General features: G+C 33.9%; 2 protein-coding genes across 3 annotated transcripts in view; one reads left to right on the top strand and one right to left on the bottom strand.

Annotated features, from left to right (window-relative positions):
* Positions 1–677: 677 nt before the first annotated feature.
* On the bottom strand, positions 678–7,574 carry crybb2 (crystallin, beta B2). Its single transcript, XM_056463298.1, has 5 exons — positions 7,512–7,574; positions 7,315–7,433; positions 3,721–3,853; positions 2,374–2,516; positions 678–986 (listed from the first exon to the last, which is right to left on the bottom strand). The coding sequence occupies exons 1-5, from the start codon at positions 7,572–7,574 to the stop codon at positions 818–820; spliced, it is 627 nt and encodes a 208-aa protein (XP_056319273.1). The 3' UTR covers positions 678–817.
* A 28,495-nt stretch (positions 7,575–36,069) lies between these two features.
* Positions 36,070–60,948, top strand: part of msi1b (musashi RNA binding protein 1b) — a 35,410-nt gene continuing 10,531 nt past the window's right edge. Inside the window, exons 1-9 of one of the 2 annotated variants that reach the window (XM_056463292.1) lie at positions 36,070–36,225; positions 36,470–36,510; positions 37,447–37,528; positions 37,655–37,739; positions 47,952–47,993; positions 48,125–48,217; positions 56,359–56,407; positions 58,795–58,877; positions 58,958–59,075. In XM_056463292.1, the coding sequence (XP_056319267.1) occupies positions 36,167–36,225; positions 36,470–36,510; positions 37,447–37,528; positions 37,655–37,739; positions 47,952–47,993; positions 48,125–48,217; positions 56,359–56,407; positions 58,795–58,877; positions 58,958–59,075 (652 nt within the window). In that variant the 5' untranslated portion in view covers positions 36,070–36,166. The remainder of the gene's footprint in view (positions 36,226–36,469; positions 36,511–37,446; positions 37,529–37,654; positions 37,740–47,951; positions 47,994–48,124; positions 48,218–56,358; positions 56,408–58,794; positions 58,878–58,957; positions 59,076–60,948) is intronic. The other variant, XM_056463291.1, reaches the window with a different exon arrangement.

Here is a 60,948-nt window from a genome sequence, read left to right as displayed (position 1 = left end):
ATGGCGTGTATATTTGCGCTGTTTATTCTCACGCAGCATGAAAAGGCCCCTGATCATTTTTGCAAAGGTTTAAAGACATGTTTAGAGAACAAACAACACACAAATACATTTCTTTAAAAATGTATCATACACATAGACATCGCATTTTTGGAAATGCCACTAGTGCTTATATACTGCCCACCCCATACATAACAGCTTACATTTTCTGACTGTAATGTAATAACTGGCACCTTTTATAAAGCAGCTTTAGAACAATAATGTGAAAATTGGTATACAATTCAACTTAAGTGGAACTGAATTGAATAAACACTGTGAAAAGCATTGTTGTTAATTTGTCATTTAACCTCTTAAACCGCAATCACTTTCACCTAGAGTGTACCATGTTTTACTTTGTTCTTATACTACTTTGAGTTATTTTAACCCTTAAGTAACAGACTAATGCCTAGTTTCAAACAAGACCAGACTTGTGAACATAGGCCACAAGGTTTAAGAGCTACAGATATTTTATTTTGGGGGAGTCATTTTCCGGAAGATGCTCAATAATGGGGCACAGATTGAGGTATGCACTTTTCCAACAGACAAAATGTATCAGTTTATGATCAATAAATAAATTCAATCCTCAGTGTATTTCAGGAACTCAACAGTGAAAACTCCAATTAAAAACTCAGAAACGTTCCTAACGCAAAATCAAGTATTTATTTCTCAGCAGTAGCAAATGGAATCACTGACACAACTTGAAAGAGGCAAAGAGAAGCATTCAAAGGGTGAAGAGTGGGGATTCTGAAGCTCTGGGGGTTTGAGCGGGACTGATGGGCATTTAGCTGGTGGCCTGGAAGGCTCCTCGGGGGTGATACTGCATGTCCCGGATGCGTCTCACCGATTGGATCTGAGGCAGAGCAGCCCCGAACTCAGAACACTCCTTAAACTCTCCTTTCTCAAACAAATACTGGAAGCCTCTGTATCCTGGGTACTGATAGCCCACCCAGCTGTGACGCAAAAATATGGGAGAATTAATATTACACGCATCAGGAATGGTTCTATATCTACAGTAAGTTTATTGTACTCATGTCAGGGCTTTCTGGGGGTTATTCTAGAAAACACACTCTAAATAAACGTAAAATAACAGCCGTTAAATTAAAGAAATTTACTGTAAAATAGCGGACATTAAATTACAGAAATTTACTTACATTTACATTTCTGTCATTTAACCTCTGTTATTTTACAGTAAATTTATGTAATTTAACGGACGTTTTTTTCGGCACCCCAGCTGCCATAAATAAACCGTAGAGTTACGGATTTTTTTTACAGTGTAATCAAACACAGCTGATCCAACTAATTAAGGTGTTCAAGACTACTTGAGACTATTAAGCAGGTGTTAGCTGGAGGTGGCTGGAGTTAAACTATGCAGAGCTGCGGCCCTCCAGGAATTCAGTTTGACACCCTTGCTCTAGAGAGTTTCATTCATTCTGGAATATGGTTGCCAGATTTGTATAACAAAAGCAGTCTATTGGCAAAATTGAAATAAATTTTAATTTAACGACCGTTATTTCACAATAGATTTCTGTAATTTAACGGCTGTTATTTTATGTAAAATTTTTGTAATTTTACGATCATTATTATACAGTAAATTTCTGTAATTTAACGGCTGTTATTTTATGGAAATTTTTTGTAATTTTACGATCATTATTATACAGTAAATTTCTGTAATTTAACGGCCGTTATTTTATGGAAAATAATTGTAATTTTACGATCGTTATTATACAGTAAATTTCTGTAATTTAACGGTTGATATTTTGCAGTAAATTTTTTTCATTTAACGGTTGCAATTTTATGGTAAATTACTATAGTGTAACGGGCGTTATTTTACAGCAAATTTCTGTAATTTAATGGGCGTTATTTTATGTTAATTTTTGTAATTTTATGATCATTATTTTACCGTAAATTTCTGTAATTTAACGGTTATTATTTTACGTTTCTTTCTGGCATCCCAGCTGCCAGAAAAAAAAAAAGTTAAATGAGGGATTTTGTTTACAGTGTACATAAGTAATTTGCAGTATCATTTTGTGCTGACTAATTGTGCAACTGCTTATTTTACAGTCATTGTTTCATACTTTACAGTTTTCATACATAAATTGACCTTACGCTGTAAAAACGATCCCTAAATGAATAGTTTTTATTTTGCGATCAACAAGTTGTTTTCAAATCATTTTGTGCTTTTGAGCTGCATTATGGGACCTCAATCTCCATCAAACTTTGATGTTGTCAATTTACCTTTGCAATTTTGGGCATTTTTAGAAGATTGAACCAAAGACTTGTATTAGAAATAGTATATGAATTGTACACGTGTCATTGCTTTTTGGGGGTTTCACTCACGTGCCGCTCTGCACACGAACTGAAGAGACTTTCTCATGGTACCCATGAGCATGGAAGCTGGGAACATCATCGTCTATGATCTCAATCTTCTTCCCAGTGAAGCTTGGGTTCTCGTAGAGGACGATCTTGTGTTCCTGGCTGTCCTGTAGGGACGTATGATGTAATGCATATAGTGATGTTTAGTCTTATGTCTTATGGACCCTTTTCACAAGCCTGTTACAATGCATTTAACAATCATCAGCATCTTAAATCCTTGAAAGTTTTTAATATTTAGATTTTTTTTAAATGTATGAACATTTATTTATGTTTATGTATGGATTATATCATTTTTGCTTCAAATTACCAAAACAAACTACCGCTTGTACGATGGGTTTCTAATGTAGCGTCTATTGGACAGAACAGTAAATTTGACATTATTCTCTCTTCTGTATCGCACAGTTTTTTTACCTTTTTCTGAAAATGTCTTTGTGGAGTTTTTCTTTTATTATTTGAGCAAATAAGATTGTAAAAAAATTATTTGCTGTATTCTTCCATTCACTGCGCTCTTAAATCTTCCCAACTATGATGACTTCCGCTGTTAAAACCTAATGTATATATATTTTTAATGTACACATTCACAAAGACAGATGCTTAACACATTGTTGCAGAGTGTCTGCTATTTTCTCTTCACAAGTTATGACTTATTGTCTGTAAATCAGACCAGGTATAGTGTTGCTACTTTGTGGACAAGCAAATAAGTTAAAAAAGTACATGTTTTTGTACAGTATGTGTATACAATTCTGCTAAATATATCAGTATCACATTGGGCTGTATGTGAATTCTTGCATACAAAATAAATAATAAAAATAGATCCTTTATTGATTCATATAACATATTGCTAATTTTATTGAATCTATTTATTTTATATGGCTTTATTGTTTAAAGTTATAACTATTTTAGAATTAATATTTTTAATTAGCAAGTACATTTATTAAATGCTTTTTAAAATCATGCAATGATTGCCCCATAAAGTTAGTTTAGATATTTTCTAATTTTCATTTGTTTTAAATGTCTTTTTTTCCAGCTATTTCATTTTTGGATTAGTATATTTAATTGTTTCATATATATATAAATATATATAATAGAAATTATATAGAATTTTCTTTATTTGAGGAAAAAACGTATCCCATAAAATTGCTGAAGAGAATGTATAAAGCTAAAATACAAAACACACAAGTTTTGATTTGTAGAAAATGTTTATTTAAAAAAATAATAATTTAATTTAATTTAATTTAATTTAATTTAATTTAATTTAATTTAATTTAATTTAATTAGATTTCATAATCCTGCTGTACTGTATTTAGTTACCACTTTGATGGGGCGGAAGGCGACGATGCAGTCACTGCGTCTGCTGTTGGTCCAGGCGTCCCAGCGAGGATACTCACCCTTCTCAAACACATACTGTTCCCCCTTACAGCCGGGCTGCTCAAATCCCACCCACCTACAACAACAAGTGCACATCTATGACATGTCCTCTTTAATACAGCAGTAATGAGTGGTCAAGCAGAGTGTTGATATAACAGTCCAAAAGCTCTGGGACAGAAAAGTGTGAGAAGAGTTTCATTCAGTCTGGAATATGGTTGCCAGATCTGTATAACTAAAAGGAGCCTATAGGAAATCTTAATCACCCCAATGACCAGTTAAACGTGCCCAAACCCCAAAATACATGAAGTTATATACACTGTAAAAAATGCAGGCTTGCACACAATTCATTCACGCTGTCCTGACACAAATACATGTAACTAATTTAAGTAGCTTGAATATAAAACAATTAAGTTACCTCCCCAAAAATCTTCAGAATTGTTTAATTTCAGATTATTTGAAATAAGTAGTTTGAACAAACAGCAAAAATTAACTACTTTTTTGAGTGTATACATAAGTATACATAGATTTTTAGTTTGTGTTAACTAACGTATTTCTCCTTATTGTTTAAATACTCATTAATTTACATTCAGTCTTTCATGCATTACTGTTTTTTTATAAATAAATTGTCCGGAAACTTAAAAATATACATCAATTTAAAGTTATTATATTGTAATACAAAGATTGTTTTCAATTTATTTATTATATGTAACTGCACTTTTCAATTTTGGGGATTTTTAGAAGTTGGAAACAGAAATAATACGTAAATAAATAGTCTGTACATTAACTAAAAAGCACTAGCAGCTTGGGATATTGTATTTTAATTAACATTACCAGCCCACACAATGTATAATTTAGAACTGCTAAAAATTACTATAAAATATCAAGTTATTAAACATTTCAACACCAAAATTGTCAGCAGAGAAGAAGGTTCCATATAATTCAAGAGCATAAATAAATGGAAACAGCCACGGATCACAAAAAAAAAACAAAAAACAATACATTACAGTGTTTCTTAAAAGAATAGTTCACTCAAAAATACAAATTCTGCCATCATTTACTCACATTTGGCTCAAGTTTGAGTATTTTTTGTGTTATATTAAAAATATATATATTTTAAAGAATGTTGGAAACCAGTAACGATCGAAATATCTCCTTTTTTGTTCAACAGAACAGTTCAACAAGTAAACGGTGAGTAAATGATGACAGAATTGTACTTTTTTTTACCACTTCCTCATAGAAATCCCCTGACTAAATAAGTATCTGTTTCTTTGTTTTCGTCATCTCTATTTGGTCAGATTTCATTTATACATGATCTTAAACGTTTTTAAAATTAGCTCAATTCCACAGTAAAATATTGATGTTTTCTCTCACTCCAGAATCACCTGGAGTGGAATATTTGAGCTGGGGCATTGATCTACTCACAAATTCTGTTCCAGCCCATGTGTTGCTTCCAAACAAATAAAGCTTGAAACACGTAAACTGAAAGACAGTTCACATGTAACTGACTTCTTTCTTCAACAGTACATCAAAGATGGTTTTTAGCTGAAAGTCATAAAATACAAGTCTGTGGCATTTTGAGGGTCAAAAAAGTTAGTTTTTAAAAGTTTTTAAGTTAAATAATGTTTAATTGATTGTTTCACTTTGTAAGACCAAAACATATACAGTTGAAGTCAGAATTATTTGCCCCCCCCCCCCCCCCCCCACCCCCCCCTGAATTATTAGCCCCCCTATTTTTTTCCCCAATTTCTGTGAAATGGAGAGATTTTTTTCAACACATTTCTAAACATAATTGTTTTAATAACTCATCTCTAATAACATGTCATGACAGTAAATAATATTTGACTAGATATTTTTCAAGACACTTCTATACAGCTTAAAGTGACATTTAAAGGCTTAACTATGTTAATTAGGTTAACTAGGCAGGTTAGAGTAATTAGGCAAGTTATTGTATAATGATGGTTTGTTCTGCAGACTATCGAAAAATAATATAGCTTAAGTGTGCTAATAATTTTGACCTTAAATGGTTCATAAAAAATTAAAAACTGCTTTTATTCTAGCCGAAATAAAGCAAATAAGACTTTCTCTAGATAAGAAAATATTATCAGACATACTGTGAACATTTCCTTGCTCTTGGCGGTTCATTCCGCTGTGGCGACTTTCAATTAAGGGTTAGGGACTAAGCCGAAAAAAACCCCGAATAAAATGAATGAATGTTGAACATCATTTGGAAAATATTTTAAAAATCAAATCAAAGGGGGCTAATAATTCTGACTTCTACTGTATATATAAAGAGTTCAGATGCAAAAACCTTTAAGTGCCGTCTCAAATTTCCATCAAAAATGAACATTTTTCTCAGCCTCCTTTGTTTATGTTGAGATATTTTACTGTAAAGACCAGGAAAAGGACTTATTCTTTGCCATAAAAGTGATATTACTGAACCTACACACAGGAGCTTGATAAAAATACTCATTTTAGAGGAAAATTTCAGACGGCATTTAGAGGTTTTTTACAGTTTTTCTAGAAGGGATACAGCTGTGGCTGGAATATTTTTATTTTTAATTTATGTACATATTTATTTAATTAACCAAATAAGTAGTGTTTTATTTATGCCTGCACCAACCCAACCCTAAACCTAGCCCTCATTGTAATGTAAAAATAGTCATTTTTGTTGTAGTGTAACAAAATGAGGGAACACTTTATTTTGATGGTCCGTTTGAGTATTAGTAGACTGTCTGCTTAATATCTGCTGATACTGCTCCTTCAACAGACATTTGACTGACTATAAGAAACTTTGCAAGTACATGTCAATTTACACAAACCCTAACCCCAAGCTAACAGCTTATAATCTAATGAGAATTAGTTGGCATGTAGATGCAATGTAACTTAAATTCAACTAACGGACCATCAAATAAAGTGTGACCCAAAAGGATGTTATATTTATAAGTGCATGCGTAGTAGCCGAAGATGTATCCCTTTTAGATTTCACCGCATTTTATAAATCAGACCACAGTTCCATCTAAAAATGTTGGTCACACTTTCCAATAAGGTTTCATTAGTTCATTTTAGTTAATGTATTTACTAGCATGATCCAGAACAATACTTGTACAGCATTTATTAATCATATCCAACATTAACTAATTCATAATTAAAGCTCAAATTCATGCTTGTCAGCAATAGTTAACACAATGTAAACACAATGAACAACTGTATATCCACATAGCGTTAGCAAAGATGAATTGAAAATGGTTATAAATTTATTGTTTATTGTTAAAAAATACATGATCTAACATGAACTAACGTTAACTTAATGTAGTTACCAAAATTTATATTAATCTTCTACTGATGAAAAAAGAAATAGATAGCATTGGTGAGTAAACTTAAAAGCAAATGAAAATTTTTGAGTGAACTACCCCTTCAACTTTCTTTGTTCGTAAATGAAGAAAATATCCCTATGAACTAACCTCATCGGAAGCACAGGTTATGTCACATTAATGCTTAATAATGCCACATTACACTTGCAGTCACACACAAACTCACGGTCCACACTGCACCAGTACTGAGCCCACTTTCTCCACGCCCGCCTCCTGGAGGTTGTTACAGGGCCCAGTCAGCTCATGACAGCGGCCTTGAAAGTTTTCCTGTTCGTAGATCACCAACTATGGCACAGAATGCAAGAGAGAATGTATTAAAAGAACACAAGCAAGAGTAACAGATGCACCACAGATATTTTGTACCTTGAAGGCACTGGCAACTGGTTGTTTTTGCTTGGTTGCAGGATTCTGGTGATCAGTTGCCATAGTGAACCAGGATGGGTGTGATGAGCTTCATTCCGAGATAGCATTAGTATTAGGAAGCAAGCGATAAGTATTAGCATCAGTTGTGTGTATAATTGAATATCACTAATGCACTCCGTTGTATTTGATACTTCAATATATCAAATAATGATACAAATAGCACACTGATCAAATAATAAGGCATAAATAGTGTGTATGTCTTACCAGCTCCGGGTTGTGCCAGTCGCTGTGTGGTGGCCTCTGCGGCTCAATTTATATGGCAAGCTCAGGGGTGGAAACACTGCCAAAACATGTCTTTGTCCAGAACAAACTCATCGTCAGGTCCTAATAGGCTGACCGGCTGGCACTGGGAGGGCTGAAGTACCAGCCAAACATCCTCATCCTCGCCATCCTACCCTCCCTTTTCTTTTGATACCCCACAAAGTTATTTCATTAGTTGTCAGTTTTCACCCAGCCATGCTTTGTTTCCATATCCCATGATTCAGCACAGCCTGTGCCAAGAGTCCAGGACCTACAACAAGAGTGACTGACTCTGGGTGCTGAGCTGAAAGGGACAGGCTGATGCTTCTCTGCTTTTTTACAATTACTGTCAATCCTTTCAGGAACATCTTAGTTTGATTAAATCAAATGTAAAAATAAACAATTGAGGTCAGAATTATGAGCCCCTGTTTATTCTGTTTAACGGAGAGATTTTTTTAAACTAATTTCTAAATATAATAGTTTTAATAACTCATTTCTAATAACTGTTTTATTTTATCTTTGCTATGACAACAGTAAACAATATTTGACTAGATATTTTTCAAGACACTTCTATACAGCTTAAAGTGACATTTAAAGACTTAACTAGGTTAATTAGGTTAACTAGGCAGGTTAGTGTAATTAGTAAAGTTATTGTATAATGATGGTTTGTTCTGTAGACTATCAAATAAAAATATAACTTATAGGGGCTAATAATTTTGACCTTAAAATGGTGTTTAAAAAATTAAAAACTGCTTTTATTCTAGCTGAAAAAAAACAAATACGACTTTCTGCAGAAGAAAATATATTATCAGACATACTGTGAAAATTTTCTTGCTCTGTTAATCATCATTTAGAAAATATTTAAAAAAGAAAAAAATTATAATGACTAGAATGACATAACGTATTCCTACACAGATTCCAGATATCTCTCCAAATTGCTCACGTTCCATATAAACCTAAAAAAAGATGTATTTAAGTCTTAAATAATCTAACGTAATAGGGGAAAATGTTCGCTTATTTTCTCTGTTTGCTTTGTTAAATCAGTTTGAATTCCATTCAAATGGCACCCCGCAAGTGAATGCCCCTTTCGTCTGCACATGTGTAGATCCTACTCCACCTGCTGACCAAAGTGCAGTACTGCATGGCTGCAACCTTTAGTCAAACTTTGTTGATTAGTTTACTAAAGTTCTTTAGTTTATCTACTGGATCCACGTTAAAGTTCACCTAACACAGTCAAATTAAGTGAAGTCTACGAATTTGCCAAAATGTGTAAAGTTTACAAGCATGTTTTCAAGTAGATTGAGTGATTACTTTTTACAGTGTAAGTAAAACAAAGTCCACACTAAGGGTTGATATCTATTTTAAAAAATCTTTTCAAGAACAAAAACAAACAGCTCATTTGGATTACAAGTTTTGTTTTCCAGGATTAATGATGTCAAAATTGGCCCAAATCCTGCCAATGGATTAATTATTATATAATGTACAATCTGGCCATTTTGGTATCTGAGGGCAATGTAGCTGTTTTTGTAGCCTGTGGCTTTAAATCCAAATGAGCTGTCTGTCCCCGCCCACCGCTGCATCTCATGCGTTACATCAGATAAACAGCCGTCAGTGATAGAGATAGACACAGATGAAGCTGAAATAAGGTCACTGGTCAAAAATGGCAAGTAAGTTTATTCGATGTATTTGTGGTGGAATGAAATGAAATGAGTCTGAAATGATGAGTCACACAAAAATGCCGATTGCATTACAAACACACATATGCACGTTTACTGACACCATGCGGCCTTGGTGATTATAGTGGTTAGAATTACATAGCGATTTTACTCTCTTTATTACAAACATGGACTGTTTAAAAGCGTTTTAAATTTGTAAAATTAACTATTGAGGTGCAGCAGATCACAGAGACTTGTAACAAACTGTATGTTTTAATCCCAGTTTCTTGTTCTGTCGACATGTGTATACATGTTATTTTGGAGACATGGCACCTGTCAATCTATTCGGTGGGCAGAGACAACCGCACTCCTACATCACGTTGTGGTGGGCCTCAAAATCACTGGGATTTTGAGCTTATTTAAATGTCAGTAAATTTAAAAATGAGACTTGTGTTTTTATCACTTCACTATACCTACACACAGGTCTGTCCAAACAGCTTACAAAAGTAGATTTTCATCATAGGTGCAACTTTGATATGTCTTGCCATGTTTGTGTGCAAAAGTTTCGCGAAATCCTCTTGACCCAATATTCTTGTATCGAATTGATTAAATTATAAAATATTTTAATATTTTGATTCTCAAATATGTGTATGAGCATGTATATCATTGTTTAAAAAATTTAAAGATCATATTGGCTAATCTATGATGGCTGATGAGTTCAGCACTGCAGTGGAGAGATTAGAGCTGCTGGTTTTACAACATGTGAACTTATCAACTTCCACTAAATACATTCAATTCATCTTTATTTCTATAGTACTTTTACAATATAGATTGAGTCAATACAGCTTAACATAGAGGTTCTAGTAAATTGAAAATGTGTCAGTTCAGTTTTTAAAGTTGAAGTTCAGTTCAGTTCAGTTCAGTGTGGTTTAAATTTCACTGCTGAAAGTCCAAACAATGAAGAGCAAATCCATCTATGCGCAGCTCCTCAAGTCCTAACCAAGCAAGCCAGTGGCGATATGAAAGTAAGTGGCTGTTGGAGAAAAAAATACAGTAAACCTAGTAACCTAAGCTTTGCATATCGTTTTTGAATAACACTCATCGTCAGATTATAATTGCCATCTTTAGAGTCATTAATGTGTATTTCACAAACTATAAATGTTATATAAATGTTTGTTTTGCTAGCACCTGTATGTATTCAAATGTTACTGCTAAGTTTTGATCTCTGACAAGTAACATGCTCATCTCTCTCTGGCTCAGTGCCAGCCTCCAGTGAACAGATGGAACTTGCTGCCTGGGCAAGGGGGTGTGGCAGTACTGAAACAAATTCTAAGCAGTTCACCAATCACAATGCACTGGGGTAGTTAACCAATCACAACACATTTCGTTTTTCGGAACAAGGGTCTTAATCAAACCCAGAACTAACTTGTTGTTGTTTGTGCCAGGATGGAGAAAATGCACTGTAATCATTTAAATTCTGTGAAAATAAGCATGAGGATGTTCTGGTAGACCAACCAAACAGAAGTAAAACTTTGTAAAAGAGCATAATAGGACCCCTTTAATGCTAATATCCAATCCCAGCATCAAAGATCCTGATAGAACTGTATTCTGGCCTTTGAGATCCAGAGTTTAGCTTCAGCTTGCATGATCGAACACACCTGCATCTAATTTTCAATTAATGAAGCCTTTAGTTAGACTTTCAAGTGTGTTTGATTAGGGTTGATTTTAAACTCTGCAGGACAGCGAACCTTGAGGGCCAGAGTTGCCCACCACAAAGAAACAATAAGCTCATCTCTGTTTTACAGGCTACTAGGGATCTTCTGGTGAGAACAAATCAAAAGTATCAAGATATTTATGTTTTTTGTTCTTAAGGCCTTTCTAGGGCAGGGGTTCCCAAACTTTTCAGCCCGCGACCCCCGAAATAACAATGTCAGTGATTCACAACCCCCATTTTTCTCAAAGGTGGTTATAAATATACAAACATTGGACACACCATAGGCCTATATAAACACAAGCATTTTGACAACACAAAAATGCACCATTCTAATAACCATTTCATTTTTATAGCCATTTATTAATTTTATTTATTATCAACCTTAAATATCATATTTTAATGAATTAGAGTGTGGTTACTCTAAACACCCTAGGTGTTGCAATCCAATGGAAAAAAAATTTAAAGTATTTTATTTGTATGTTGTTGTTTCTTTAATCTAACTATTAACTATCTTCTGTGGGTTATGACTAAAATATGGTAATTCTAAGAGTTTAATAAAATTTATTTGAGTTTTGTAAATCACCAAGCGACCCCCCAGGAGGTCCAGACCCCCACTTTAGGAACCACTGTTCTAGGGGGATGTTGGTTACAACCTTGAACCTATTCTTTGAACTTGGCCTTGAATATTTACAAATTTTTAGATATTAGTCGTCGTTATGTTATGTTGATGGAGACACACACACACACACACACACACACACACACACACACACACACACACACACACACACACACACACACACACACACACACACACACACACACACACACACACACACACACACTAATATTTAATTGAAGATTAAAAAAACTTTTAATAAAGATGTGTGAGCTGTTTTCCTCATGGGGACAACATAAATAAATAAATAAACAAATAAATAAATAAATAAATAAATAAATAGGCTACTTTTTAGCTGGTCAGGCTGGTTTTAGCTTGTCAGGCTGGCTGGTCAGGCTGGCTGGTCTTAGTTGGTTTTAGCTGGTCAGGCTGGTCTTAGGTGGTCAGGCTGGGTGGTCCTAGCTGGTTTTAGCTGGTCAGGCTGGTTTTAGCTGGTTAGGCTGGCTGGTCTTAGCTGGTTTTAGCTGGTCAGGCTGGTTTTAGCTGGTTAGGCTGGCTGGTCTTAGCTGGTTTTAGCTGGTCGGGCTGGTCTCAGCTGGTTTGAGCTGTGCTTAGCTGGTTACATTTCTTTTCAGTGGGTGAAAAACATGTAAATAAATCTTCAGGACCACAAGCAACAATTCAAACTATTTTTTATTTGATCTCACAGCCTGAAATATTTACAAAATTACTGTACTAATGTAATTACTGTACTGTACAGCATGTACTGTAATTAACATGCTAAAATAACAACTAGTAACAATTTCAATGTGAACAATATGTAATGATATCCTGTATTTTTTGGGATATATAATACCCCACCTGGTTTTCCCTCTTTTCTCTCTCTCTTCTTTCGGGTTACTTTTGTTTCAGCCAGTCACTGAAACAGACTTTAAAAAGAAGTAAATTAGACTATTTGTGAATTTACAACTGTAGGCATTTAATTGTTCAATCAACATTATTAGCAAATTAGTATTTTCACCATGCTAACATGGTTTTAAGTCAGTTATCTTTTGCAAGTGTTTAGGTAGGTAATAACAGTTTTTATTTACAAACATTGATTTTGCAATTTAATTTGCTATTAATTGTAATAATGCAGTATGATTTTTGTCAACAAATTTCTTAAGCTGTCAGTGCTCCATACAGAGATCTCAACATTATCATGAAAAAGCAGAACAAACTGAGGCAGGCTTAATCCAGAAGAACTGTGTCAATGTCTCACTGTAAAAAAGATGTGTTGACTCGACTTAGTCAAGTCATCTCATGCATTGTCTCAGTAAAGTTATATTGACTTAAGTAATAGTTTTCTCAACTTAAAATGTTTAGTTTAGTTATTTCGAGTAAATTGGACTAGCAAAGTGTTGTTTTAATAGGTTAACTTACATTATCAAGTTAGCAGAACTTGCCAAGTTTACTTGAAATATATCTATATAGAGATATATAAACTTACAATTTCAAGTTCAGTGAACTTAATCTAGTAGATTTTCTCAATTAGAAACAGAACAGACTACAATATACATTACACAGTTTTAAAAGGATTTTACTCTCAATTTAACAATTCCACACAATGTACTTAATTTAATTGTCTTTACAAAGTAATTTTCTAATGAAGTAATTTTTGACAAAGTATTTGCAAAGTAAAAGTAATCTAAAACAATAATTAATTAATTGTAAAACTCTAAAATACACAACTAACACAGGCTCTTGGAAAAAAAATGACACCAGAACTTGTAGAATAATAAAATCTGATCTCTTGCACTACAAATATCTGCTAAAATGTTCATCAACAATTTCTGCCTTGTAATGCCCTTCTTCAAAACAAGGACCGCATCACTAGAGTCACATGGAAAGAGGTCTGTCACATATTCCACCACTGTGATGATTCCAGGAGTCATCCCTTTTCTCAGCTCTTCTTCACAAACTGTGCATTGTATAAAAAATGGTAAACATCTCAATCTTTTACACACAAAACACTGAAAAGCTGAAAGTCATAACAACACTAAACAACACCAAAAGTACACTAAATCTTATTTATATAAAAATCATTACTTGCATGATGTTTGTGCTTCAGCTTTTAGTTTCATATAACAATTCGGTTGTAGTGAAATGTAGTGAAACTTGCAGCTTCACTTACCTTATCTAAGGCCCCACACTGCTTGAAATAATTATATGAAGAAAAAATAAATAAAGTAAACCAAAACCTGTTTAATAAATAGTGTACATAATCAAGATCAAAGTAATCACCAAATCTTTGAAATATAAATTTACTTATTTTTCCTACCAAATTTTTTTGTCTACTGTTTGCATAGGACAGGAGATATTTGGTAAAATCTCACCTGTTGAAAGTCAGTCTTTCTCTGGAAATGTGCTGCAACATTTAAAATGATAATATTGCATGTAGGTGAATTATTGTAAATCATTTTCTTAGATATTTGCTTACTGCTTGCATATGATGAGATTTATTTGGTAAAATCTCACCTGTTGTAATTCAGCCTTTCTCTGGAAATGTGCTGCAACATTTGGAATGACAAAACTGCATTTAGGTGAATTATTATAAATATTTGGTCTTAAATATTTTTCTGCTGTACATTTACGAATGGAAATACTGGTAAAACCTCACCTTTAGTATGTCAGTCTGCCCGCTGGGAATATATTACAATTTATAGAATGAAAAAAGTACATTTTAATCAATTACTGTATATAAACGGGAAATTGTAAAATCTATAAAACTTAAGTGAGTCAGGGAACTAGAAAAGTACTTTTTGATATAAACATATTGACATATTGAGATATTGCAAATTCAAACCTAAAACTATCTTCACTAATTGTTATAAACATGGCCAAACCCCTCATGTATAAGACAAAGTCAAGTCTGCTCTAGAAACATTGTACTGTCATCAATACATGGACAATAATGTAATATGTGTCATTTTATAATGACAATTATGTCATTATGTCAAGTTATAACACAAATTTAAAGGAGCATTACTTACCAAATGTGATAATTGAAAAACCTGGTGAAAAATATCCAATGTGTCTGACGTTTGGTGTTTAATTGGCAGCTGACAAACCGACTTAATTGTGCATATTCTGTTACCTGCTGGACTGGAAGTATAGGGCGCAATTTAAAGGACGCTGTTTCAGCATTTGTTTTTAAGTTCAGGTGACAAATACTATGTACAGAGTAGCTAAGACAATAAAAACTTATCAGGTTAACCTGAATAAACAATTTTGTTTTTAACTTATAAAATTGTGTTGAAAAAAGTAAAAGGCAGAATCAGTTTTTACAGCGTAAAGCAATTGTGTATAAATGCTGTAGATGTAGATACAAAATAATGTATATTATAATATATATATATATATATATATATATATATATATATATATATATATATATATATATATATATATATATATATATATATATATATATATATACAGTATATATGCACGACATTATTTTGCATATATATTGCAAAACATAAAAACATGACTTAAAAACATCAACTGACTTAAAACCATTCTTAGTTGGTGAAAATGTGTTCTAATTGTGGCCACCACAGTACTTTATAAATATTTTATTGAATGTTATTACACGGCCCTCTGGAAAACTTAATTCTGATAGGTTAATAATAGGATTTCAAGGTATGTTATTCCCAAATAACAGCTGCTGAACTAATAACAGGCTCATCTGGATAGGAATCATCTTGACCATTATGCTTATCTGTCAATCTGCTGTTCTTGACTGTTTGATGAAGAGGCTACAGCTGTTTTTTTTCCCTAAAAGGTATATTATTACCTTAATGGTTTAATTCTGTGACAATTAGCCATGTAATAATCAGAAAAATGTACATACAGCTAGTTGTTTTTGCAGAATAAAGCTCTTCAGTCTTATACAACAGCTGCTGATAAACTTATCAGGCTTTATACTGCAAGAACAGCCAGCTGAATCTACACACATCTCTTACATAAATTAGTATAAATGGATGAATACGAATAGCTTAGCATGAACAATTTTTCTACTGTTAACAAATTCGAATATGGTTACAGTGCATCCATGAATGATTACAAAAATTTTGATTTACCTCTCAAAACTTGGATGGTGTCAGGGGGGCTTTGCTAAATTATTCTTGGTGGGACACTCCTTTCTTGACACACTTCTTGTTTTTAAAGTGGCAGTCCCCCACAATGCTACAGCCATCTCTTTAACAAAAAGAGAATCTTTTGTAGCTGATTTGAATTTTTTTCCACACCTCTTCTCGGATCCAAATGTTGTCTCCTAGGTGGATCTTCAAAACAGAAAATAAATGAACATTTGTTTTATCTGCAAAACCTGCAATTATTGACTTTTTATTATTTGTGTGTATGTGTTCAAGTGAAGAAAGAAACATAAATGTTTTAACCACTGAGGGTGAGTAAATTGTGTAAATTATTTTTATCTTTGAGTGAACTATCCTTGTAAAGGGCACCTAAAACACATTTTATATGGACAAACAAACTGTTAAAATATTAAACATCATATATATCCACCTTATTTTTCCAATAACAGCAGGCATGGTCATTTGTAAACTATCTTTTTTAGGCTTTCAGTCTCACTCACTTCCATCTGTTTTAGCAGTAGAAAGCCGCTTGTTTTGTTAAGAGCAATTTTTTTTTTTAAAAAGAGCTTGCAATTTTTAGGCATTCATAAATGGGCAAACTAATTAATCCCACATAATCAGGCAGCTGTTAAAGTGGGGTGTTTAACAGCTAAAATGGGGTGTTTTTTTCTTGACTCTGGACATTTGGCTATCACATAAAGATTTGTTTTGCATTTGTTTTTTTATGATTTCAAATTAAAAACAAGAAGCTGTAAAGATCTCCAGTCATTTTAGTGGTTCAGGTGGAAACTTTCAGCAACTCTTTTCAGGGCAGATATTATTCACAAATGCGATCAAAAATGAATCTATGCAATAGTGTCCGGCTGTATATACTTGCACATTTAAAGTGAGATGCGTAATCTCTGAAATGCAGTCTCAGACCCTTGCACTCAATAGAGCTATTGATACCACTGTGAGGGGTTAGGGGTGGGGTTAGGTATACACATTAAAAAGCATGCATGCAACTGAGTAAAAAAGGTTGTACCAGTGTTAAAGCCAGTGTTAGCAGTAACATTATTTAAAACAAACTATGCTTTTTAATTTGCTTTTACAGTAAAACGTCAAAACATTAAAACACTTTAGATACTTTTTGGAGTAAATGAAGCTGTCCCATGTAGTAGACCAAAAGGCAGAAAAAAAAATTATTCTGGGAATCAAAAAGATTGGAAAACTGTTGGGAAGAAATTTTAAGGAAAAGTTCATTTTTGATGTGTGAAACCAATAGTGTAAAAAGGCTTGATAATTATAGTAATGTACCTTGTCATCATTTACGTCATAGAGTCTTATTGGTTCATAGTTGTTGTCTCCTCAGAACCATTGGGCAGCTCATCTGATCTCTCCGGTGTGTTCTCAAAAGAGTCAGAATGTCTATTAAGAAGACATTATTTTTATATATAATTGGTAGAGATAAATAATGTATGTTTTAAAATGAATAAAGTTTTATTTCAATTCAATAACCATTTATTTTTAAATATACTATAATGAAAAAAAGACATCTTTAAGAGACAGAAAGCAAAATAGCCAAAACAACACAAATCTGAACCCAATAACCCAACTGAGAGGAATTTTAGCATAAATTATAAGATAAACATACAAATTTAAAAAAGTGAATTAATTCCAGAGAATTGGTCTGAAAATTCTGATTGTGGTGTAAATGATTTGGAATAATACCTTTTTTGGAGAAGGCTCTTTGTAGCACTTCATTTATATTGTGCTGCAGTGTTATGTTGAGGCTTTTGTAGGTGGCCAGCTCTTCAACAAGATCCTGTTTCTCTTTTTCTAATTTAGCACGCCTTAAATTTGGTAGAGAACAAAAATAAGAGAGAAAAACCTTTTTTCTTGATCAGATTTTCATAATACTCTGAAATATCATCCCATTTTTAAAAGAATGTAAACAAATGGAAATTGTTCATTATTAAACTCTTACTTCTTTGTGAATTTTTCTAGCTCTTCTTGAAGCTCTTGTTTTTGTTTCTTCATTGATCTATATTTTCTTTGAAAATCTTCGTGTATTTTCTGAGTTACTACTTCATCTTCGCTGTCAGAAAATCTGTGATCTCTGTCATCTGTGTGTTTGGGAGGACCCATTTCAAAAAGTGGGGCTTCTCTCTTCCTCTCCTTTCTGTCTTCTAGAATTTTTAGAAAGATTTTTCTTTTTTCTGAGGCTTCAGCAGTCCTCAGTGTTTTCTACAAATCATTGATACAAATGTAATTAATGAACTGTACAGAAAATTGCCAGCTTTCATTTTTTAAATAAATGTTTTATTGTCAAATATTTAAAGGTAGAGGGAAACCTCATGGGAAAAAGTCATACACGTTTGGAACATAGACCTATGCTAAGCAAGATTAGACATTCATGCTAACATTAGACATTCACGACATTTCTTGATAACTTAAAAAAAACTGTTATGTCTATTAGAAGAAATTTTAATACTTGATGATTGTATAATATATTCTAATAAATACTTTTAACAAGAGTTTGAATTCATTAAACTGCTATGCAATTTATGATAATAGATGAATGCCTTATATCGTCAAACACATGAGCGATCATAGATGAAGATGGATGGTTATGCTTTAATATTTATATATCCTATATTTGAATATATTTAAAGTTATAACAAATAAATAAACCTGAATTCAAAATGTATGAGTGTTAATACTTTAAACGTAATTAATGTTGTAAAACTATTTAAAATATTACAAATAAATTATTCGTAGAATTAGCATTAAAACTCTGTATGCTAACTTTGACGCGCATGCACGCGACGTGTTCGAATGAACCAATTTGCGACATGACTACCTAAAATGACTCCATAATCTGATTCGTCTGATTCATTGTCAGATAACAAACTGGAGTGATTCATATGAACTGCCAGTGATTTGGATTCAAATGTATTCATTTTAAAGTGATTTATTTGACAAGCGGAAGTTACAGTGAGATTCAGGTAAAATTCAGAGGTTTAGAATAAGATTTTTCTAAATACGTTACGTTTTTCTTTTTCAGAGCTCCTTTTTCTTTTTCAGTTCCATTCTCTTCCTTTTCGTCATCCTGGTTGAGGACTTTTGCTGTCCTTATCCGGTTGGAGGGGTTAGCTAATTCCTCCTCCATCTCTTCACGGGTCTCTGGAAGGTACGTTAAGTAAGTTAACAATATAACGTAAACGGGTAGTCAGTCTTACTTCATCAAAACGTTAACCTTACCTTTTATCAGAAGTACCTTGGCTTGATAAAACGTGTTTTCCCGGCGAACAAGGTACAAATAATTCTGTTTACAGAACATCTTTGAGGAACCGTTAAATGCCGTTAATTTCAAAATCCACGAAATCCCTTTTATGTTCTCTGGCTGGTAGTGGCACACACACGTCATATCTCAAACGCAATATGTTTAAATAAGTGAACAAACAAATAAATAAAAACTTTAACACACACACACACACACACGCACACACACACACACACATACACACACACACACATATATATATATATATATATATATATATATATATATATATATATATATATATATATATATATATATATATATATATATATATATATATACTGGTGTCATTTAAACTAGTACCGCCACTGCCCTACTCGATCGTCGTTGACAGCAGGCACACATCTTCAATTGACAGCAATGGCAATTTAATTTACCTGAAGATCCATCAATAGAAGAAGCTGCATTAATAATTTTGTTGGTCAAAAAGGGAAACCGGAGCACCCGGAGGAAACCCACGCAAACGTGGGGAGAACATGCAAACTCCACACAGAAATGCCAACTGACCCAGCCGAGGCTCGAACCAGCGACCTTCTTGCTGTGAGGCGACAGCACTACCTACTGTGCCACCGCGTTGCCCTGCAATATTTCAAGAGTAATTAAATAAATAAATTAAAACCATATTATTTCATTTACCAGATACAAAATTATAACATTACACTGAATTCATTTATCTCTTCTGGCCACCCCTAAGAACATTTTCTGGGGGCGCCACTGGACCCCATCTCATCACTATGAGGCTAAATGGCTGATTTTCAGGGAGTAATGATTCAAGTGTACAATACAAATATAACTGAAACATTGTGTAAAAAAAGCAACATTTGCTTTACACAATGTTTGTTTTTCAACTATATTTGTATTGTACACTTGAATCATTACTGGGCACTATATTTGTTACTTGCTGAAGGACAAAGGATACTTTTTCTGCCTTATATGAAGACACCCTACCTGCAGCCTGACCCAGAGGAAACCTCAGTGACCCAAGCAAACCAAAGAGATGGAAGAGTGATAAGAAATATAATTTGTCAAAAAAAGAGGTTTAATTAAATAGTTTAGTCTGAAGCACAGTTCATTTCTTTATTTCCTGAAATAAAATAAATAACATTTTACACTGGTTTATACACACTTTTCAACGTGTAACATGTTTTTCCTCTACATTTCTCACCTTAAGGTGACGCTCATGTGACTTTTTTGTCTTTGAAGATGGACCTTATACAGCTACTTTAAAATTTAAATAAATAAATAAAAGATTGTTCTGTGATACAATAGTGAAATTCAAATATGGAAAAGTGCAGACAAATTCTTACACTGTTTGTTAGTTGAGACAGAAAGAACTTCATCTGCATGGAAAACAAAAAGCATAAAAAGAACCTAAAGCTACCTGACAACAATCACTTACAACAGTGACAGATTGTGTGGTTTAACGTCAAATAATTCAACCACTGATTAGCCTTTATTAAGGGACAGAGCAGCTCCTCTAACTGGTGTTAAATCCTCAGCGTGAATCAGAAAAATACACACACACACACCCAGCTTTCTCAGTCTTCACTTCTCTCTCTTTATTCTACCTCCCTTTTCACTTTTACTACAACAGCTCCCCCTTGAGGAACTTCTTTGTAACTGAACACAACATCCCCCCCTTAATTATGAATAACACCTGTACGTTCATAGACTTATCCAGCAAATAGACTAGGAAACCAAAAATTTTATTAGTCCTGAGATATTAATGCTTTATCCTCTTACCAAACAATGTCTTGTTAATCCAATAAATACCATAAAGATAGGTATTAGAACAGTTTAACTTAACCTTACACCTATCTTGTTTCAATCCTGCTATTTTAGTCAAATTTACATCACATAGTCCTCCAGCCACATCGCCTTTCTTCTGAAACGCTACTTTATTGGACTAACAACATTTTCTGTTGTTGTGGCAGAACTTTGTAGTTCCGCCGACCTGAGTCCTGTATGTAATGGTGCCAGGTGAGACACGTCCCAGGTCCGTCCATCATTCAGTTCATAGCTGTGCTTCCCTTGTCTTCTGATGATCTGCATAGGACCTTTCTTAACACGAACCGGCTTTCTCACACATACACAGTCCCCTTCTCTTAGCTTTGGAATTTCTGCTTTCCGTTTTGTATCCACGTACGCTTTAATTTTCAGTTGTTTCTTCTTTATTATGGTTCTCAATTTCCTTGTAGCGGGGGTTTTGTTGCATGGTGTGAGAATTGACAACATTGTTCTCATCTTTCTTCCGAACAGGAGCTCAAAAGGAGACGTTCCTGTAGTGGCATGAGGTGTAGCTCTGTATGTTTGCAAGAATTCCACTACAAAGGAAGTCCATGACACTCCTTCTCTTTGTGCAGTCAGAACAGCATCTTTCAGCACTTTATTCCAACATTCCACTGCTCCATTTCCTTCAGAATGATATATGGAGGTGCGACTATGTTTGATATCTCTCACTTGCAGAAAATTGAGGGCAGTTGTCTGTAACAATCTCCAGTGGATTCCCTTTTTGGCTGAAGACAGCTGTGAGAGCTCATAACTGTACCCACGGTCACGTTCGATGTGAATGCTACTTCTGGCCATTTCAAGTAATAGTCGATTAGTGTAATAGCATATCGGCAGTTTGCAGGACCTATTTCGAAAGGACCCACCACATCCATGCCAAGCTTTTGCCAAGGGCCTGCCGGATACTGAACTAGAGTCAGAGGTGCATGTGTGGTTCCAGCAGTTTTATCATGAAGCTGGCAGATGACACAGGTTGATATGGTGGACTGCTCTTGTAAATCCATTTTAGGCCACCAATATAGCTCCCTCAGCCTTTTCTTGGTCCTTACAATTCTTTGATGGCACTCATGAGCAAGAGTAACCAATCTTGAACGCACACTGAGTGGTGCAATTAACCTTTGTGTTCCTCTCAACACATATGCATCATGAATCGACAGTTCGTTTCTTAGTGGAAAGTAAGGAATCATGTCATCAGGCAGAGTTTTAGCTGTTGTTGGCCAATCATTCTCCACATACCTCTGAAGTTTGGTGAGCTCAGGGCAGGACAAGCACTCAGTAGCAAATTCGGTCAGCGGCACAGCTGATAGCAAAGTGCTCACAACAGCTACAGTTTCTGGTTCAGTGTCCAAGTCTGGGTTAGTATCATTTAGCAGGGGTAATCGGGACAAGCAGTCCGCGACCTGGTTGTCAGCACCACGTTTGTACTCCATATCATAATTAAAGCAAAGCAATCTGGCAGACCATCGGGCTACTCTCAATCCAGCCCTTCCCATACCCTTAGTAGTCAAGAGGGTTGTCAGTGCTTGATGGTCCGACCTCAACTTGAATTTTATGCCCCACAGATACGTTCTCCAACGCTTCGTGGTCCAGACGCAAGCAAAGGCTTCTTTTTCAACTACTGAATATTTCCTCTCTGTAGCAGTCAGGGCTCTGGAAGCAAAAGCCACTGTCCTCTCCACTTTATCTGGGTGAAGCTGGGTCAGAACACCCCCAATACTGTAATCCGATGCGTTTGTTGTAACGATTGTGGGCAATGCCCGGTCAAATTTAGCCAGAGCAGGGTTATCAACAATCAGTTCTTTGACTTTCTGAAAACTCTTCTGAGCGTCCTGAGGTGGTTGAGCATTACATATTGCCTCCCGGTGACTGTTGTCTGTCATAAATCCTTCTTTAGAAATTGTATGACCCAGAAATGTTAGCTTTTCCAGGTGGAATTTACATTTCTCCTCATTTAGGCCCAACCGCGCTTCTTGAAGTTTATGCAGTACTGTTTTAAGGTGAGCATCATGACTTGCGATAGAGTCACCAAACACAATCACATCGTCCAGGTAGCATTGAATGCTTGGAACATCTTTAAGGATTGTGGACATAAATTTTTGAAATGCTGCTGGGGCTGAAGCTAATCCATAGCAGACTCTTTTGTAACGAAACAGGCCCTTGTGTGTAATGAAGGCTGTAAGGTCTCTGCTATCTTCATGTAAGGGCACCTGATGGTATGCATTTGTGAAATCAATTGTCGAAAACATCACAGCGCCTCTTAGCTGCGAAAACAGTTCTTCCATGTGTGGAATGGGGTAACTGTCCACAACAATTGCTTTGTTCGGTTCCCTAAGATCCACACACATTCTGATATCTCCAGATTTCTTCTGGGTCACTACAATAGGTGATACCCAGGGTGAAGCATCTACTCTTTCGATGACATTTGCTGCTAGCAAACGGTAAAGTTCCTTTGACACAGCATCTCTCACAGAAAACGGTAATCGATGCAGTTTTTGTTGCACAGGTGTCACATTGTCACGCAATTTCACTTTATGCACAAAGTCCTTTGCACATCCGAACCCTGCTGCTGTGAAGTTTGACACCTGAAACACAGATTTATTAGCTGAAAGTACTGTGTTTCCCTTTATACACAGATGCAAGGAAGATATTAAGTCCATACCCATCAGTGGATTTCCACTTTTCACTATATAGAATGTAACAAGTACTGAGCGATGTCCGTGTGTTGCCTGAGTGTTAATGCGTCCCAGCACAGGGAGATTATCCTTGGAATATGTGACCAGACGCACATCAGCATGTTCCAGAGGCAAGTCAGAAAAGTATTGCTTGTATATACCCTCTGGCAACAAAGACACAGAGGATCCTGTATCCACAATCAGTTCCTGCATAGTTGTGCCGGACAGTGTGCTCACTTGAACATTGCATAAAATTTAGTTTGGTGCTGGAGATGTGCTAGTCATATACAGAACAGTCAGCTCAGGGACTTCAATTTGTCTGATTTCTTGTTTCCGTGTTGAGCGGCATACTTTTGCAAAATGTGCAATTTACCACATGCTTTGCATGTTTTACTTATAGCTGGGCACTGTTTGGAATTTGCTAAATGACTGCTTGAATTGCAGCTGTAGCATCTGCGTTCATGCTGTGCTCTCATCCGACTCTGTTGCTATAATTGTGTGTTCTCATGCGCATTCGCTTCTCTTTTTTTTACATACAGTCTCTGTACAGGTATTTCAGCATGTTTTGTAAACTCGCTTGCATTGGCCATCGCATTTTCCAGCTGATTTGCGATTTGTATAGCTTTATCCAAAGTTAAATCCGCTTCAAGCAATAAACGTTCCCAAATTCGGCTGTTATGCACTTTCTCAACAATTTGATCCCGCAACATTTCCTCTTCTTTATCAGCAAATGCGCATAAAGACACCATATCACGGAGCGCAGCCACATATTGCATAATATTTTCGTCATGTCTTTGCTCTCTCTGTCAAAACTTGTGATGTTCTGCAGTAATATTAACTTTCGGGACGAAATGTGCAGTGAGTGTAGCTAGTGCAGATGAATATGTCGTACCCGCATTTGGAAGAGTGTAGAAGATTCGCTGAGCTTCTGTTCCAAGGCAATGAAGCAGCGTAGCATGCTTTCTAGTATCAGGCCAGTCATCCCCCTCAGCATGAATCGCCAGCAGATAATTCTCAAACATTAGTACCCATGTACTGAATGGAATTGCAGGTTCCCCGGGGCATTGCAAATATGTAGGAGGAAGATGAACTGCCATCCTCGTCGCCATTTTGTTAAATCCTCAGCGTGAATCAGAAAAATACACACACACACACACACACACACACACACACACGCACGCACGCACACACACACACACACACACACACACACACCCAGCTTTCTGTCTTCACTTCTCTCTCTTTATTCTACCTCCCTTTTCACTTTTACTACAACAGCTCCCCCTTGAGGAACTTCTTTGTAACTGAACACAACAACTGGTGGCCCACAGCAGTTAGACAGGCCTCATCCTCCTTTCTATTAGCTATATGACAGAAAGAATATTCTAAAGTGTTTAAGACATAGCTCTAGTAACCAAATCTTACCCTTTAAGAGAATGTTTTTTTGTGTTTAATTATGACTTTGGACAGAGTTCTTCTAGCTCTAGAAGGATTCATTTCTGTAAGCCCTATACCAGTCAATACACATTAGTATTGTGGGCTTAAGAAATTAATTGCAGGAAAATTAAATGCATGAATGGTTACAAAACATACTCTAAAAGCATGTTAAAGAGAAGTTTAATTTTTCATTACAATAAAAGGGAGGGTGGCATGTGTAATTGAATGAACTAACACATTTTCTTTTTATTTATTTTTTCATTTCTTATCTATTTCTTATCTTTTGTTTCTTTCTTTTCTTGATGCAGATGTGTAATCTGACTAAAACCTCCAACTCTGCCTCTGTAAAGTGCATTGCCCTTTTTTTCTAATCGTGACTTTCTATGGGGACTTGTGAATTCGCCGATCTACTGAAAATACGTTCAGGTATAGGCCGAGCGCATGCATTAACCCGCGATTATCTTCAGGAGGTTGATTTAACTAACTCTTTTCAGCTGTTTTGGAACCAACATACTCTCGGTAAGCAGGTTTTGGGTAAATCAACCGAGAGTTCAGGGTTTAGCAGATGGTAAATTAACCCAGCTTTCCCCCAGGTGACTTTTCGGATAAATTAACAGATAATCTAAACTTTGGCTTCTAAAAACATATAGCAGCCTATTACTCAGCTGGGCTGCACAATAAATAGAAAAATTATCGTTATTTGGATATGCATTGTATCACAGAAGAAGTGAGATAACTTTGATTTTATGTGAAAAGCATTTGTGTAATGCAAATTTAAGTTGATTATCTAAATATGACCAATCAGATAGCTGCGTTACTATTTTATACCCGCCTCCACAGTAGGTGCTATTCTGCTATTGGCTAGTGGGCAAGGTTATTGTAGTTAACGAAAACGAACGAGAAAACTAAAATGTAAAATAATTGTCGTTAACTGAAATAAAAATAAAAACGTGAATTTTTCAAAAAACTAGAGCTAACTTAAACTGTTTTGTGTACATACAAAACTAACTGAAACTAACGAAAATTATAGCAAAAACCTCCTTCGTTTTCGTATTTGTAAATGTATTTAATACATAATCTTACTGTAAGTCTTTTAGAAGTAAATCTACTCCGCGCTGCGGGTGTTTGACCCGTACGGCACCTCAGAATCTGTAGTCCTGCTGGCCATTGCCAGAACGAGCCGGTTCTCCTCCAGTCATCCTCGCTGTTGCTCTCGTGACAAAAACAACGAGTGGACATCACAGCAGCACGGTGACAACATTAAATACAGAGACTTAAAACTATTACTTTAACACGTTTGTGCCCAATAATGGGTTTTATCTCTGTATCGCGATCGCGAATTAATCTTTTTAACAGGATCTTTTAAGTGAACCAGTTGAACTAGTTCACCTAGTTGAACTGAAACATTTGAAAGGATTCGCGTCTCCAGTAAGCACTCATCGAAAAACTACTTACTTTTTAACAAGCCTAATACCCCCTCTAACTCTAAATAATCCAGTTATTCAGTTATTAGAACAGTGACATTATACTAAGATCAAATTTGAGAAGCGAAAATCGTAATGGAGTTTAAATAGATAAATCATGCTTCAGTTGGGTTGCAAAACTTTACTGTAAGACATTTTTCAGATAATGGTGATGTTTTGATTGACTGAAATTACTATTGCTGACTACATAATGTTGAGTCCTAACATCCGCGATAAATATCTGAACTTCCCATCACTACTGTGTATCTAACATCAGAATCAGCCTTGCACACATATTGTACTTAATGCTGCTGTCTTGTGGGCTGTTGTATTTGAATTTGAGGATGGGTAGATGATAGTGGTAGATGATAGTGTTCATGTGTCCTCTGAATACAGGTATCAAAAAAAGTTTTTATTATACAATATTTATTCTGTTGATTTTGAATCTTGCACCTAACAAATATCCTCATCCTCAAAAAAAAAAAAAAAACTAAAACTAATACTGTCATTTCAAAATATAGAAACTAATAAAAACTAGTAAATCTCCTAACTAATTTTGAAAACAAAAAGTCAAAACGAAATAGAAACTAAAACTAATGAAAAGTCCAAAACTATTATAACCTTGCTAGTGGGGCCCAAAGGTAAACCTAGGTCTGAAAATAAATACTAATGGCGGCAGTGGAGAAGAGAGAGGAAAATGTCAACAATGAGGTTTTCACTCATGCATAGTATTTTAATGTCTAAACATTGTTAGTTTTAATATTGTTCTTTGTTTGTATGTTGTTATTTAGCTTGAATTTGATTTAGTTGAATAATAAAAATTTAAATTGTCTTAATAGCTAATAAAAAGAGAATTACTAGGAAAATTTTAAAACACAAGACATTTTTATCACAATACTCAACAATAATATTCCATATCACATATTTTCTCAGTATTCAAGGGTATATGATGTTTCATGGTTAGTTTAGTCCAGGTATCAGCATAAGTTTGTTCTACTGTATGTGTCAAAATCACACATTGTAATTGTATTAGCCTACTGAAATACAGCTTATTATAACAAATGTAGAAAAACTCATTTAAAAGATTTTGAAAAACATCACATTTAATCAGCTGCTCATGCTTGTTTTCCTTCTTTTAAATGAGTTAATAATTATTACTTTAATATTTCCTTGAGTTCAGCAGTTTTTGATATTTTATAAGCATTTTTGTATATTTTGAAATATTAACATGACATAGTAAAATGCAAAAATGGAAAACTTTACTTTCATACCTACTTTATGTAATCTTTGTTTTTCAAAATATTTGATTATGGTTATACTATGCTAGTAGAGCAGTTTTAGAAAATAACCAAGGCACATTTTGTGGAAAACAGTGATCAAAGTTAGACAACAGCAATATTAGTTGCAAAAAAAGCAACATTACAAGTAAACTTCTGAAAGTTGCAACAGTCAAAATAAGTGGTAATTAAATCCTAATTTGTTTAAATCTTCATCTGTTTTATGACACAGCTTATAATTCAACCAGGAGTCTTTTTTTAGGATTCTTTAGCTTTGCGGAGTCTCAAATCAAACAAGCTTGTTCTGGAAAATAAATGTGACATTTTTTACAATATTGTGTTATTGTATTTAATCCTTTTTTGCATTTTAGTATATTTGATTTTTATAACATTGCACTTCAGTAGTTAGTAGTTAGTTAGTTAGTTACAGTTGAGTTACAGTTACAAAATTATTAAAGCCCCGTTTTTTTCCCCCAATTTCTGTTTAACGAAGAGAAGATATTTTCAACATATTTCTAAACATAATAGTTTTAATCACTCATGGAATAACTGATTTCTTTTATCTTTGCCATGATGACAGTAAATAATATTTGACTAGATATTTTTCAAGACACTTCCATACAGCTTAAAGTGACATTTTAATGCTTAGGTTAACTAGGCAGGTTAGGGTAATTAGGCAAGTTATTGTATTGTTTGTTCTGTAGACTATCGAAAAAAATATAGCTTAAAGGGGCTAATAATTTAGATCTTTAAATGGTTCATAAAAAATGAAAAACTGCTTTTATTCTTGCCGAAATAAAGTAAATAAGACTTTCTCCAGAAGAAAAAATATTATCAGACATACTGTGAAAATTGTTCTGTTAAACATAATTTGGGAAATATTTGAAAAAAGAAAAAAAAAATCAAAGGGGTTTAATAATTCTGATTTCAACTGTGGATTCATGTTTTCATTTAAGTGTTTCTTCCTCTAGAGGGAACACTTTAATAATCCATATACATTCATCCATGATAATCAATAATCTCTTTCTCACTGCATTTTGTACCAAGAACAAGCTTTAAAAATAAGATAAAAAAGTATAAGCGTGTTTCTTTTTTTATGAATATAATATAGACTTAATCTATAATTGCATAAATGCGTTTATGAATTTCAGCCTTTGGTATTTAGGCGCACATTGATTTAAGGCTTGACTGCCCTCTAGTAGAAGAGAGAATAGTGATGGACCACGATTACAAATTAATACATTTATTTAAAATGATAAAATTGTCATCTAGGTGCTTATTATATTATTATGCTATGCTTTAAACTGCGAAATATCATTATTGGTGTACAAAGTCATATACTTTATTTTATCTGCTTTATTTATATGCACATATTTTATTTTATCTGGGATGGACTCTTTGTTTAAACATTTTTCATTTTGTATTTAAATTTTTTGTTTTAAAACTAACTGCTTATCTTATTCATATTTCAAAACTGTAGCAGTCAGGGATAAATACTGTATAGGGATAGATCACTGCTATAGATACTTAGTGTTGAAGACCACTGATTAAATGACACACAGGTCTAAACATTCGGTTTAAAATGTCCATTCATGAACATATACAACATTAAGATCTTAGCAATGGTCATATTTTACTTCTGTATTATGCACAGCAGGATTATAAATGAGTAGTGCAGTAACATGTCTTTACATCTTTTACACAGTTTGTACAAATCCTCTTGTGTCCACTAGGCTAGCATGATGTTAAGCACGCTAGAGAGGTTGGTAATCCTGTAGTGATCGGTGACGGGGTCACATGTTGAGGTAGGTGTGTGTGTGTGTTTATGTGTGTGTGCTGCAGAGAGAGATTAGCCATGGCTGGCACTAATTAAATACTTAAGACTCAGCCATAAGCAGTGAACATGCTGACTAAAACCTCGGCAGCACTTGGAGACTCCATGAAGCAAAACAGCAACTCAGTAGCTCATATGGATATTGTATTATTTTAAATTATTGACAATATTTTTTGTTGTTAAATACAACATCATATATATATATATATATATATATATATATATATATATATATATATATATATATATATATATATATATATAAAATTTGTGTGTGGCCAAATGTAATACATTATATCAATTTATGCTAGAGTTTGACATAATATATAATTTATATCGCTGTTAAACAACATCATTTCTATTTGTGAATAAATAAATATATTGAATAAATAAATAATGTTCTTTATTTATACATTAACCTGACTACAGAGATTACTAGAGATTGTCAGCTTTGAATATAATAAAATAACATTGTTTTAACCACCTAGTTTTGCATCATTACACTGGTAACTAACCCTTTACGTTCATCAAATATAACTGTATAATTATGTTAGAGTAAAAAATAAATAATCCACCATATGGATGAACATTTAACATTTATAGCATAATATCCAATCTGCTCTTTCCATGCATTGATACTGGTTGCTTTAAACCGACTTAAACATAAGAATGAAATTTTTATAACTTACAAATGAATATGAAACCTTATAAACTTTTTGTTATTATCACAAGTGTTGTTTAACCAGAAAGTAGGATCCAGAAAATTGGGCTAAAGTCAATAACATTGTGACATTTTTGCTCCTTTAGTTGTTTGATCACCTGTGGACCCCATCCACTTCCATTGTATATTAGAGAGCAGCATAAACGCTCTTCTAAACGCCCCCTTCTCTGTTTCAAAGTGGAAAGAAAATGTAATGAGATAAAATAACAAGCTAATGATGAAGGAATACTTCCTTTGGTGTCTTCTTTTGAGGTAAAACACAAACAAAGACAACATCAGCCAATGTAACCAGCCAGGATTAATGTCTTAAATTCACCATCTTGTACCATATGTTTACGTTCCGCTCTAATTACATTTGTCCGTCGCAGGCCTTTAAGTGTGTGAATTAGATAGAATGAGTGGACAGACAAATCAGCCACATAAATTCACACAGCCAAGCACCGCTTACCCACAATCCTATTATGACATATAAATCTCCAGAAGATCTGGCCAGTTGTCGAGAGCCACTTTTCAATGTGCACTGGCCTTTTACCACCTCTCATACATGTCAAATTAGACCATACGGCCAGATAAATCTGTATTGATCTTCAGACGGCCTCCAGTACCACCTGCTCACACTGAACGCCATCAGCTCGTATGGCTTTTTTTCACAAAGCAACACATGGAAAAGGGATAGTTTGAAAAGATTTTGCTACAATATTGTGTCTTGTATGGAGAACTGAAATCTGAGGGAACCGATCTGATGTATTTTTAAACTGTCCAGGTTTCAAATAACAGGAAGTAGACATGAAGTGAATCGAGTCAGTGAGATGTTCTGAAATGTTTTTTTCTTTTACAGTGTATATATGTGTGTGTGTGTGTGTGTGTGTGTGTGTGCGTGTGTGTGTGTGTGTGTGTGTGTGTGTGTGTGTGTGTGTGTGTGTGTGTGTGTGTGTGTGTGTATGTATATGCTCTGTTCACTGACTATTTCATCAAAGTGATTTTTATTGACATTTCTATTAGTTTAAAACTACACTCACCGGCTACTTTATTAGGTACACCTGTCAAACTGCTCGTTAACGCAATTTCTAATCAGCCAATCACATGGAAGCAACTCAATGCACACTGTAAAAAATGGCCATGATTTCAACAATAAACTAAAAAATGCTACAGTAAAATATCTGTAACCGAATAACCGTAAATTGACTTTCCCAGAATTCACTGCATGGCAAATCACTTTTTTTTTGCTTTTTGTTGACATTTTTATGGATCTTTTTAGTTGTTTCCCTATCAGTTATGTACATTAGAGATTTAGGTTACATCTAATATTGATAAAACAATGTTTATTTTATGACTTTATTTTTATGCGTGTTACCATACTGGTGTTTAGTGACACTGAGCACCTTCTATACACTGATAAACATTTCTGATTGTGGGAAAAGTTGTTTGTGATGAGCATTGGTTCGTTATGTAATTTTCTCATCACCACCTACATATGGCTGTGTTAACACGTCCATCCAACGCAATCTAACGGCAGTTCGTAACTTTTTGATTTAGTGGCTAATTCGTATGAATTTGTACGATCTAATTTGTACAATTTAGTACGATTTGCTCATCACCCAATGACTTGGGGTCAGGGGTGGGGTTAGGTGCCATGCCTCCTTTTTAAAATCGAACGATTAAACTCGTACGAATTTGTACAAATTAGCCACTAAACTGACAAAACGTAAAATACTTATGTTTCCTTGTGAGATCAGGCTGGTCCATCTATGCATCAAAAGATGTGTAGATGTTGGTAATTCAAAATACAGACATAATGCATCTATAAATTAATGAAATACAGTAGTTTACTGTAAAAATTAGAAATGACTTTTACGGTTTGTAGTGTATTTTTAACGGTGAAATACTGACAACCACAGCTGGCAGTTTTTTACAGTTTTTTTTACAGTAAATTTTACGGATTTATTTTTTACAGTGCATTTAGTCATGTAGACATGGTCAAGATAATTTGCTGCAGTTCAAACTGAGCATCAGAATGGTGAAGAAAGGTGATTTAAGTGACTTTGAATGTGGCATGGTTGTTGGTGCCAGATGGGCTGGTCTGAGTATGTCAGAAACTGCTGATCTACTGGGATTTTCACGCACAACCATCTCTAGGGTTTACAGAGAATGGTGTGAAAAAGAGAAAATATCCCGTGAGCGGCAGTTCTGTGGGCGCAAATGCCTTGTTGATGTCAGAGGTCAGTTGGAGAATGGCCAGACTGGTTCCAGCTGATAGAAAGGCAACAGTAACCCAAATAAATTGTTACAACCGAGGTATGCAGAAGAGCATCTCTGAACACACAACAGGTCCAACCCTGAGGTGGATGGGCTACAGCAGCAGAAGACCACACTGGGTGCCACTCTTGTCAGCTAAGAACAGGACACTGAGGATACAGATCTCACAGTCTCATCAAAATTGGACAATAGAAGATTGGAAAAATGTTGCCTGGTCTGATGAGTCTCGATTTCTGCTGTGACATTAGGATGGCAGGGTCAGAATTTGGTACCAACAACATGAAAATATGGATCTATCCTGTCTTGTATCAACAGGTTGGTGGTGGTGTAAAAGTGTGGGGGATATTTTCTTGGCACACTTTGGGCCCAGTTGAGCCAATTAGTAATTGAGCATCGTGTCAATGCCACAGCCAACCCGAGTACTGTTGCTGGCCATGTCCATCCCTTTATGACCACAGCCATCTTCTGATGGCTACTTCCAGCAGGATTACACGCCATGTCATAAAGTGCAAACATCTCAGACCGCTTTCTTAAACATGACAATGAGTTCACTGTACTCAAATGCCCTTCACAGTCAGCAGATCTCAAAGCAGAGATGCGTCATGGATGTGCAGCTGACAAATCTGCAGCAACTGCATGATGCCATCATGTCAATATGGACCAAAATCTCTGAGGAGTTTTTCCAGTACCTTTTTGAATCTATGCCATGAAGTATTAAGGCGGTTCTGAAGGCAAAAGCGGGTCCAACCCGGTACTAGTAAGGTGTATCTAATAAAATGGCCAGTGAGTGTTTGAAAACCAGAAAAAAAAACTTTTCACAGTTCCTAGAACTATTGGCAGGTGTATCTGCTTTTATGCAATGCAAGAACATGGGGACACCATTTAGAGGGAACTACATCCATCATAGAATTAGTTCTTGGCGAACCAAGCCTGGTCTATGAATAAATTCCTGTATCTATCTAATGCGAAATCCTTCATCTAAGCTAATAAATAAGCTTATATTTAAAAGTTTAAAAGTATAGGGAACAGTTTCTGAAACAGACAATTAAGGTTGCCAAAACATTGTGAAACCTCTGGTTGTAAAAACCCTCTAGAATTTAATTTCTAAGAAATTGTGATAACCACATTTGAGAATATATTTGTATGTGTTTTTGTATTGTTACTAAATAGGTTTGTAAACCATCATTTGCTAAACGTCTTTTGTAGATATAGATATTCATACATATGTTTGGAGATACATAGCCAACTTGACTGAACCAATATGGCAGACAACTTAAAAGGATAGTTGAAAATGATGTAATTTACTCATTCTTCACTTGTCACAAACTTTGTTTGAGTTTTTTTTCTGTAAACACACAAAAGAGTATGTTTGAAAAATGTTGTAAACTTTTAGCAATTGACTTCCATACTTGTTTTTCCTACTATGGAAGTAAATAGTAAATAGTTAGTAATTTTTTTTTTTATTCTATCTTTTGGGTGAACTATTACTATAACAAAATTTTTAAGTTCTTCATGAAATTTTTTTAATAAACGCAACCTGATGATCTGTCTTTTTATACTGGGCGTCCATGAGTTAGTAAGGCTTTGATTTGGTGTCACCGGAACTGTAAAGGTTGAAAACCCCTGCTTAGATGCATGTCTATTTCTGAAATTGTTGTTAGTGATGTTGATATGTTGTCCTGATATGGGCTTCCCCTAGAGAGCAGGTCAGACTGAGCTGGAGCAGTTTCATCAACAGGTGTCAGAAAAAATCTGAAAATGACATAGAGAGAATGACAGGGAGCAGTTTCAGAGTGGAACAACAAAACCTAATCACAACAAAATCGAGAAAATGAAAGTGAAAATCAAGGGAACCTAGAATGTTATCAGGCCCTAAGCAGAAAGGTTGATCTGTCAGAATAAAGGTCAATAACAGATCCTCATAGGAAAAGCCAAACACAGACAAGCATGGCTTCTAAAAGAAGAGGCTGCTAATCTGATGAAGTTGAAAAAGAGGGACATCGCTATAATGTTGGAGATATGAGAAAGCAATACTTTAAAATCTCTGACATTTGACTCTGAACAATTTTCTTTGATATTTACATAAAATTTTCCAATAGGTTTTGTATTGACACTTTGATAATCATATATGTAAAAAAAAATTTAAAAAATAAATAAATAAAATGTCATGTCCCTTGAGTACTTTGAATACGTCTTTGAATATTACTACTGTTATTACTATTTTTATTATTTAGTGCTGGGAAAAGATTAATCACAGTTAATCACATCCTAAATAAAAGTTTGCTTTTACGTAAGATAAGTGTGTGTATTATACAGTATATATGATATATATGATACACACAAACAGAAATAAAACCATGCAAAACAATTTTGTTTTGAATATAGATATTGAAATGTATGTTTGTCTCGTATACATATATAATTTATATATAAATATAAATATTGTCTTAAATATATACATGTATCTGTCTATATAATAAATATGCACAGTACAAATATATATTATGTCAAAACAAACTTTTATTTTTAAAGTGATTAATAGCGATTACTTTTTTGCCCAGCACTATTATTATTATTATTAAACCTATATTATTTTATTTAACATTTTTAAAAAATTATTGTTATAGTTTTATATGTATATTATTATTAACAGTAGACTTCTTGTATCGATGCTTTTGTAATATATGCAAAAACTCTTAATTAATTTATTATATTATATGAATTAATTATAATAATAGGTGTCTTGTTCTATTTTAACTTGTTTCTTGTAAAATGTTGTTGTTGTTTTAGATGTAATACTTATTTTTCAATATTATTATGTAATCTTATATGCAGAAAAAATGTTGTACATTTTTTTAATAAAATCAATAATAATATTTTTCAGTGAAATAAATACGGAACAATAAGTCCATATTTTCTATTAGACCATTTACAGTTCAATTAAAAAAGATAGATAGATAGATAGATAGATAGATAGATAGATAGATAGATAGATAGATAGATAGATAGATAGATAGATAGATAGATAGATAGATAGATAGATAGATAGATAGATAGATAGATAGATAGATAGATAGATAGATAGATAGATAGATAGATAGATAGATAGATAGTGTTCCTGAGTAAGCATAATTATAATATAGGCTAAATGCATACATACATACATAAAGCAAGTTACTGCAAAAATGGGTGAATCTCTGAGACAGATCGCCAGCTTGAGCAGTTGATGCCGAATCATTTCAGCTGTGATGTCATCGACGTGTCACGGAGGAAGGTAATCCTCCACTGACTCCCGGTCAGTTCTCGAGGGCTCCCGTGTTTCACGCCGGGACTGGACCAAGAGAGAGGTGGAGTCTTTGGGCTTTGAGCTCTAACTCACCCCATGCCAATCCCCCTCTCCACACTTTCTGCCTCCTTTCTCGCACCAGACTCGGACGGGATACACAGCCGCGCAAATGGAGCCTGAAGGCAGCCAAAGTAACCTGTCCTCCTCGGACTCACCGCACGACCCCTGGTAAAAACAAACGAACAACCTTTATCTGATACTAAACTTACACATATGATCGTCAGACCGAAATGAATTAAAAAGTAACTAGAAAGAGAGGGGGACGTGTTTTGGCGGTGTCCAGCGCACCTCACATCCAGTCGGATGGGAATCACTGCCGTTATTTGAATCTCTGAGGAGATTGAAGCGACTCTTCTGTGTTTTCCGATCCAAACGCAGCACTTGTTGATCTCTTGTTTTGTTGTTTTTACAGCAAAATGTTTATCGGTGGACTAAGCTGGCAGACTACACAAGGTGAGTAACACTTCACTTTAACACAAAGTATCTACATGTCAGAAGTAAAATAAAACACGTTAATCACCGAATTTACTGTGTATTCAATGCGTTAATAAAACCTTACTAACATTTTCTAACAACTACAAAGTATACAGGTTGCAACCTGCAAATTTAATGTTTTTTTACATTAAATGTGCTTATTTACAGTTTAATAAAATGCTGTTTATTTGGTTTTAAATATTTAAAATAATATCGTGACGATTTGTAAATCAAAGCCAATGATGAAAGCTTTGGTGTGTGTGTGTGTGTGTGTGTGTGTGTGTGCGTGTGTGTGTGTGTGTGTGTGTGTGTGACTCGTTCACATTGTGCATGCGACTAATAAGTATTCCTGGAAGAAAAAGAAAGTCCATTGGGTTGCTCTGTAATTTGGCTTGATCCTTTGTGCAAAGCCTATACAACAGGTTTAGCCAAGTAAATGCAGAAAGTTTCGCCAACTGCTGTCATGCTGTAGGCTGTCCTCAGTATGTAGGACACATTGTTGTTTTGAATTACGCCGAGGTATTGTTCACCACTCTTAACAACCTTCCTGTCATCTGATTCTGCCAGCTATTATGATCATTTAACAGATGAACGTTTTCATTAAGCTTATTCTCCCTGGCAGACACCTACACGCTGTATCGCTGAAGCTGGCAACTAAGTAGCATTATCTTCATGTTAGTCTCCATTTTAACCAATTGTATCAAAGATAAGCCTCGGATGATGTGATTCAAATCACAAAAAAACATCTACAAGATGATGACCTCACCTTGCATTTCACATCAGGCATCTTAGATCATCTCCACTGATGATGTCATTCATTCACTGTTGAAGTCATTGACATATACTCTCGGTTTACCACGCCGTTTAAGCTTTTCACCCATACTGTGATGAAATGATCTTCTCCTGCTTTTGCAGAGGGTTTGAAGGACTACTTCTGCAAGTTTGGTGAAGTGAAAGAGAGTATGGTGATGAGAGATCCAGTTACAAAACGCTCGAGGTAAGGGACCGACCAACCTGACTGGGAAGCGAACACAAACATACAAAGGCTTTTATTATTGACTGTATTGTCAGTTTAACACAGAATGGGTGGAGGTGTTGTAATTTTGATCTCTCTATTGTCTAGGGGTTTCGGATTTGTCACATTTGTTGACCAAGCTGGTGTGGACAAAGTCCTGGCCCAGACCAGACACGAGCTGGACTCCAAAACTGTGAGTTTTAATCATATTAAACTGCTGAGGAGCGTTGATACTTTTTGGCTCATTTTGTCACAAACAAAATGACGTAACACAACAGTTATGTAAAGTAACAGTGTGTTCACACTTGATTAAAACAAACTTTGGTGCAATTGCTATGTCCACTTGAGTAAGTGTGAACACTGATATTCAGAACTTAAGTGCTGTTTTTGTTTTAAAATGCATTTGCATTGTTTGGTTCTGCCTGCCATCCAAACTACTCTGATATCTTCGACCCACATAAACAGAGCATTTTAAAACTGCTTAAGACCCCATTTTAGTTTGGAATCTATGGTGATCTGTTTCAGTGTAAATAGACTGAAACACAAACTTTTGAATAAGAGGTGCGATGATCCACAATTGCTCTTGTGTCATGCCTTTTAGACTGTATAGTGCGAACGGAGATTGTTTTTACTGAAAGACAGTAAAAACATCAGTCTGGACAAGGAGCATTTTCATTCAAAAATGCCATTTTAAAACAAAAACAAAACAAGTGCATCGAGACCTTTTGAAAAATTTTAGATTTTAAATTTTTTCTTTTGAAAACTTTATTGCAGTTTAACAGAAATCAGAATTAAAGATGGTATAAATAAGATCCAAAAGGATATAAGATATAAAAATGACATAATGTTACAAAATTAGACTTTTTTTTTGATATGCAGTAATGCATTTATCATGATAATGATCATGGATGATATTGTGGCCACTTCAAAAAACCATAATCATTTTTTTGAATATGTATTTTACAACATTCAGATTGTTGTATATGCAGTGTTGTTCATGACAGCACCAAATGCTTGAAGACTTAATAGGCTATTTAATTTCAAAACATAACATTTCTGGCCTACGACATGGCCGGGATGTTGATTGAACATGTTCACTTACAGTAAGTGTGTGGCAGAGAAAAGTCCTCGACAAAGCGCATAGAAGAGCTCACCAAACAACTTGTTTGTTTAAGTTTGTTAAGTTCAGGGATGGAAACATATATTTCATAAAAGTATTTTTTTATTTGGTATTTTTATGTTTCATGTTTGAAATGTGAACCAGGACTAAATAGATTGGGGGTTTTGGTCCAAATAAACCAAGAGAAGTTTAAACAAAACATTTTTTTTAAATACATTGACTGTAATTTTTTTTAGCATTACTGAATATTTTTGCAGCATCTGATTAACTAAAATACCATGGTATGGTGATTTTTAACCGTTGGGGTAGCAGATGCTGTGTATGCATGTGAGGTTTCATGCCTTTTCACTTTGGTTTTTGGTCAAACAATTCTGGAAGATTTGGAGAGGGAATGAGAGAAAGTTCCCATCTCAGCCGTTGCTCAATGAGGTTGTCAGGGAAGCATTCCTATTCTGTGTCAATTGCTATGGTGACTAGGGGACCCGAGCAGGGTATGCTGGGAGTTGCTGGGAAGCCTTTGTGGTGCCTCGTCTCAAGAGTGCTCACCAAACACATTCGACTCAGGCGGAATTCAGATTTGTCCCCTGTGGAAACTAGTCTTCAAATCCTATGATGATCGAATGCTCTGTTTTTATAACAGGTGTACTGTATTTCAGATTTTTTTTTAATTTAAGGCAAGACACTACAGGTGAATAGGGTAAAAAAATAACTAATAGTGAAATGATTTGTCATAGAAATGTTTAACACTGCAAACAAGACGTTATTTAAAAGCGATAGAAGAAAATTTACTCACTATTTACTCAGCCTCAAGTAGTTCCAAACCTTTATGACTTTCTTTCTTCTCTGGAACACAAAAGAAGATAATTAGAAGAATGCTGAAAACCTGTATTCATTGACTTCCACAGTATGAAAAAAAACAAATACTATGGGAGTCAATAGTTTCAGGTTTGTAACATTCTTCAAAATATCTTCTTTTGTTTAATGGAAAAAAGGTTTTAAACAAGTAAAGTTTGAACGGTGTAGTACATGTAAAAAGTAAATGACAGAATTTAAATTTTTCAGTGAATAATTCTACAACTTGCATACATTCCTAGCATAAAAAAAATTGAATGAAATCAAAATTCTTGTTTCATTATTTCAACAATTTGGAAAATACTGGGAAGAGCCAGGAAAAATAAATGCATTTTTACAATATTTCCTGAAATAAAAGTTTGTATATAATCAGTCAAATTATGTGGGCATATAGCCATCTGCAACTCTCAGAATATAGATGTATGTAAGTGGAGATTTATAACTAAGTGCATGTAAAAAATAAGTGCAGGTAAAAAAATACTCATTTACAGAAAACAGCCTTAAAATGTATTGTAATTAAAATCGTAAAGATGGGCATTAATTAAATAAAACAATTTTGTTTGCTTGACACAAAAATGGACAGATGTTTTTGCTTATCGTGTCTCACCTTAATGTTTGGTCTATATTAAGTGACAGAAATGTAATTATCACTCATAATTTTGCATCAAAACTGATTGGAAGTATCAGTAAAGAGAGTTAAAAATGGGACACTTTGATGGGAGTTTTGGTGTGTTGCGGTGCATCTATTTGTGAAAGTCTTTGTCACTGTGCAAAGCAGGCGGGTCCTGGGACAATGGTGCCCGTTGGTTGCCATGGCAACGGTGGAGTCACCCCCCAGGGGGTCAGTGGGGAGGGAGGGTGAGGCTTCAAGGAGGAGAGGAAAAAAAAACTCTCCCTCTTCTGAAAGTTTGAACTAGTTCCTCTTTTGAGTGAAAATCTGCCTCGCACTATGGCAACAGGTAATACCCGGCAAACCACAACGAAACTGCGTGTTTCCGCACTTCAGATTCCTCAACACTTCAGGTAATTTGCCTGTAATGACCCCCCAAATTGAGCCGTTTACAGAGCTTTTCTGTGACGCTTGTTTCCGCCGCTGAATTCAAAATAAAATCTAATTGGAATTCCTAGTTTGTTTAGAATTAAGTTCACATCTCACAATTATGACTTTCTTGTCACTGAAGTTTTTACATCTCACAGATATTTGAGTTTTTGATTCTGCCACCAAATAAAATGTAAAAAAGGTTTTTATTCTGACACTTTCTCACAATTTGTTTTTAGAATTTGGAGTCCAGTGCAATTGCAAGGTTATATTTAACTTATATTTAAATTTACTAAAATAAAATATACTTAATAAAACAACTTTTTTCCAAATTCTCATAATTTTTAACAACATTTGTTAGAATTCAGAGACAACATCAGTATATATATATTTTTTTTGCAATTACTTTTTTCAATTACTTTTTTCTCATAGTTCTGTTTTGTTCTGTTACAGAATGATAAAAAAAGAGAATGTTTAAAAATGTTCGTTTCATATAAAACATATGCCAGAGTAGTTGGTGGTTCATTCGGCTGTGGCAACTTCTGATAAATCAGGGACTAAGCCGAAGGAAAATGAATGATGTTTATTTTTCTTTTTTTATTGCAAATTTAAACTCATAATGTTAACGTAACTCATTTCTGATTTTTATTTGAGATTTTTTTTGTCAGAATTGTTTGTCACAACTAGGCATGGGATGATAACCGGTTTCAAGCTTTTAATACCGCTAAAATGTTTTGTTATACCATTCCCAAGTTTTTTAATGTATCTTTTATGTGTTGTAAAGAAATCTGGGTTTTTTATTTAAAATATTTAGACCAACATGTTTAGTGCTACAAAATATTATAAATCTTTCTTAAAGTAAAATCAATTGGAAAAAAGTTTTTTTTTATTTTTTATTTTACCTAGTCCATAGATGCTCAAACTAGGGCCCGCGGGTCAAAGTTGGCCCATGGTAAATTTTGTATTTGGACTTCCATCCCATCTGAGAAGAGAGGTAGAACAATTGGGAATTTTGGGGGGAATACCTCTAACAGAGATTGTCATTTCTAATTTAACATAACCTTTTGTTTGTTTAACTGTTGAGCTACGAAAAAGCAAACTGAAATTAAATGTTTCAAATAAATGTTGTGAATCAATCAGATAAAAAAAAATTAAATACAGTCACTTGATGATGTCTTTGCAGAATTTTTTAGTGTTTGAAAAAATAACACTAAAAAAGAGATTGTTCATATTTCAATTATAAAATAAATTGTGATAAAACTATATAATAAATTATAATAATAAATTATGAAATTACAATGACAACTTTACAGTTTGGTAAATTTACCTCCAACCCACCACCCTAAATCAAGTTTGGTTTTTGACCCTTCATAAGAAAAAGTTTGTCCACCCCTGACCTAGACATTTAAAAAGAAGTTATTTTAGAGCAGTAATCACAATCCCTTGAAATGGTGGTATTTTTATCTAAGGTTATCATACCGTCAGAAACTTATACCGGCCCATGCTCAGTCACAACATCTTACAACTCTAAACATTTCTTTAAATTTTTTAATTTAACAGTTCAAAATTGCCATCTCACAGTTCAGACTTTTACTTATAATTGTATGTTTTTTGTTTCGCTACAACACAAACAAAATAAATAGCAAAAATAGTGTGTGTGTATATATATATATATATATGTAATATAAAAAAATAATAATAAAATAAAAAGCAAAAAAAAAAAAAAAAAAGTTCTCACAATTTTGACCTTTTCTCACAATTCGCAAGTTATCAGAATTCTCAAAACTAACCTAAAGGCTGACAGGGAGCTGATGGAAAGTGACTGTGAAATAAACCCAACACAACAACTCCAGAGCACATTCAGAAGTGTCTCTCAGCTCCAGTCTTCTACAGCACGGCCGCTTGTGCTGTTTTTGAGTGCCTCCCCCCTCGAGAGAGAGCCAGGGGAACATGGAGGCCTTTGTCCTGCTTTACCTCTATGACTGTGCCCCTGTGAAGGTGCCTTATGGCTGCTCGCCTGCGCCGACTTTAAACTGGAGATTAGCTTAACGAGCTCAGCGATGGGCCGGTGGAGGAGGGGAGAAAGAAAGAATGAAAGAAAGAAATGTGTGCGGCACAACTCATAAAATATCATGTTTTTAGTTGGCGGTGTTGGGACACAATGTTCAAGCGGATGAAGCGGTTTGTTCTTTATGGTTGTATGATTGAACGTTTGCGATTGATACACACCACTAACAGGTTTCTAGTGGCTGACCCTAAAGGATTGACCTGGTTAGTTAAGTCCATTGACTTAAAATAGTTTTGATAGGGATGGCAAGTTTGTCTTTTAAAGACACGCTGTTGTCAATACCAGTAGAATGTATCTTTTTATCTTACTGTATTTGAGAAATCGTGTGAGTTTGAATATTTGTATGTTAAAGAAAGACAGCTGTGTATTGGTAGATGTTTATATTTCCACCAAATGGAGAGAACTTGTCATTTTGAGCTACAGAGAGGTATTGACAGCATTTTAAAACACCCTCAAAATAAACACACAAATCACAATCTCTATACAAAGAGTGCGTCTGTAGTGTGTACACTTTAAAGTGTACTAAATCCGGTAGGCATACTCAGAAAAAGTGCATAAGATTAGGAAAAGGAATTTTGAGGAAACATAGCACTGCTGTCAGGTACTTAGGAGATTGGTATTTTTGTATTCATGTGTGTTACATATGGATTTGAAAAACTTTATACATTTTAGCAGAAGTTTAAATTGAAAAAAAAAAAAGTATTATATAAACTCAAAACATGGCATAAAAATCTATTTAATACGATATTTTCTTTGCACATTTAGTACATATAAGAATATAAGTGCTGTATCTTAATTATTAAATGAAATATTTTTTACACAGACAGTTGAATCAGAATTATTGCCCCCCCTCTCTATTCCTCCCCCCCAATTTCTGTTTAACAGAGAGATTTTTTCAACATTTCTAAACAAAACAGTTTTAATAACTCACTTTTAATAACTGATTTATTTTATCTTTGCCATGATGATGATTATATTTTGATTATATTTTACTAGATATTTTTCAAGACACTTCTATACAGCTTAAAGTGACATTTAAAGGCTTAACTAGGTTAATTAGGTTAACTAGGCAGGTTAGGGTAATTAGAGAAGTTATTGTATAACGATGGTTTGTTCTGTAAACCATCGGAAAAAAATACTGCTTAAAGAGGCTAATAATTTTGACCTTAAAATGGGTTTTAAAAAATTTCATTCTAGCCAAAATAAAACAAATAAGACTTTCTCCAGAAGAAAAAATATTATCAGACATACTGTGAAAATGTACTTGCTCTGTTAAACATCATTTGGGAAATATTTAAGAAAGAAAAAAAAAATCAAAGGGGGTTTAATAATTCTGACTCCAACTGTATACAGTGATAAATTATTATTTCATATATTCCAAGGTTTTGGTCAGCAGCATCGCATGAGGTTTAGCTAATTTTATCAAATTATTATTTTATTTTAGGAAGCTAAATTACTTTCTTGATTATTTTTGCTATGATTTTTGCTCACACAACATTTAGTTTTCAATTAGGAGAGTTTTATACACAAGCAGATTTGTTCAACTGCATCAGTCAATTTATTGAACCATTTATTTTAATTCAATTCAACAAATGATGTAAGAAGATTTTACAGACTAAAAAGGTGTCAAGTTTAATAATTAAAAACTCTTAGGCTGCGTCTGAAACCACCAACTACTCAGTAGGTAGTGCATTTGAATTTAAATGTACTACTCGGCCGTTAGAAAAGTACATTCTAGACGTACTACATCCACCATTTTGTCATGATCACATGATCTACCGCATGAGTTGCATCACTTCACTCCATGAATGCTCTTGTGGGACATCATGGGATAGCACAGCGTGCATCGGGTGCACACTTCAGAATGTTGCCGGAAGTAGTAAGTCATCAGGTTACTTCTCGCATACTGTATTTCGAATTCATACCACTAGGCTCGCATACTGTTTTTAGCATACTATATAGTATGGAAGTATGTGATTTCGGACGCAGCCTCATTTATCAACCATAGATGTGAATTTAGACAATGTCTGTATTTGCTTTATATTTATAGTCTGCATGTAAGAAACCTACTCAGAATAGGCTGTCACATCAATAGCCATTTAATGCATTTCTGAATAATAAATAGGCAAAAAAATATAAATTTCAGTCATTTCATTGAACACTTACTTGATAAAATGCAAAGTATACAAGCAAATATTCAAGGATGAAAAGTGCAAAAGTTGACCACTAATCTGAATTTAGCAAATGCCACGTGGTGGTCAAACACACCAACCACTAACATTTAAAAAATCTAATCTTATAACAAGATTCTGTCTTACGTGACCATCCATTTTATTGTCAGTTGCTTTCCTCTCATGTGCGTCGCTGGCTGTATGTTGATTTTGTTTGTTTGTGTGTGTGTGTCTGTTTGTTTTTGATTGTGCGCAGGAGTGGTGCGGCCTCAGCAATGTTGTGGACTGGAGGTGACTATCAGAGTAGTCTAGAAAAACTAGCCATAAAACCGTAGCCTCTGCATCAGATCTCTGTTCAGATTAGCCTAGCCTCTTCATTTTTACTTTCTATAGTTTCACAAAAGAAACTCTCGTAGTCTGGTGTATGGAAACGACGCTGGACAACTGCTGTCGTTTACCTCAGCGATGCTAGCTCTTTAGCGTAGCTCTATTTGAAAGAGACTAATCATTATCGCTGCTAGCGCTGTACTGCCTTCACTGTCTTCTAGAGTTTAACCTCAGTACAGCATGACGTAGACTAGCGTTTGGTCAATAGATGGACTAGACTATAGACTAATATAGAGTATCTTGAGTTTCTGTAATCTAGCATTCTCTACTGTTGAAACGGGCACCGATCAACATCAAGTTTTCTGCACTTCTGAAGGTGTTGTTGCTACATTTACACAAATATGCTAGCTTTTAGCGACTTCAATGTTTTCAATTCAAAAAGAGAGTATTTTTAAGAGTACTTGATATACTGTTTTTGATGATTTACTGGTCATTTTGTCATGTAGATATATGTCGAAAGTAAGAAAGACATGCAAAAACAAACAAACACAAACAAACAAAATAGTTTTGTTTGGCTGTCAGAAGAGTGTGTGGGTCAAGGATGTTTTTTCTACTTTTATTTTAATTGTGGTGTTTTTTTTTTTCTTTTTCTGTCGTCCGGTGATGTTTGCACTCACAGATGGTCATGACAGCCTCGTCTGTCTAGTCAAACTCCTTTATGTTCACTTGCCTCTCATAGAAACCTGTACACTTTTCATTTAATTTGAATATGTACTCTCTTTGATTTAATGGTTGTTCACACTGACAGAGATCAAGCCAGATTGAGTTTGCTGGATGATAAAGTGAAAGTGGAACGTGGTACATCTTGTTTATTTATTCATTTATTAAAAATGATATACACTCACTGGCCACTTTATAAGGTACACCGTACTAGTACCAGGTTTTTGCCTTCAGAACTGCCCTAATCCTTTGTGGCATAGATTCAACAAGGTACTGGAAATATTCCTCAGAGATTTTGCTCCATATTGACATGGTCTGGCCATTCTCCTCCTTTTCTGCCACTCACTGGACATTTTCTCTTTTTCGGACCATTCTCTGTAAACCCTAGAGATGGTTGTGCGTGAAATTCCCAGTAGATCAGTAGTTTCTAAAATAATCAGAGCCCGTCTGGCACCAACAACCATGCCACGTTTAAAGTCACTTAAATCACCTTTCTTCACCATTCTGATGCTCGGTTTGAACTAAAGCTGATCATCCTGACCATGTCTAAATGTATAAAGTTGCTGCCATGTGATTGGCTGATTAGAAATTTGCATTAATGAGCAGTTGGACAGGTGTACCTAATAAAGTGGCCAGTGAGTGTGTGTGCATATATATATATATATATATATATATATATATATATATATATATATATATATATATATATATATATATACATTTTTAAAGATAAAGATGCTTTTATTGAGCAAAAAAACTCATTCTGATGATGTAAAGTGACAGTAAATAAATGCTAGTGTTTACATTTAATGCGCCACACTTGTGTTAATTGATAATATCTAAACTTACATTTTGGTATGGGTATTGTTTAAATTTTACTGATATCAATATTAATTCCAATATCACTTATCAATACTGGTTCGTATCAGTACAGTTATCATTACTATTGTCTTTTATTTGATGCAAAAAGATTTCAAGCCATTTTATTACTGTGAGCAAACAGAAGTTCACGCGTAAAATACGAAGACATAAATAACTAATCACAACGGTATTTACAGTTGAATGGCATGTTTTGTACGTTTTTCATACTACTGTTGCCATGTTTGTTCACTATTACACTACTGCATGTTCATTTCCAGACATCCCACGCTGCTAAAATCCCTAATACAACATAAACAATTAAAATTCATCAGCCACATAATGACATATTTCTGCTGCTTATCAATGACATGTAAAATGATAAGCAGCAGCTTCTAGTTTGCTATTCACACCAAAATATATGAAGTCAAAGCAGCTAGAGTATCAATAACAGTACCGTTTGTCCTGAAGATTACTGGGACTTCAGTATCGACTCATTTACGTACCGTTTTTTGGTACCCATCCCTACTTACATTTAAACATCTTTCCATCGCCTTTTATGCTTCAACAACTGAATGAATGCTATTTAACTGACTGGATTCTGATCACATTACACTGTCATTACTTTTCAAAAAACCTCATGAAAATTTAAGATAAAGTCACGCCAGCCCTTATACCAGACGTTTTTCAAAGACCTCAGTTGCGTCCCGTACATTAAGCCTGTTATGAACATCTGCAATTCATATATATATATACCAAAAAATATCCATTTTTAGAAATACATTTTAAATCATTATAAAAGTAGTTACATCTTATTTTTACTTGCTTTTTATTTCAAAATGCTACAGCCAACCACATAGGTCACCAAAAATATTTTGAACGCCAACAACAGCACATCAACCTGATGACATCCAGCAATAAAATCACTGTCAGTGTGAACGGAGCGTCATTCCCATCTTCATAGCTTTTCTCTGTCAGTGTTGTTCTCTCTTCAGATGAATCTGCATCTCGTTTCACTTCTCTCATCAGTCTTGTCCTTCCCTCATCTCTGCATGTATGAATGTACCATGATCACTCTTCACCGACAGTACAGTTAAAAAATAAAATTAAAAAAAAGAGTAAAGAGAAAGCAGCAGAGCTTCTGACTGATGCTCTCATTTACAGTCCCAGCCGGCTCTGTGCTGCTGTCAGTGTTCCTCTTTCTCCAGAATTTCTAAACTTAGACCTTCTCCTCTCAAACTCTCCTCTAGATCGACCCGAAAGTTGCCTTCCCTCGGCGAGCCCAGCCTAAGGTATGTATGTTTCCGTTTGACTGGTCAACATGGTGGTCAACAGGATGAAAGATCATATCAGGTTTATTGTTGTTGTTTTTTTTTGGAGGGAGAGATTTTGGTTTCTCTTCAGCTTCTCTTTTGTTTTGCAGTTGGTGACTCGGACAAAGAAGATCTTTGTTGGAGGTCTGTCAGTGAACACGACTATTGAAGATGTGAAGCAGTACTTTGACCAGTTTGGAAAGGTAAGTCGTCTTTGTGTGAGACAATTGAAGGTATTATGGGATAGCATGGCGATGGAGGAAAGCGATAAGAGTTCAGAGGCAACTTGTTTTGGTGGTTTTACTATGGGTAAGTGATGTTATTAGGGCTGGCAAAAGGAATATGAGGAAATACAATGCAAAATGGCTTTGGCAAAATAAATTGATGTTAAAATAGTTCTGACTAAATTTCATAGTATAATTTCAGCAGAATTAAATGTCAAATTTTAAATTGAAGCATCATTCTAAATAGGACTTCACGATATTGGACAAAAATTGACATTGCGATATTCAGTTTGTCTATATATTACGACATGAATATAATTTCAAAAGATGACATAACTCACTGTATTTTGAATGAATTCATCATTTTGTATTGATTGGGATTATTTCGTAGAGATGTATCTGCATACAATACAATTCAGTTGAACAGATACAAATGGATTTGATGGTTTCCTGTGGAATTCAATAATAATATATAAAATAACACTGTATACAGGGTATCTGTGGGTATCTGTGGCATTGTGTTGTAGGTCTTTATTCTTTTTTTAAACGGGTCTTAATTTTCATTTGTTAATGTATAGCTACCCAACACTCATCCAATAAATAAATAATAAAACTTTTTATTTAAGAATGTACTTTTTGACTCTATTTACCATAATGGTTTCATTATTTTCCTTACAGTAACATTTGTTTAAATGTTTTCCATGTATTTTACTGCTAAGGAAGCTGATCTGGACAAACTGTTGTGTATACATTTAGTTTATTATAGTTTTAAAACATTTAAAAATTATTTAATTTTTTTTAAGAAAGGTTATGTTGAATAAAATATGTATGTTGTATGTATACAAACTAGAGCTAGATTGTTTTGACAATATTTAAAATATTTTGCTCAGAATTAACTAAAATATTAAATTATTAAAATATTGTTATTATATTATCACATTTATTAAATGATAAAAGTTTGATAGGGCAAATCATAATCATTTCCAACTGGGACATTCGAAAAACTCCTTAGTGTTGAGCCCTGAATTAGTGTATAGTCTTCATTGTTTAGATAATAAATACAATTCATTTTGGTTTATCTACCTTTATAACCTCTTGATAACAGTTTTCTTTAATCATACACAAGTCACAAGTTAAAAACAAACCAAGTGAACATCTTTCACTCTATTTTAGGGTTAAACTTGTAAGGTAACCTCTCAAATTACATTTTCTGAACTGTGATGCTGATCAACTAAAATTCCAACTTGACATTGCTGATCCTGACTATTGCAGATTCGCAAATTGCGATATCGATGCTGAAACGAAATATTGTGCAGCCCTAATTCTAAAATATAAATTATTAATAAAGGGTTTGAAATTTTGTGCTTTTATTTGAATAAAAATGCAATGAAAACTGCAATAATGTTAATATATATATATATATATATATATATATATATATATATATATATATATATATATATATATATATATATGTATATATATATATATATATATATATATATATATATATATATATATATATATATATATATATATATACTGAATTTGGACAGTTATCAAAAGTGATTTTATTAGATTAGTTACAGATTTGGCTTTAGTACAGACTAATGTATATGCACAAATATTGTCAAGCTTCCAGTTGAAAATATTCATATATGCTGAGCACTATATATATATATATATATATATATATATATATATATATATATATATATATATATATATATATATATAACTTCCATACATAATTCATATGCTTTCATATATTCCATCTGCTGGATAAGAGGGCTACTTCATTTTTTTTCTCAGATATTTCAATTAAATATTAAAAGTAAGAAACATGTTTATATCTCGTAATTCTGAGGAAAAACATTTGAATTAGAAGAAACAACAACTTTAAGAAATATGATCAGAATTGTCAGAAAGCCTATAATCTTTCAATCACAAGAAATAAACCACAGTTCCCTGAAACAAAGAGAGAATTGAGAGACAAATAGTTAGAATTAACATTTACGTGTTTGTATAACTATATATTATATATCAGTTAACATTTAAAGTGGATTAAAAACTTTAAAATATATGTATTTTTTTACTTCTTTAATCGACTTCAAATCTTGTCTATTGTATACAGTGTGTCTGTGGGGTCTTAATAAGTCTTAAAATGTCTTAAATTTCAGAAACTAAATTTTAGGCCTTAAAAGTCTTTAAAAAGTCACTGAAATATTGTGTTGTAGGTAATAAAAATAATTAAATTTAAATAATTTTAAACCGGTCTTAATTTCCCTATGTCTAAGTAAAGCTACCCAATCTGGAAAATACCTAATCACATTAATCATCTCAAAACTTCTTTATTATATATATTTTTAAGTTTGTTTTTTTATTGCAAAGATATACAATTCTCAACAACTGTTAGACATTTATACAGCAAATTCTCCAAATTAAATTCCCTAATCACGAAAGAAAACTAAAGCAACACATCCCTTTACATGATCTTCCATTAATACAGAAACTATTTACAGAAGTAACCGGGCCATTAGAAAAAATCCTGTTTAACCCTGTATAAGTCTAAATTTTGTTCATGATGGTCTTAAAAGGGTCTTGAAAAGTCTTAAATTTGATTTTAAGAAAACTGCAGAAACCCTATATATACAGTTGAAGTCAGAATTATTAGCCCCCTTTGAATTTTTTTTTCTTTTTTAAATATTTCCCAAATGATGTTTAACGGAGCAATTTTCACAGTATGTCTGATAATAGTTTTTCTTCTGGAGAAAGTCTTATTTGTTTTATTTTGGCTAGAATAAAAGCATTTTTTAATTTTTAAAGAACCAATCAAAGGTCAAAATTATTGGCCTCTTTAAGCTATATTTTTTTCTCTGTAGTCTACAGAACAAACCATCGTTATACAATAACTTTCCTAATTACCCTAACCTGCCTAGTTAACCTAATTAACCAATTTAAGCCTTTAAATGTCACTGTAAGCTGTATAGAAGTGTCTTGAAAAATGTCTAGTAAAATATTATTTACTGTCATCATGGCAAAGATAAAATAAATCAGTTATTAGAGATGAGTTATTAAAACTATTGTGTTTAGAAATGTGTTGAAAAAATCTGCTCTCCATTAAACAGAAAAAAGGGAAAAAAAACAGGGGGGCTAATCATTCTGACTTTAAATGTATATATATATATATATATATATATATATATATATATATATATATTATATGTATGTATGTGTGTCTGTGTGTGTATATGTATATATATATATATATATATATATATATATATATATATATATATATATCTATATATCTATATATATATATATATATATATATATATATATATATATATATATATATATATATATATATATATATAGTTCAGTGAAAATCAAACATGACTTAACAGATCAGAAATTACAATGGATGAGGATGAGTCATTTTAACTTTACATCATACAGCTGAAGGTTTTACAGAGGTGCGCTGAGTGAAATCTGAGCCAGTTCTTTGGGGAAGCATGAAAAAGAGCAGAAGAAGGGCTCTGAGAGAGAGTTGAGCTGGAGTTGGAGAGTTTTAGGGTTGAGTTTTGTTTGCAGGGGAAGGTGGGGGAGATTACTTGAATCTGAATTAATTTGATGGAACAGCTGCTCCTGCTCTCCTACCCCCCCCTCCTACCCGGTTACCACGGTGACCCTGCCCATCTATTGTCCCCAAGTAATTTAGCGGGCAAAAGGTTTTGTGTTTGGGGTGTGTGTGTGTGTGAGGAGAGAAAACGAGGGAGAGATTGTGTGTTTAGGGGAGGATGAATGTTCATAACTGAAGTATCTCAACAATACGCTTCAACGACTGATGGGCTTCTGTAATCCATCATCTGGGGTTTCTTTGCATCGCACTTCAGTTACTGTCAACGTTTTGGGTTTTGAACTTTGTCAGAAAATAATTCATCATTCTTGAGCCATGCTTGAGAGAGGAATGCGGAGAGAGAGAGAGAGAGATGATAGTCGCAGGCACCCGGGGAAGTTGCAGATTAGTTTGCCTCACTGGTCACTTTGTGTTCTGGCCTGGTTTGAACAAGGGATGGAGAGAGAAAAACACATCATGAGAAGAAGCACACAGAACAAGAGGAGACTCAGTTTAGAACTCCTTTACAAAAAGATTGTTATGACCAAGATGATTTTTGAAGTATGAAATACAAAAAGTGTGAAAGTGAGAAGAGAGTGCGGAATATTAACAGATTAAATTGTTTGAAAAAATCAGGCAGTTGTAGTCATTTAGTACGCTACTCTGTGGAATGCTTGACTCTGATTGGTCAGTCGCTACATTCCAAAGTATGTTATGCCCAGATGACAACCACTGAAACTAATAACAACAAAAGTGTCATCTTGACTTTTTTCAAAACTATATTTATGCTTATCTGTGTGTATCTGGCCTCTGTTTTTGAAATTTTACTGCCATTTTGTGACTCAATAATATGTAGGGTTGGGTAGGAGGCTTTCAACCATTTTTATTTTCTTTAATTCTTTAATTTCATTTTTATTTTATTTTAAAGATTCACTTAAAGTGCTTTTAAAAGTAAATTTTGTGTGACGTAATTTGAAATTAAACATTAAGAGAGGGTAGGGCTAGGCATTGGCCGGTATAAGATTCTAACGGTATGATAACCTTGGATATAAATATCACGGTTTCACGGTATTGAGATTGCTGCTGTAAAATTTATTCTTTTAAATGTCTGGGTAAAAAACAAAACCCTTTTCCCCTTTGAACACAATATATTTTAATTTGGGAATAAATATTTTAGAACAGTAAACATGTCAGGCTAAATAATTAAAATGATCCATTGACTTCAGCTGTCTTCATTTGTTTCAAAAACTTTTTTTACAATTTAAAACGGCATATTTGGATATCTTTTCTACACTGTTGTCCTAAAAAAACAAACAAAAAAATGTAAATAAAAATCTCACTGATACCTTGAAAATGGTATAGCAGAAAAAATTGACGGCTTTAAAACCTTGACTTTTCCAAACCGCGGTTATCGTCCCATGCCTAGGTGGGGCATATAGTAGCCCATCCCCCTTTAAAAAAAACAGCCAACAGCATTTTGATTTTATCACAGCTCTGCCAGTGAGAGTGGTTGAAGTCAAGCGCATATAGCAATCATGTCTTGAAGGGGGAGGGGCTCGTCAGATAATAGAGAGCATTTGATTGGTCTGAAGTATGAGATGATGTCAAAAGAAGTGACTAAATGCAAGGTTTGGATGTTTATATCTTTTTAATGACAGTTTTGTCACTGTTTTAGAGCACACTGAATATCCTTTAGACAACCATACTGATGCTAACATCTGAAAAAGCTTGATTTTGATTTCACTGGGACTTTAATTAAAGATTTAGTGATAAATCACATTCAGGTGAATGTTTTGTTTAATTGTTTGTTTTTATGGCAAATAGTCATGTAATAAGTGGAATAATGTACATCTAGCCGGTTGTTCTCACAGAGTAAAGCATATAGAGACCAACCAGCTGAATATACATTACATTATTCCATACATATCGGCAGTTTAATCAAAAACATTTTTTTTTTTGCTGCTTGTTTAAACTACTTATTTAAAAAGAGCTGAAACAACACAATTCTGGATATTTCTTTGGCAAACTTAATTGTTTTATGTTCAGTCTTCTTAAAATTAGTTACATTAACTTAATGCATTTGTGTGGGGACAACATGAATGAATTGTGTGGAACCCTCAGTGTACTCCATTTTCTCACTGGGGCTGCCATTTTGGGGATTATTAAAGACCCGTTCACAACGAAATGTAAACTATTTCTAAAACTATTAAGATATTGTAACTTGATATTGAAAATATCCTTATATCAATTTGATGTGCTCTGCAGTTTTGACTTATGCTGCTTTAAATGCTTGAGCAGGTTGGATTCTATTCTGATTGGCTGTTTGTTTGTTTTTTGTTTTTTTATAATTTGCTAAAAAAAACAACAATATAGTTTGCCTGTGTTGTAATGTTGAATGTGGTACTTTTTTCAATTCAGAGAATTTTTAGAACTGTATTTTATACAGTTTTTACAGTTAGTTTATATACTGTATATTGTTACAGTCGTTTCATAACTTTAACAGGAGGCAATTTAATGCTGACTTAATGTTAAAACAGCCGTCATTTATCAATATGTGGCTTTTTTTGGATTCTCGGAAGCTATAGAAATGAAAAACATAAAACAGGAAATACGTTGGGACCATTCTTTTTGTTTACATCCCTCAAAATGGTCTATTAAACAACTAGGCTAATGGATTTAGGCGGGTACATTTAAAAGGGGTAAAAGGAAGCTGGGAAAGCACACCAGTGTCTTCACTAAAAGAGTGTGAGTTTGTGCACATAAAGTGTTGATTGGTCAGGCTGTCCACTTGTGCTTCATATTCTAGATTGAATATGAAACAGATTTTTTTCCCTCTCTCGCTTAAAAAAAGACCTTTAAGTTTGACCTTCACCTTTGACCTTTAGGCTAAAGCTGTCCGTCAGTATGCGCACAGTGATGCACTTTTGCACTAACACACACACACACGCACACACACACACTAAAATGTAAGACAAACACACTTTCAGACGCTTTATTTCTAAGAGACACTATGATATGGCTGTTATCAGTCAAACTAATGTGAATTTAGTTCACCTTAAAAAGGAAAATTAGATTTATAATTTACTCACCCTCTGGCTCATTTTTGTTTCCTTCAGTAATTTTGGGCACAAACTGTTGTCCTTGGTGTTCATAAAATGAAAGTTGTTGGCTACTAGCACTTTGATATTCAAGAAAAGCAAAATTACATGAAGGCAAAACAAATTATTACTCATGATTTCTCAGGTCTCATGCTCAAGACCATTTGCTGAAACTGTGTAATAAAAAGTCCGTTTTAATGAGCTACTGATAAAAATATATATACTTTTTGTGTTATTTGTGTTATATTTATGGTTTATGTTTCTTTTCTTCCTTTTTTGTGTTGAACCTGTAGTCAAGTACAAGTATTCAAAGATTTTTAACTGTGCAAATCAATGTCACAATTAAGGATAACATACATGTTTACAATCCATTAGGTTTTGTTTATTATTATTATTATTATTATTATTATTATTATTATTATTATTATTATTATTATTATTATTATTATTATTCTTATTATTATTATTATTATTATTATTATTATTCATGGATGTGATGTTTCTAAAGCCTATTGACTATTTACCAAAAGATATGTTTGTGCCCCAAATCTGTGGGCACTTTTGGCTTAGCTTAGCATAGATCATTGAAGCAGATTAGACCATTAGCATCTTGCTCAAAAATGACCAGAGTTTTGATCATTTCAAATATTTAAAGCTTGACTTTTCTGTGGTAATATTGTGTACTAAAACTAAGTTGCTATTATTATATTGTAGACCTATATGGCTGGGAACTTTATTCTCACATGGCTGCAGCAGGTGCATTGTTACATGCTTCCTGAGCAAACAGGTGGTCACTTGATTTACCTTGCGGGCTCTGCATTATTTCATTGCATCTGCTGCAGCCATGGTACAGCAGCAAAGTTCCATGATTATTAAGCTAAAATGAGAGTATAGTTTCTAGCCATGCCTGTCATTTTTGAATGAGAGGCTAATGGTCTAATCTGATTCAATGATTTATGCTAAGCTAAGCTAAAAGTGCTACCGACAGACCCGAAGATCAGCTGAATAGATTTAAAAATGGTACAACTCTTTGTAATGGTGAAGCTGTTTTTAAAGGGTTTATTTGATATTTGGTCGCCAGAAAGAAAAAAAATTTCGAATGTTCTCAAAACATTTTCTGTTAATTAATCACGATTTTTAAAAATGAAAATATTATGTTTTTATAGAGGGAACATTTTACTAACATGAAGAAAACTTTACCAGAATATTCAGGTTTAGGTTGTTAAAAAAGTTCTAAAAAATGTTCCCAGAACTTTACTATTTCTTACCAAAAAAAAAAAAAAAATTCAATATATATATATAATAAATAAGAACCGAATGGAGATCATTTTAGCATTATTAGAAGCTTACAAAGATAACAAATAATAAATGCATGTAATCTCTCTGTTTCTGTCCTACAGGTGGATGATGCCATGCTCATGTTTGACAAAACCACCAACCGCCACAGAGGTGAGTTTCCCTTTATCTTCTGTTGGTTAAAATGCTCAGAGTGGCAGCCGTTCTCTAGCTCACTTCTTCCTCCCTTCTTAAACCTAGTCCAATCTGTCTCCGTCTCCTCTCCATGGCCCTCCATCCTGTACTCTGTAGGATAAGCGGTAGGTGAGGAGAGAGATTGAGTAATTAGTGTGTTCGTTAATCAGGGTTTAGTCTAAAACCCTCGTTAAGCACCCTTCCCTCCCCCCGTCGGTTCGAGAGCTCATCGATTATGACAGCTTGCATGGCTTTCAACCCAGCGGAGACGTGAAGGAGAGGAGACACGTGGAGAGACAGACAGCAGAGTAGGCCACTGAGAAACCAGTTTCTGGAGCGAAACTCTAGTAGCATGTCTTTTTGTTGAGATAGTCTAGCAGTGTTTACAGAGCTGAAGTGGACGTGTGGGTGACTTCAAACACTTCAATTAGAATATAGGGCACAGGAAATCGATATAATTACTGTATTAAGGGCGAACCTTAAGGACACTCACATTCACAAGTATACAGTCTTGGAATGTGTATATATATATATATATATATATATATATATATATATATATATATATATATATATATATATATATATATATATATATATATATATATATATATACATACAGTTTTAAACCCATTGAACATTTCTATAAGATGCTATATGATAATATATTTGTGTTTATAAAGTACATTAGTCAATACCAAAGCCAAATCTAGAACTAATCTAACAAATAATTTAGATTTTGGTGCAGATCTTTGTACATCCTAATAAATATGTTAGGGAAATTTATTAAATACATTATTAATAAATAGGAAAAATCAAGACAACCAAAAAAAAAAAATAATAATAATTGGATTGTTAAAATTTTGTAGTTTATAATTTTTTTTTTGTTTTGGATCACCTCATTTGAATAAAATTTTTCTATTGCTAAAAAGGTAAGGTAAGACCACACCCTTATTTTAATTAATATAACTGTTTGATAAAGCTGTTTTTATTAAATGCACCAAAATATATTTTCTATATTTAAAGATACAGTGCTCAGCATATTGCTCATTTAAGTGATTTTTTTCTATAGGAAGGTTTACAATATTATTGTGCATATACATTAGATTAGTCAGTACTGAAGCCAAATCTGGAGTTTATCTAACAAAATAACTTATAATAACACTTTAAACTTAGCACACTGAAATTTATATATTAGGGAAAATATTAAATAAAAACTTTTAAAAAGAGGAAAAATCAAGAGAAACAAAAAATGTATAAGATATTGTAGTTTGTAATTCATTTTCCAATGTTTTTGCAGGAATTTAATGGTATTATATTTTTATTTCTAAAGATGTTTGGTGACTAAAATATCATTTTAATAAATAGATCTGTTTAATAAATCTGTTTTGTTTAAATGTACCCGAATATAAATATATACACTGAGAAATAGATAAAAATAATCATATTTAAAATGGGCTGTACTTGTCACACACAATGTCATTACAAAGTTCACGCACACACACACAGCAAGGACACAAACACATAGCGCAGACATACACACACACACACACACACACACACACACACATAGCTCGTTTTGCACGCATATGTGACATGATACTGGTAATATCCACTGCTGTATGAATATCTCTTATATTAATGTACAACATAAACCCGATTTAACGAGTACAAACCGCAATTGAAGCGTCTTCCTTTATAATTGTTCTGACACGCGGCTGTGCTGATTAAGTGCATCTGAAGTGAATCGCTATAATTCATTACACACATGCTCTCTTTTAAAACATTTTAAACTTGTTAAACTCACTCTTGATCACGTTTGATGATGATTGATGATCCTAGCGAACTAAACACACCTTTTATTCCCGGCTGCTTTGCCAAAAATGTTAGAATTGTGTCAATGTCCCAATGTTTATGGACCTAACTGTATTTAAACCTGGATGATAGAATGGTAAAATACATGAGAATCCTATGAAAAAACAGGAAGATTGATAGATATGCATTAAACTGTATAGGACTTGTCATAGCAACCACTATCGATTTGATTTTCTTCTATTGTGCTCAATTTGTGAGTTGCTCTGTTAAACAATTAAATGTAACTATACAAGTAACAGCAACAACACAGTCATGACATGTCTACAAAAATCATGGTGAGATTATAGTACTTTTTAGTGACTCATTTTGGTATTTCTTGAAGTGAAAATGAAAGTATTGTTTAATGGTTTCACATTGGCAGTTTAATCTGAACTTCTCAGCTGAGTTTGACCTGAAGTATATGAACTGTAGACAATGTTTATAATGACAGCTGAAGTGGAAATCCAAAATGTAAACTACGGTCTGAGTGTCTGGACTCTTTCTTCCCTCAGGGTTTGGCTTCGTGACCTTTGAGAATGAAGATGTTGTGGAGAAAGTCTGTGAGATCCACTTCCACGAGATCAACAACAAAATGGTGAGATCGGGATTCTCACACACTGTTGGTTTCAGATGCACTATTATAATTTAATGGCTGATCTCCTTCTCCAATCACAGGTGGAGTGTAAAAAGGCCCAGCCCAAGGAAGTGATGTCACCAACGGGCTCTTCTAGAGGTCGGGCTCGTGTCATGCCTTATGGGATGGACGCCTTCATGCTAGGCATAGGAATGCTAGGTAAGAGTGTATATCTTGAAGAGTTCGTTCACCGGAAATGAATTCTTTCATTCTCATGTTGAGTCAAACCCATCAGACTTTGATTGCACATCTTTGGAACTCGAATGAAGATATTTTTAATAAGTTCGGAGAGATATCGGTTCAAAATATTCGCGAAGAGATCATAAAATAAATCATATAAATCATGTGGTGGAATCCAAGTCTTTAGAAGACTTCATAAACCAGGGCTATTCAATTAAAGTCTCAAGAGGCCATATTTCCATCCCAGCGGAGGTTAATAGCTTAAATACCAAAGCAGTGGCATGTTTCATCAGTTGAGTGAAATTGGACACGAATTCTAAAGTTTAAGAGCAGAAGTTTTATCAGGCTATTATTATTTGTACGTTTCGAGATGAACAATGAAACAATGTTGCATTGGGGTTTATTTTAGTCTTACCATTTTTTTTTTAAATAAGCAGGCCTATCTACTATAAGGAGGCTGCATAATTAATAGACACTAGCTGTGCATCCATTAAACTGTAATAAGCATTTTAAAGTATTACACGTGATATAAATCCTGAATTAAAACAAAATTAATTCATAAAAAAAGTTTTTACGCTCACTTGAGTTGGTTTTGGAACCCACAAAAAAGGGTTATTGTGAATAACAGGAGATGAATATGCATTTGTCGAATAAACTCTGATGTGGTGAACATTAAGGACTGTCCAATGGCCTGGAGCCAGCGTGAGAGAAAACCATCCTTAGCCAACTAAGGTCGCAAGTTGCGTCGTTACAAACATAGTTCGTTGATTTGGCGTTTCCCAAATCTATCGTTCCAATGAACAGTCGCAAACTGCATCGCAAACTTGTGCACTTGCAACTACACCTCTAGAGTTGTAGTTAGAAACATAGTTCTTGGCTGTGTTCTATTCCCAGATATGCCCCCTATGCCCTATTTGTTTAGAATATTGTAACATTTAAACTTGGAATTATAAAAAATAAAAAAGAATTAACGGCATCTCTCGTAGGTGTAATTTGCTTTCAAAGTATTTTTACAGTTTTGTTTTAGCGATCTTCATGTTTACAATTGTGCTCCCTTCGCAGTGCACTTTGAAAACATTGATGTCATTTTGAGCACAGCCGTGGCTCATGACGAAAGCTATAGGTGACCTATTATTTAAAAGTGGAATTTACGTTATGTCTCCAAAGCTTGTGAAAACAAAAAAACATAGCATTCGTTCATGCTTTTAATTTATAGTAGGTTATTTATTAAGGATCTGTACTGTATATGACATGGGCCTGTTGGTTAGAACGTTTCTGCAGTAGTTTGCATGTGTCAAATTGTAAAAGTAGACTTTTTAAAAAAGAAAAAATTACTTAATAAAATACTTAATAATAATCATCATCATTAATATTAATTATATTATTATTAAAGTATGATTTTTTTTCATTTCCTAATAAATAATTAATATTACATTTCATTTAATAAATAGCTTAATTTTTTTATGATTTATTTATGATATTAAAATACATGTTAGTTTTGTAAGTGGTTTTATGTTTTAGAATAGATTATTGAATATTCTCAATAATATTTGCAAAGGAAACAGGCCCTATATGTGCCACCCATTTTACTTATCAGCTCTTTCTATTATGCTTGCCTTGTTTATTGTTGGTTGCTAGGATACCAATACTACAGTCGGCAGCTCTAACAACTTTAGACAACTTTAACAACTTTTTTCTTTTCTTTTTTTGTGCAAACATTGAGAAAAAAAAAAAGATTTGCTTCGTGTTAGAATGGAAACCCGGCTAGTGTCATCATGAGCAGAATTCAAAGTTAAACTATTTAAGAGATGAAGTTGTTTTTTCATCTACACTCAAAAATGATTCTTTACTA

Source organism: Danio aesculapii, chromosome 8, assembly GCF_903798145.1.
Source record: "Danio aesculapii chromosome 8, fDanAes4.1, whole genome shotgun sequence".
Lineage (NCBI taxonomy): Eukaryota > Metazoa > Chordata > Actinopteri > Cypriniformes > Danionidae > Danio > Danio aesculapii.
This window is presented reverse-complemented; position numbering and strand designations above follow the sequence as displayed.

Coding starts and splice junctions, on each gene's coding strand:
- crybb2 (XM_056463298.1), bottom strand. CDS start 7,574: ATGGCAACTGATCACCAGAATCCTGCAACCAAGCAAAAACAACCAGTT. Junction 7,434..7,511: donor CAGTTGCCAGTGCCTTCAAG/GTACAAAATATC, acceptor TCTGTGCCATAG/TTGGTGATCTACGAACAGGA. Junction 3,854..7,314: donor GTACTGGTGCAGTGTGGACC/GTGAGTTTGTGT, acceptor TTGTTGTTGTAG/GTGGGTGGGATTTGAGCAGC.